Here is a 55,975-nt window from a genome sequence, read left to right as displayed (position 1 = left end):
TATACTAAGGCTGTTGTGGGCAAACTGAGTTTCGAGGGGCCTCAACGGTACCCCAAACATGCCTTAAGCCAGCACAATCCTTAAGTAACTTCCCTAGTCCCTTTTTCGCTATCTCCTACGTCCTAACCTCTTGGACCAAAAATAAGCAAAAAACAATATCAATTTGAAATCCTTCAATTATAATATGGAAAATGTTATTTAGTATGAATGGAAATTCGTACTAAATACACGAATGACATGATTTGTCTGATGTGGAAGGCAATTTCATTTCAAGCATAAAATCCGTTCAATGTTTTCCTTCAGGTCTCGCAATCTTCATTGGTTAATATCGAAACATAGTAAGCAATAGCACTACCGTAAACCCCTAAGCAATAGCAACCCGTAAGCCCCTTCATGTGATTATTTGCCTATTGTGCTTTCCCCTTCAACAATTAGAATTCCAATCGATGTGTTCATACGGTTGAGAAGCAGTTAGACAAAGTTAGATTTAGATCTCTGCCTTCTCAACCTATTTATGCTGTCAAATTTTAACCAATTAAGAAGCAAAGTTAGACTTAGATCTCAAATTTGTGAAAGAAAGATTAGAAAGCTTTGAAAAGGCAATATGCAACACAACGCCTAACGAGAAAATTTACCATTTTGCTGGGAGTAATTATTATCAGGTTTTTTTTTTGGTGGGATACCTTTCAGGATAAGCAGGATTTAATTACAAGAGTTATGTGTTTCAGTTTTTTTTCTTTAAATATTTTATAAAATAACTACATGTCATCTTTCGTGTGTTTTACATTCTAGAATTTTATACTACATAGCATTATTGATTATTTTTTAGACAAAAGAAATCGTGGCAAAAACTAATGGTTGTGATCCCAATTAGGTTGGCATCACAACAACCACCAACGAAGTCCTGCACAGAACGAATGCATTAATCAAAAGAGAGAAGAAAAGACCATACAAGAAAAAGGGGGGGGGGGGGGGGGGGGAAAAAAAAGTTCTAACTAAACTGTTAAGAAAAAGAAATCTGATAATTTTCATTGATATGAAACAGTGAATAAATACATAATCCTCTCTACCATCTTTTCATGATTATTGAAGACAAAATATCAAAACAGAATCACAAAATAAAAAAGGAGAAAATATATAGGAATTTAGATCAATTACAATTTAAATTCAAATCATATCTAATCCCTACAATTAATCGATTCTAACACTCCCTCTCAAGTTGGTATATGGATGTCACATACTCTCAACTTGTTAAGAGTATTACTAAGGGTCTTTTTAAGCTTACACACCAAAGAAATATTTGAGTACTTTGGTATACCGGGAGGAGGATCCATATAAACTTCTTTCATTAAATCTCCATGTGAAAAATCATTTTTTACATCGAATTGAAGAAGTGACCAATCTTGATTTGCTGCTAATGATAATAACACCCTCACCGTATTGAGCTTTGCAACTGGTGCAAAGGTTTCTTGGTAATCAACCCCAAAGGATTGAGTGTAACCCCTTGCAATTGGTGTAAATGTTTCTTGGTAATCAATCCCAAATCAACCCCAAAAGATTGAGTGTAACCCCTTGCAACTGGTGCAAAGGTTTCTTGGTAATCAACCTCAAAGGATTGAGTGTAACCCCAATGCCTATGACCTCTGATCTTGTTCTTTGCATTTAGGGCCCATTCATTATAATTTGTACCATCAAGATATTCAGGTGTAAGGATTGAAGACAGATCCTGCATATGTGGAGTAGAATCTAATTTATTTGACTCATCCTTCATTTTCATAGTCAGAAGCTAATATCCAATTCCTAAAGAAGAGAGGTAATTGGAGTTGGCTCTGATACCATATTAAGAAAATGGTATCATAATAATTACATTAATTATACATAAATAGAGGATTTTTTGTTTCCACTAAATCAAAGATAATATTCCTATAAATTGTAATTAATACTAGAATCAGAATATTAATTCTAATTTTCAACACTCCCCCTCAAGCTGAAGTTTACTAAGCAATCAACTTGTTACAAGAAAATTTATTCCCACTAATAAACAAAAAAACAACAAAAATGGAGTTTCACAAATAAACATTTGAAGGACAACTCAGGGATGCTGACGAAGTTGGGGAATATTGCTTGAAAAAGATAGAGCTGGAAAACACATTAGTCTTCGAAGGTTCAAAGCAAGTTCCGACTTTCTTAAAACCAAGAGTCGGAAGCTTCAGAACCAATGGTGGAGACTCAACAGGGGAATAGAGAAAAAAGAACAACAGAAACGAAATCGGAGGAAAACAAGCACCATGGTGTTAGTGGGTGCACCTAGATTGTACCAGAGAGGAGTAGATTTGACAAAATGTGAAAAGATTAACAAAGATGGCCGAAGAAGGTGGTGGCACGTGGTAGCTCTGATGGCGCTGGAGAAAAGTGGGCTTGATCGACGATGAAGAGACGAGTCCGATGGTGCTAGCAATGACTTCTGCACAACGAAATATGGTTCACCGGATAAGAACACTCGCCAGAAAAGTTGTTGGAAAACAGAAACAGTTCGTTGGAGGAAGGGCAACGAGTTGAATGGTATACCAGAAACTGGAAAAAGAATGATAGAAGAAAGGCAGCGAGCAAAAGGGCTCACCAGGGACAATCGATCCCCAGTGAGGGACGGTTTTTCCTTATTCCCTCAACCTGACTCTGATGCCAAGTAAAGAAAATGAAATTTGGTAATTTTCATTGATATAAAACAACGAATAAATACATAATCCTCTCTATCATCTTTCCATGATTATTGAGAACAAAATATCAAAACAGAATCACAAAATAAAAAAAGAAGAAAATATATAGGGATTTAGATCAATTACAATTTAAATTCAAATCATATCTAATCTTTATAATTAATGGATTCTAACATAAACCTAGGGGAAATCTTGTCTATCCTGTAAAAAAAAAAAATTTGTAATATGTAATGAATTTTTCCCCTTCAATTCAATGATTCAAAACTAATGAGGAAGAGATCAACAAAGCAAGTTTTACCTTTCTTAATAAAGTGTTTTCCATTTATACATCAAGAAATCGAATCCTAATATCCATCTAAATGAAATCACTAACTAAACTAAGCAATCAATCAATCCCACTTCCAAACAACTATTTTACTCCCACTCAATCTATAACATGAAAAATAAAATATTGAAGGAATGTTCCTTAATATTTGCAAGAGAAATCTATGCTTCTATCGTTGAATGAGACTTCCTTGGTTTGGGACTGACACTCCCACCATGGCTAATCTTCAAAGTTGTTAATGCCTTCTGGATCTCGATTGTCATGGCACTATCTACGCTCCCTGATGACAGCTTTTTGTGTGATTTCTGAAGATGTAGTTTAAGCGAGCTACTGCTTAGTCCAGTATTCTTGCCACAGATGGGGCAATTTTTCATCATTGGTTTCCGTTGCTGCCATTCCATTGAAACCTTCCCGTGCAGTTTCTGGTCCAGATCAAGTAAGATCTTTGCAAAACCATCGTTAGGCTGAGATCGGCGATGAACTCGTTTTAGAGCATTCCATGCTTCTAACAAAGTGAATTTCCTACAGACAAAAGCTTTTAGTTCCTAAACTGTCCCAAGTGTTAGAAGCAGTGATACTCTTTAACTATCAAGGAACACAAACTTAGAGTTGCAATTGTTCCACATGCTGAATAATAATACTTCATAGCACCTAACCATGTAGATAATCTATAATCATGAAAAAAAATAGTTTACTAACTGAAAAACCGTAATAATATTTGCTATTAAGGTTTGATTATTTAATTACAATTATCATGTTGATTGGTTATGGAGGGTCAGCTCCACAGCAACCTCAGTTTCAATAATCACATATGCTTATTTATATTTTTACTTACTTTCTAAGCATCAGGTAAGCAAGGACCAAAGTAGCACTTCTGCTTTTCCCCTCGAAGCAATGAACTAAAACACTGTGACCAGCTTGTTCAACATAATCTATAAAATCACAGGCCTCTTCAAATATGCTGCTGATGTTAGAATCTTCATCGTCACATACCTGTTCAAATGGGAGATTGAAGAGAACCAATGTTAACAATTATTCTTGAACAGAACCTTATTTTAAAAATGCAATTGACCAATATTGGGTTATTTACACAGGAATGGAAAAAATAACGGAAAACCGAACAATTATACAATATTTGCCTTATGTAACACGATAACTTAATTATCAGAAAAAAAAATTTATAAATAATCACAATTACAAGCATAAATTATATCGTGATTAAAAGAGAAAATGAACCATATATACTGGACTAAAGATAAGACCACCCGTGGTCCCATGGGCAGGCAGTAGCACCTAACAGCTCAAGCATTTGAGGAGGGTTTATGTAACTTGCACCCTTGGCCCAAGGGTTTATCTCATATTTCATAAGGATTCCCACTTAAAGACCAAAAGAACATTAAATTTTAGCACAAACTAAGATAAAAACTAGAGCCTTGTCTACACTTGAAGCCTAAAGATATCGCATGTAAGGGTTGTGTTGGAGATGAAAAATATTCGTGAGCATGCATCTTAAACTTGGACTTTTTGAATGAATGGAACATCAAATTGTATTTGGAAACTCATGAAGTAATTAAAGCAAGAAGCAAATAGAAGCTTAAAGCTCCAATCCAACACAAAAACTGGATTAATCCTGCCCAAAAATGCGTGTATGATTAATAAAAATGCACAGTCAGACATTAAGCATTAAGTCAATTGATTCTGACACAAACTTAACCTCTAATAATGGGGTAAAAAGTAGACATGAGAGTACAACTTACAGAGAAATTTTTGTAAGTGAATAGATCAGGAAATTGAGAATCTGATTGGCCAATTTCATTTGTACACAAACATAAAATATGCGTGATTCCCAAGCGTTGCAGTGTGTATGTAGATCTTGCAGCCAGTGCTCCACCAATGAACAGACTATTTGTAACCGCAGATGGTCTCTCTGTATTTGCAGCCTCAGATATCAAGGCAATCCTCTCAAGGATATGCTCAAGTCTGACCTAAAGGTCAATGGAGTAAATTCTTTATTCATGTATCCTCCATAATGAGTCCAACATATTATTTCTGCATACTAATTTAAATTGGCATACCTTCAGTTCATATGCATCAACAACAGTGTTGTTATCACTACCCTCGAAAAATCCTGTGTTAAAATTGTGCTCCAAACATAACTTGACAGCATCATTTTTAAGCATTTCATTCCACTGTTCCAATTCTTTATTGGATTCTGAGTCAACCTGAAAATCATGATAAAGTATAGGACAGGAGATAAAAAGGGAATGTGTGGTAAAATGCAGTTTTACTTGGCAAAGACAGGGTAGTTACAACACTTCTATCACCTTTTTTGTCAATCACTTGAGATACATGATTGTGTATGACATTTGCACATGCAGGACATAAGAAAACTAGAAGACATTATATTTGGAGGAAACCCACGTTTTCAATGTACTGGTAATTTATGACATCATCTATGTCACACTGTAATTACATCAATTAGAAGATAACAACAAGAGCAAAAGGTCAGAGTAACCTGTTTCTCCAAAATAACTGAAACTGATTCACCAAAATTCATGCTCACATTCTCAAAAGCGACAAGAGTACATCCTTGTCAGAATCTTAAATACTGTCCTATGTTTTGTGAATTTACACTAACCACCCCTGAAGGTTTTGTGAATTTACACAAACACCCCCTGCTTTTTTAACCTTTACAATAACCTTCCTTTAGGGGAGTCTGGTATAATATTTTTCACACAATTAAGGGGAGTTAGTGTAATGTATAAAGGAATATCAGAGTATATTTTTCAAAAATTAAGGGGGTTAGTGTATGAGTAGAAAAAAGGAAGTGTTTGTGTAATTTCACAAAACATCAGGGATAGTTAGTGTAATTTACTCCAATTGATTTTGTGCAGATAGAATTGCAATAAAATTATCTTTACTTTGCACAACAACCAATATGACAATTGCTGATTATTTATGATCTATCCATAAAAAAAGAAAGAAATGCACCAAAACAACTTCACTGCATCATTGGAACCAAAACCATGAATTATGCTACCTAGAGACCAACCTTGGCAAATTTATGTAAGTCACGGAGCTTAGTTGTCAAGCGGAGACCACGATGTGACTCCACGCTTCCTTTAGAGTGTTTTCCATGCCAACCTTCTCTTGACATGGAAGAAGCAGAGTCGCAACAATCTCTATTGCCTGAAGACGATGATGTCCTTGGAGCGGTTCTCTGAGATTCTGAATCACTACAATCTTGATGGACATCATTAGAAAGCCTTTCCTTACTAGATGGAGAGGGACAACTACCCACAACAGTGGGTGAAGGTGAGTCAGGAACCACTGCATCCTCTTTTTCAGACTCCCCTGATGATATTTTGCCTATAGTATTCATAAATGATCTTAACAAATTATCAAGTTTTTGATGCAGTGTGAGTAGGAATATGTGGAATCCCTGCAGATCCCTAAGAGCAGCACGAAAACCACTACGGAACGCATGAACTACTGATGTTACATCAGTAGTATGAACATCAATGATTGTATTTGTGTCTTCTGGATGAGGGAATCCTAGTCTCCCTCCGGTTATATCATGTAACAGGTTAGAGGAAAACTCTGAGCTATTGAGTAGTAACTCGACCAACTTAGGATAATTAACCTGGTCATCTGCACGTTTTCCAGCAGGGGGTCGACGAGGAACGCCAGAATCAATGGCCACAATAAAGTCAGTAAGCATTAATTCTAATGACATTTGACTTTTAAAACTCATGTCAGAAAGACCAGAGCATTGTGATACCAGTCCAGAATTATGAGAATTCAATCTACCATCCATTGAAGTTGACCTTTTTTCTTTTTGAGGTGTCCTACTCACTCGCTGTCCATATGTGTTCATTGCAGAATCAGGAGTTTCTCCTGCTGTATCTGTATTTGAGATAATCTTCTCAGCCAATAATAAATTTGCAGAGTTCCCACGCCATCTAAGCTGCCGGCAAGGGAGCCTATCTTCATTTCTGATGACAAGGTCCAGCAACATTATCCTGCCAAGGGCTGCTGATGTTCGTTCTGCAAATTCCTGTGATTCAAATGCTCTAGAGCTTTCAAGCAAGGGTGAACCGTGCACATAACTGCAAGAAGATGATTAACATGTTAATTGCTTTTCAGTGAAATAGAGATAATGGATTTTATTTGAATTTTTTTTATAAAAAAAAGATGGGATTTGATTTAACTTAAAAATGACATAACAAAAGTGTCATAGTTTAAATACTACTCCAACTTCCGCTATATTTCACTCCACCACATGTGAAGGACACAAAAAGAAATAGTTATATCTTGCTGATTACCAAAAGCTGCCATTATTTATTGAGATTTATATGACAATGTTATTTCTTGGATTGTTGCATTATCTCGGATATAAGAATTAAGATGATAACATAGCACGCCACAATTTGAAATTATCCCATCAAGCCCAATCATGATTTGTTCCATGAAACAAATAGAACAAGGCAAGCAAGATGTCTTCTGCTGCCATGGTATAAACCTTATCATATTGGCACTAGATTTGAATCATACCTCATAAACATGAGACATCGGCTAAGTTCAAGTGCTTCCAAAAGTTCTGTGCATGTCATTTCACCAACTTCATCGGTTGTAGAACTTGCAGCATCCCTTGCTTTTTCTGTAGCTTCCTTTATCTGGGTCCACTCTAAACTTGTATTGTGGATGACTCTAGCCTTGTATTCCCAATAAAAGTAAAGAATGAATTTAGCAGAAATATAGATTGACACTCTAAGCCTACACAATTCAGAATGTCAATTAGATAAAAAAATATAAAAACTAACCTGCGGAGTTTGGACTCCCAACCATTTGGCAAATTCATAACCAAGACGTTCGGATTGTGTTGCCATTCTTGAAGACGATATCTTTATAACAGCGGCTGCTTCTTTTGAAGAGGCATCGTCGTTCCCAAGACCATTGAAAAAGGCAAAGAAGACTACCCCTCCAGAATTTACTGTTACCTATGCTCAGACAAATGAGAAGAGACAGAGCCACAGGTAAAGAAAAATAAAATAAACCATTTATGCAGACGCTCGTGTACTTCAAAAGAAAAATAAAACACAATTATTACAACATAACATTGATTTTTTCAAGTCAAACCATCACACAGGAAATGCTTGATGCAACAAAAAAAAAATCAATTATCAGAACAGGTGTTGATGTTATATGGAAGCAGCTAACAAAAAATATATTGGACATAACTATATTTCTTTATAAACATTAAAAAAAAAAACAATGATCATTAACATGCTGAAATAAAAATCACATGCTTTTCATCTGTATATCTAACTCTTTGGAGCTTGAACATTGAAGCTATTTGCATGTTGACACTAACCTCAAGAACACGGTTCATTTCATCCTCAGAATGTTCATTGCTGCTAGTGTGCTCAGTGTGGTGAAGTGAAGAGAGTCTCTCCCAAGAAAATGAGCTCGACTCAATGTCCAACATTTCAGCTTTACCAAGCCTCTCCCACAAACTAATCTCTGTTTGCTGATCATTCTTCGTGTCCTCAATAGATTCTCCCGGGCTGAACAAAAATTAAATCATCCTTAACAACCACTTCAGAAAGCATACTAAATTCATAAAAAAAGGAAACTCCTCCAACATACCCCGTTTACCACTCCCCTTCCAAAAAAACTTCAAGTCCGGTTAATTTGAGAAAGCATGTTTCTAGTTTTACTTCTCATTTTAACAAATAATGACAAATTGATTTGGCTGCTTCCTATTCAAAATTTTGAACATAGTAAACAAAAGTGATATCAACGTGACATTTTTGTAATTATTTATGAAAAGGAGAAATATAACCAAAAAACCATTTTTCTCAAAACCAAACATCTCCTTGGTATCAGCCTATTACATTTCATGCTCAATGACAATTATGAAAAACTGTACAAATGCAATTGATGGAGAAGAAAGAGAAGGGAACCTAGAAGGCATGCTGGAAGAACGGTGAGGGAAGCCAGAAGTGCGACAGTTGGAAGTGCGTTTACGAACTAATTGGAGCCATTGCGCGAACATAGATGCAGGCCCTGCTGTGATGTCTCCCAACATGTGCAAAACCTGCATTCACCAAAACAAGTTTTAATCTTTTTCAATGCAGAGAGAACCCAATTGAAAAAAATACCTTGTATGTAACGCTTAGAGCTAAAGGGGCCTCAGCCTCCTCCTCCTTTTCCACTTCACCTTTACCCTGCAATTCCTACTCCCACAAGTAAATTTCAAAACATGGGTTAGGACTACGAGTGAATTTGATGATCACACACACACACACACACACACACACACACACACACACTCAATGCATCTATGTAAACACGATCTAGATTAACACGAGTTTCTTTTTTTGTTTTTCATTTATATAAGCAAATGAGAGTGAAAAGAAAAGAAAAAAAAAGGGTTTAAACCTGCGTTTGGTTTTGGTTTTGGAAGGAGTTGGTGATTGCCGCGGGATCCTGCTTTTGCTGCTCTTTGGCCATCTTGTTTGGTATTAAAAAAAAATGGTTTTGGTGAGAGTGCGAAAAACTGCTCGGAATGTCTTTCTCAAGAATGGAGGGAAACAGAGTGTGTGTCTACAAACAGGTAAATAGGCCGAATAAGATAATATTAATAGGTGCCCTAAGAAAGAAAGGTCGTCAAAAAAATATATGATCATCTATTATGGACTTTTTTAAATATTCCAAGAACATGTAATAAATAATATACTCTCCGTGTCATTATAATCATAATGGAAGAAAAAAAATTATCCCAACATTTTAAATTTTTAATATAACATTAGTTATTTTTTTATTTATATTTCTTACATATTAATAATAAATTACAAAATTTAAAAATAAATTAATGACAATATAAGATTAATTTGATAAAATTATCACTCTCTTATATTTATTCATTATTTTTTCTTAATCTATATAAAATAATCTAAGACAATAATTAATATTTTGAGATGGAAAAAATATATCTTTATAGATAAATGAGTATATATGAAGTTATCCTAAACTTTATTTCTTTTATGATAAACATTCTAAACTTTAATTTTTGCCAAATTAATTCTTATAATTTATCTCTTTTATAAATAAATACAGTGAATTTTAAATTTATTATGAATGATCTTTAAAGTTTAACTTTTTAGTAAATAAACACCTTAAAGTTTAATCGCAATCCAATTAATCTTTAAAATAAGTGGTTTTTTAATCAAGTTAGTTATCTTAAATTGTATAATTTGTTGAATGAAAGTTTGGAATGAGTGTCATTATTCTAATTTGTTTTTTTTTTCTTGGGAGATAGTCATATTTATGATGACAATAGTGTTTAAGATCATAAATGAGTGTATGATATTATGGATGTGGAAGTAAAAATAAATGGAATTAAATTAGAAAAGTTGAGGCCGTGGATAGGGCCATGGAAATGAAAGGAGGCTGGCTTAAGGTTTCAGCAAATCATGACTCTCAGTCTCTGACTATACAGTAAGTTAGCGTGGGACGGTGATGTTATCTTATTACTTAAAGTGAACAAGTCAATAATATCTTAAGGGATTATTATATGGCAAAGCTTATATACAATATAATGCATGTTTTCTGGACTAAATTAAGGACGCTCACATGTAATATTTTTTTTTTATAGGTTTAAGTATATTTTTAGTGCTTATAATTGTTTTTTATTTTTCATTTTTATAAAATTATTTTTTTTATGATAAATTATGTTTGTTTTATTTTTTATTTTTATAACACTCACATAACATTTTTTCACTGTTCAAAATGTTATTTGACGTACTTTAAGATCTAAAAACAAAATAAATATAATCTATAATAACTAAAAATAAAAAAAAATAATTTTACAAAAATAAAAATAAAAATTCGTTAAATTGTTGTGACTAAATTTTTTTATTATTATCCAAAAATTTCACGACTAACTAACCTGAAGAGATTAATCAAGAGTTTAGAAATAAATAAAAACGGACACTATATTTTTATATGTTAAGTATTACAAATCTATGGACATTACAAAGTCAAACTTCTCAAAATAATGTACACGGAACTGTTTGTTTTTTATGGGCTTATCCAAAAAAGAAATTCTACTCTCATCTATGCATACTTGGGTATATTAACACGTAACTTATTACCAATCATAATACTATCTAGTTTCATCTCCAGCTTCTTAACGTTTTTTACCCCAGGAATCTCACAAAACCATATCTATATCCCCATTTGTTTTTGCTATTGGCAATGAATACTTCCCATACTCTCTCCCATCTCTAGAAAATTTTCCATAAATCCATTTGCTTATACTCCATCAGAACCCTAGAGAAGAAGAAAGTAGAAATGTTTCTCTCCTTTCATTTCTTCCTTCCCACCTAGCTCTCTCACCTCTCATTTCTTTGTGAGGAAGATGTTAATGTAGCTACATAATAAATCCCAAGGGCTTGTCATAATTCGAAATCCTTCCTCATATTTTGTTTTGGGCCAAAAAAATACATAAATTGAAATTACATTATAATAGACCATCCAATGTGATCTATGATACGACACTAGATCTCCTAATCAATGCAAACAATAAGTCACATATATGATAAGCAATATATGTGCTGTTGTAGTGCGAATGAAACCCATAAACGCAAGAACTATAATCAATAAGTCACAAATATGATAAGCTTAAAATTAATTTTGATTTTAAAAAAAAATAATAATTACGTGGACGTGTGTAGAAATGTTGAGGCTTTAGGCAAATTTTCTATCCATCAAAATGATTTTTTATTGATCATATTATTTTTATGAAATTTAATTTCTATATTATTTCAATACTATTTTTTTTAATTCAAAGTAAATGTAATTTAATTTTCCTACAACTTTTTAAATGAGTTATAAAACTTATCAAATTGTGTGTGTGCGCGCGAAAATAAAACTTCAACTTAGCCTTTTGATCCACTTGAGATTCTGGTCTTAGCATACTATTATGGATGACTCTAACCTTGTATTCCAAACAAAAGTAAAAGATGAATATGAAAAAAATATAGTTGAATACCCTACGTTTATAAATATGCAATGATGGGATGAAATTGCAAGAGAACAAGGTAGAGTTTGAACTTCTGGTTTTTCTTTTGAAAAAGCATCATCAGGGCAAAGAACTCTAGTCATCTAAAATTACGATGGAAAAGAAACTTGTAGAGAAGTAAAGAAACTAAACACATTTCTATACTGTAATAGAAGGGTCCAAAAATTCATTTTATTGAGTTGTGCAACAATTTTTTATATTATTTAATGTTATATTTATAAATTGATAGAAATTACTATTTCATTTTATGTCTCATTTATCCCATTTAAAATGTAATGTCTTTAAAATGTTTTTTCTAATTGTTAGTTTTTTTCTTAATATTTTATATTCATAAATTATAAACTTTTAGTATTTGTGACAAATCAACCTACAATGAACATATGATAATAGACTTAAAAAGTGTTCACAAACACAAACCAAAACTCAAATTTTAAAGAAATTAAAACTAAAAATTAGTATAACAATAAAGAATAAAAATATACATGAGCTTTAAAATGAAGTGATAATACTTTGTTGATTTGAAGGGGTTGGATTGAAATCTTGAACATGTGTTGATAGACCGGATGTATTGATAAGCCGGAATGACTTGATTTTATATTTTAATTCAAAATATTAAGGCTTAAATTTGTGTTTTGATTATTCTTATTTATATGATATTCAATATTTTTATTTGTATCTCACGTAGAATTTCACCTCACCTCACCTGTAGTACAACATGTTATTTTTTTTTTTTTAGAACTTGTGCATGTTTTATACTGTTTCTTTAGAATATGTGCAGTAGCAGCAGAGAGGACAAATGGGATCAGAATCCACCTTTCTGAACAAAAAGTTGTTCCCTTAGCCGAAGAGTTAGTACTTAAGTACAAGCTCTCCTGTAGAGATGGTTTTTTGTCTTTTGATGAACCCGGAATAATCCCTGGTTTACGTCATTGTTGACATGTAATTTCCTACATATATAGCATGGTTTCGAAAGCCAATAATGTCTAATGGAGAAAAGACCAATGTGTGAGAGCATATAGATCCTTAATTAGCTTAGTTAGTGCCACCCTGACATTATAAAGATCACTATATAAGCTGTTATGAATAGGCCCTTGGTAATTGGTATAGCCAGCACAGTGTTTAACAGCGAATAGTACTTCAAAATTTAATGAAAACTGCAGATGGACACTATATGACTTTAGTTGCCGTAAATTGAGGTGGGTGAAGGTAAATATAATTGCTGTTCCATTAATGAAAACTGATTTTAAAACAGAGAAATTATATTTGTACAAAAAAATTTGTGCAATTTTTTGGTACATAAGTAGAGAAAAGAAAAGAAGTGTTGAATAAGATGAATTTAAGAGATAATGAGAAAAAGTAGTGTCGTAAACAAGTGATATACTAATAATACAATTCTTTAAAATATGGTCGCTACTTGATAAGAATTACTTTCGTAGGTGCTTTTCTAGAGTTGTTTCTAAGTGACATTATATATTTGTCTATAGTCCCTGTACCATTTGACACAAGAGATGTCACATACTGATGTTTGCATGCAGGGGCAGAATTTACATAACAGTATAATCCTCATTGTTTGCCTAGAATTTATATCGAAGAACGCAGCGGTTATCTCTCACAACATTTTTACAGAATCTCTTCAACCCAAGGGTCCATTACATTTGACAGCTCCAGAACAACCAAGCACACAAAAACTCACATACAGAGGTTGAAAACCCCCAAAAAAAAAAAATGTTTTTCCCAACTTTTCTTTTGACATTCTGCACAGTTAATACATTCATTTGCTAATGATATGTTATTAATTAAGGATAATGCTATGCTTACTTACAATCTAAACTAAATGTGAAAACACAAAGGGTGTGTCAGAAAGCGTCAGGTAAGGGCCTGCCTTCCAAGAATGACTTGAATAGCACAAGTGATCTTTCAGGTTGTGAGAAAGGGGCTTCATGGGAGGCACCTCTAACAGTGGCAAACGAGAGGATATTGCCATATACTTGAGTCCACCCACCAACCTAAGTTTCATTGACTTGGATTAGTTTCTGATGTATAATACATGATACAATTTGGATTTATGTCAAAAAAATGGTGCTATTTCCAAAGAAAATGCTTTCTACTATTGTTGTGAATGCAGACATAATATGATTAAAAAAAAAATCTACACAGCACCTAATAATGGACAAAAATATAGTCACTAATCAGTCCAATGAAGGTTTCTGGCCTCTTACAAACCAATATTTTTACGATAGCTTCTCACTCATTCAAACTTGTAAGATGTTAATCAGGCAGCATTTGACTCAGATTCTTGATTATCTTTTTAAAAGAACTTATGTCAAACATAACTTTAATGATATTTTAAAAAATAGAAGTAGCCTTTTTTAATTAAGAATAAGCTAAAAAGCATAACTTCCATAGAAACTAGTTGTATTTTTTTTTTGGAAGGCAGAAACTAATTGGATTAAGGAGAAAAGAAACCAAAAGAAGAGAAAAAGAACTGGGCCAAAAGCTACCTTAGTAAATAATATACATACCTGTTGGCCTTCAAACCATACTCTGTAAGGGACTGTTGAATTCAGTCCTAATTGTCTTGCCAACTTCTGAACTAAGGTACGGCTTCCAGTCAGTGGAATTACAGAATCTTGATCTCCACTGTAGCAATAACAATGCACGCGGTTATGTTAATCAGCACTAAGAAACATACGTATGAGCCATAAAGTTCAAGAGACCAAATAAGTCAAAAGGAGAAGAAAAGGTTTTGGTTAGAGTTACCTATAAATTAGGACCTTAACTCCAGCTTTTATCAGTGATCCAACAACAGGGAGTGTAGGCACTTCCAGGTTTAGCATATCATAGTCCAGTATGCTGTTACCAACAAAATGCAGGTCAGTGATTCTGACTTTTGATCTTTCAATTTTCAAAACCAAGAAAAGCCAAACCACAAGACATGTAGTATGAAGAAATTACTTGCTGCAAACATCCCACTTGCGAATGCCAACGAGCTTTGCATGAAGTGCCTCTTGTACATCTCTCCGGTTTAAGTAGTTTGTAACCTTGTCATCTACACACACATCTATGCTCTCATTTGCTTCCTGCCATGCCATGATATAAAAGGCAAGAATTTTAATTAACAAGCCAAACTTGAGAAGCATTGATCTGAAGTAAAATAGTTAGTGGAAATGATGTGATGGGAATTGGAGAAGCATGAGAAGGGCAAGTCCAAAAGAGAAGACTCACTTGGGATTGAGGACAAATAACCTTGGATTGTGATAGCACGGAGGAAATGCAAACATCAAGTGTGACATCATATTTGTCCACAAATTTGCTGGTTTCTCTGCTCACTTGGCCCATTACCTTTGAACAAAGAGGCGAAACCGAGTCCCTATAGTACTCACTCACGTACCTAGAATAGTTACACACTGTGGTGAACATGTTGTAGGTTGAATCTGATATTAGTCCATGAGACCAGAAGAACTCAGCCCTTGAATTGAAGTCGGTGGCATATTCTAGAACTGGATTACCCAACTGCAGTTCAATACAAGAGATCATTCATTCCATAATTTCCATTTTAGCATCAGCAAAAACCAAATAGTAATATGTATTGAAGAAAGAATAAAAGTTAATGTCACTCACGGCAATGCCTTTCAGATTGAATATCTTGTTCTTTGTGTTCATTTCAATTATGAGCTTTGCAAGTTGAGGAACATAATGACCTGATACATGCAACTTTTTCAATGTGTAAGAACAAATAATTGCTCTAACTAACTTTCTTTTGAAATGGAATTTCCAAGAATGACATGTTTACCTGCATAGCTTTCCCCCGTTAGAAACAAGTCTCTGCTCCTGTATTGAGGGAACTTGTTGAACCAGCGTAGCAGGAATATAAGGTTGTCCCTGGCTTAAGAAATCAAACAAAAGCACTGCTTCATTGACAAAATATATGCATGTAAACATCTCATTATTCAAGGACAGTACAATCATGCCAAAATAAATAAAAAAGAATACCATTCTTCTAATGCTTGCGTAGAGAATAAGAGATGAAGAATAATCGTGTAAAGTGCCACACTAAAGTTAGCATGGAATTTTAACATTGATCACTGTTTTGTCTCAACTTTTTAAAAGCCTAAGAAGCATACAAATGAAATGATACGTGCCTTTTCCCATAGAAGATAAATTTTAAAGAAGCTTTCTAAAGAGAAACGTTTTTGTCCCAAAAGATTAAAAAAAAAAAGTCTAATAATATTAATGAAGAATACCTGTTGCCTCGTCATTCACAGTCATATAGGAGGAGCTACCTTTAGCATAAGAGAACCCCACTCCAACTGGTGTCTCCAAATACAGCATGTTTGCCTCTGCAGCATAAAAGTAACTCAATCAGTGGAAGAATGAAATGCAGGCCATTCTGGCAGATATAATGGAATGTGGCAAAAGAGTACCTTTATTCCAACTATAATAATTTTTAATCAGAAATTCTCCATTTGGTCTGAAGGGTCCATTTTCTGAGAATGCTCCAACTCCCAGAGAAGAACAACCAGGTCCTGAGTAAAGTAAATATTAGTCAAATTTAATATTCCATGATGACTAGTGAATACTGCTGCTGCTAGCTATTCTTTTTTTTTTATCCTAAGTCTTGAAAATTTTCTTAATATCAAATTTTGAAGCAAAGAGAATATTGCAGACCTCCATTGAGCCACAGAACAAGAGGCTTTGATGCTGGATCAGTTTCTGCCTCAGCAAAATAGTAAAAGAGAGACTTTTGTTTCTTGTCATCAACTGTGACATATCCTGAGAACTGTTGAAAGCCTACGTGGGGTTGGCCAGGAAGCGCAGCAATTGTGTCTGCATGAGAAGGGTGACAGAACACCTCCATGGAGAAACTCAGGTGAAGAAACACCACAGATATTGCCATGGTGTTGGACTTGGACTTCCATGTTGGCCACTTCATGGTTTCACAAATGGGGAGAGGAGGACTAACACAGAGAAAGAGTGATAGGGTGCTGTATTTAAAGTGTTACCTAGTGAGAACATGAATAGCAATATGAGAAATGCCAGTGAGACTTTTTAAACGCTTTTTTCCACCAAAAAAAAACACTTTTTGGTCAATTCCTTAGAATTTAATTTATATACAATAGTTTTAAATTGTGGTCTCATTTGCGGTTTTGTTATGATCCTTGATGTTGCAGAAAATTACAGATAAATGCAATTGTTGTGGTTGCAATGTGATTCTAATAGTGGTTATGAATGTGATTGCAATTCCAAAAATCTTGATGCTGCAAACCAGAATTGCAATTGTATATCATTTTTTAAAACCTTAGTGATAGTATGAAAGTTAAGTATGGTAAATTTCTTGAGTTTATAGTAACTATTTTAAAGTCAAGCTCAAGATAACTTCTTATTAATATGAAAATTATTTATTATTAGTTAAAAAATTTCAAACATAAAAGATGAAGTAGGTTTCATTTCATATTTAACGAATCTTTCATAATTTTATGAGTTTTAATAAATTTTAACAAATAATAAAAAAGTTTTTAAAAATATATATATAGAATGTATTTTTGAATCTTGACATTCGTGGCAGCAATATTGATTTAAGGGTGGGCCCCTAAGGTGGCTGAAAATTTTATCTGTTCCATTCTAATTATCATTACAAAATTAGCTTTTTAATGGCAGGCCTGAAAAATGGTGTTGAAAGAGATGTGACAGAGGCAATGACCTCGGTGTGCCGGGTCTTTCTATACGCAGTGGCAAAAAGATAATTATGAAAAGGGTTGGAATGGTTTGTGCTGAGTCAGCTCGAATTTTCTGTCAAGAAAAGGAAATTAGTTTTTGGAATATGGGCTCTGCCTTGAACAATATTCCTTCTCAAAAAAATTACAGTGTTTAAATGATCTTCTTCTTTACATTTTGTTTCTGTTTTCATTTTTTTTTTTCTCTCTAGATGCATTAACAACAAAGACCTTGCATCTGTATCCTTTTTGCACTTGGGAAAAAACAGAGAAATTTTGTATCCTTTTGACTGCATCAACAGGAATGTGTCGCTTCCATGGAAAATGGCTTTGCCGGGGTTACTTTTCACACCTTAGAAAAATGGATATTTTTACGATTTTCTTTTATTTAAAAAATTCAGATGAAAGAAATTTTTTATTTCTCAATTATTATCATAGGCCAAGAGAAAAATTAGCACTTCACAGAATCTTGGTTAAATGCTGTAAACATGCAGGGTGTAAAACAGATGATGCACAGTTACTTTTTTGTTTTTTCAAAGAAAAATGTTTGATTCATTGGTTTTTCTTGATCAGCAAGTACGGGCAAGATTTGCACATCGACAAGATAAGTGGTTACAGAATGGAGATTCCAATGAAAAATAGAGCCATCTTATTTCTCTAATGGCCATTTAATTTTAAATGTATCTGTGGCTTGTCAGAGAAGCTAGAAAATCTGAAGAATACTCAAAATGCCTCATTAACCACAAACAATACTCACTAAAGAGCTTGAGTGATGAAGGGGGTATACCTTTTCCTTTTTATTTTATTTCCTGCTTCACTTTCATTCAAAGAATCTTTATTTAAGTAATGAGTGAGATCTGGGATGATGTTTTTTCATGCCCATAATAAGTATGTTTTTGAATAGATTAAAAAACCAAACATTTTTAAGTGGAAGTGGAAATCAAATCAGCCAAGTCCCATAAAGTCTAATCTTTTCCTTGTAGTGGTTAAAGACTTATCTTTATGTACTTATGTGGGAATGAACTTGTTCCCTTTGACCAGATGTGAAAAGGCTTTTCTTATAATTATAAGGTAACTCTTTGATTTTTTTTTTTTCAAAATCTTTTTGTCCTAGTGATACAAAAGCAAATACAACCCCACCTCCATTCATCAACAATATATAGTATATTTCATTTTGCTTACAAACTCACATGCTAGCCTCCAAGGAGCCACATGTTCCCCCCATTGGGGCCACAAACCTTTCCACGCTAGCTTCAAGTGGGGCCATCCTTCATTCACCATTTCAATTTTCAACTATGCAAGCTGGGTTGTATAATATATGTTGCTTGTTAGCTATGTAACAGCGCAATTCATGGATGTTTATGACTTGGAAAACATTTGGAGTGATTTGAATCGACCCCATCTAACTAGGATGATGTAGTCAGGCTTATAATAATTACTACAAAGCCGTGTCACCGGACCACTCTAACCCACAAGGGGTAGATAGGTTCTTATTTTATTTCCACAAGACAGGGCAGAAAAAAATGCAAGATAATGAATGCCAAAAAAAGAACAAACTATAAAATGACAAATTTGATCAACATTTTATATGGTGGATTCTGTGCTTCTGTTGTATTTGCAGCTCAAAGAACTGGTAAAGGAGAGAAAAAAAATGGTCCCTACCTTTTACAGCTTTTGCAAAAGATTTCAGGTTTTTCATCATTACTAGCACTAGTGTCACTGATTTTGGCGTTCATCTCCTCATTGTCAAAATATACTATTGCCTCTCAGACCCGAATTCTATTCCTAACCAACTCCAAAACACAAAGCGAAAAGAAGAGTAGGTGCTCATAATGTTAAGGAAAATTTTATGTCACAACACAAGGGTATGACTGAATATTATTATAAGCATGTAGAAGTGGTTAGAATGACTTTTGAGCATCAGAGTTGGAAAATGTGTGAAAGAGTGCGAGTGAAGCCTATATTCTGCTTTTGAATTCTTGCAAGTAGAGCAAAGGCATGCCTTTTTGGTTGAGTAATCTTGGGTATTTTTTTTATTTCGTTTTTCACCTCAGAATTTGGGTCCTTTTCACGATTCATTAAATACACAACAAGTGGAGAAAAAGCTCGTCAACTTTTACTATTAAATTATGCAGGCTTTTCTTCTTTTTATGATCCGGGTTGCTATGCACCAGCCACTATTGGCCTCCACACTCCACAAAGCAGAATAAACAGGACCCCGCGTGAGTATAGAGCACCATCTGAGTTCTGAACTATATTCTCAGAATCCATAAATATATATTGACGACTAGAGTATCTATGTTTTCTGTAAGCAAAAGCACGCTCCTCATAAATCTTCCGTTGAAGATATGAACTTGGATTGGTTATTTTATACACTATTACTGTTACTACTATTACCTTAGATTATTATTTTCGGATAGGAGAGGTATTTTTTATTTTAATTTAATTTGAGGAGATGGCTATTAAATAAGATTTTAATGTCTATGCAAAGTATAAAATAGTTTTAATTTTATATTGACATCTAATCACAAATCATTATTTAAATATTTTAAAATAATTATTTTAAAAATTAATAAATTTATTATATATAATAATTTGTGTAATTTTTTTTACACTATTATGCATAAACTTTTTTCTCTTAAAATAAAAAAGATTACATCCCAGAAATATTCTTCAACTCTCGCTAGTTGTCATATATGCCACTGGCTTAATTAAATTCCGACGCAGAAATAGGGACAAAGGAACTAACATGTCAAATAAAATAACATCAAACTATTGAACTTTACATTCCATTTTTCGGGGGCAGGAAGCTTTTCAAGCTTCAATTGATATCAACATAACTAAACGGAAAAAATGTATCAAACCAAAAAGAGGAAAAATAAATAATAGTGGCTTCAATTCTCATGCATCTTCATTTGATACCAAACAAAAGCTCAGATTCCCAAATTACAAAATTTAATTTAAAAGAATAGGGAAAAATTCAGTCCTATGTAGATTGTTAATTATTACAACCCACTATGTCTCGTGCAACGTAAAGATTCTTGCTTTCTTTGTATTCCCGAATATAATGTTTGAGATGTTTACAGATTGGAAAACTTGTGTAGAAAACAAAACAAAAACAAAAATATACATATAGGACAAAGAATCGATTAAGAACTAATGGGGGCTCAGACAATCAGGATGAGGCATCAGAGTCAGAGGCATGCTTATGATTAGCATCTGCTGACCCCTGAAGCTGATCAATTCCCTTCCGTGATGCTTCCCAAAGTTGCTGTTCTATACTCAGCTTCCTCAACTCCAACAAGCCTCGCTCAACTAAATAAGAAGCAAAATGAGCGTAGTTCATACACAAAACACTCCAGTACATTAAAAGCAATAAAAATTGAACCATTAAGACATCAAAAGCAATAAAAAATAAACATTTAAAAACAACACCCTACTACTCTCTTTAAATTTTTCCCGTATACATCTAAAGTCATAGCTACATCATTATATTTTTTATTAAAAAAACATTTAAATTAAAGTAATTTGTAATCATATGATGTTGTATTTGTTTCATAGGAAGAGGGGGAGGATTTACGAAAGACGGACAAGAGCTGTAAATATTTTCATCCCTCCGTCATTTGAAACAGTTGAAGAAAGGAAACTATTGGAGCTCCTTTATATAAAAACAAAATACTTTATTATATGACATCTCATTTTTTTATTTCGGATTTATATGTCATATTTTACTATATTTTGAAAAATTTATATTACATCTGCTTTAATTTATATGAACGAAAATGATTTTGAATTATGAACGAAAATGATTTTGAATTAATATAAAATTTTACATATATGATCTATGTGAAAAAACTTTTAATTCAATTATGAATTTTAAGAAAATATTATTCAATTGAAAGTTATAGAATAATATAATAATTGTCAAAGTTACATGGATGTAATTTGATCCCTCCATATATATATATATATTCACTTTTTACACAACTAAATAAGAGGAAAGAAAATATTTTCCCATCTGTCCTTCCATTTTCTTTTTACCAAACAACTTAAAAATTATCTTACTTTCTAATCTTTTCCTTCCTTTTTATTTTATTTCTTTTCACTTTCTTTCCTAAACAAAAAATACTGTTGCTTAGCATTTTCCTCAATATGAAAAAGGTATAGATAATTAGACAAATTTAAGGAGCTTGATATTTATATAGCAGTTACGACCACTTCTAAGGTTCAGAGTCAGACCCAAAGATCATCATTCATTCATTTGAATATCTTACGAGGTACTTCAAGTTTAGGTAAAACCTAAAAGTGGGGTTGTTTTGGAGTTAATTTTGCATGAGTGGACGCACCCAATTACTTATGAACTGGGATAAAACAGCAGGAATTTTGAAAAATTAATAGCAAATATTTTAGAAGTGTATGCCTGACCTTCTAGAGTAGCAGATTTTTCAAGCATACCTAGTTTTCACAATCTAAAAGATGTATATAAATATTATAAAGAAAATACTAAAATTACTTTTAGTCTAAAAAAAACAACCACCAACATTGACCTATTATACAAAATATTTTTAAAATCCCGTTACGATCCATAGAGGAAACTTCCATTGGGAACATTATGCCAATCAAGACACGATTCAAAAAAACACGTATATATTAAACCATCTGTAGTTTCAAGACTGTGCACTTTTAACTTAGGAAAAAACAACAAAAGATCATGATAAGAAAGACAAGAGGTTACCATCAACAGCATCATGTGAACTTGGTGACTGTCCACTGCGGGCAATCCAAAACTGAAGGCGTTCTTCTGCAATATCTTCTTCCACACCATGAAACAAAGCTCTTCTCCAGAAATAAGTTAACCATGCCTGTAATGTTTATTAGTATATCATATCAAATTATGCACACAAACTATTTTCAGAATTGTTATACTTTTAAATTCAAACTTTGACACAAACTGTTCATCAATAGCCACAGCTACTTGGGAGCCTCCAGTGCGAGATTTCATCTAAAAAGGATTATGGCTATCAAATAAAAGTGCAATAAAACAATTGAACTGATTTTCCTTATAAATAAAAGTGCAACAAAGAACACAAATCTCTGCCAAGATAACTGATTGCTGATTTGAGAAGACATTTAGACAGATGTTATGAACATGAGACAAATAATAGTAGAAATGAACATTCTATAACTTTAATATGGAGGAAGATATCACAATTTCATACAAATAAGACCATGAATAGTGCCAAATTTCAGAATCTTCAAATAAAAAGCAATTGACCTCTTTGAAAAGAACATCTTCTGCTTCCTCTTCACTTAATTCTGGAGGAAACAAAGAAACAGAAAATTAACAAGAATCATCAGGTCATCCGCCAGACAAATTTCCATTCAGAAAAGAAGATGGCTAAATGCAGCCATGTCTGTGTCATGTATTAGCATAAATACACGTGAAGTCATTGGCCCACATAAAGCCTATCCCACAGATGGAGGTCAGCCCATAATCAATAAAGTTTAAACAGTTCAATCAAATGTCGTTATTGTCACATATAGTATATAGTATACTAGTATTGCCAAATATATTTCTCTATTATCTTGGGGTATACACCAAATATTTTAAGCATTTTAGCTTGTAGAAGGCAAGAGTGGTTTTGCATTTCTCAGAAAGTGAAAAGGGTAAAAATGACTACATCACTATGCAATTTACGATATAAATGTGATATCACCCTCCTATACATATCACATACACCAAAATAAAAACTGAACCTATTTCTTACCTAAGCTTAAAATAGATAAACATCCCATTAAAGACTAAAATAAAAGCTGACAACTTAATTCTTACCAAATGCTTCTGAATATTTGGCATCACCACGTGATTTGGAATCTGAAAATAAATGAATAAAAATGTGAACATTATAAATCAAATCATCTTCTTCTAAACAACCTATTTTGGAATAGTTTCAAAATAACAGTTTTGAGGAAATTACTAAAAAAATGTGTAAATGAAACAAAACTATTCAAATAGAATTCTTATCACAAATTAGACAAAACACAATTAATAAGGTATGAACTATACTAATAGAAGGTAGACAGAAGTCACCGATAAAATGAGAGAATTGTGAGTAACCAAATTGATTAAAAGAAGTAGAAAACTAACATTGAAAAAGATACATGTTAAATTAAATACCTAAAACGGATTGTCGAACCGAATTTGGCCGTCTGTGTTGGGCTAATGCAAGCACAACAGCATCCTCAACCTACAAAATTTATAAAAATAATGATTGGAGCAGAAATTTACTATAGAAGAGTAATTGTGGAGAATGCCAGCTCCTTACAACCAGAGGAAGCCCACTGTACAGAACACAAGCAGCAACAGACAGAAATGAAAATGTTGCAAAAAAACAATGAAGAGATGAATATAACATGGAATGATCTAAAAGATAGAAAGGAAGTCAAATTTCAACTGGACTTGTACTATAGAAATTTGGGTTCTTGTAATCTGTGCTTTAAAAGGAGTGAAAGTTTAAAATATAATTCTTTGTATCTAAAATGCCCAAGACAAAAGTGTGATAAGGAACTGAACAAACAAAACACTAATTTCAAAAAAAAAAAATAATCAAGGAGAACCTTTAAGGAAGCAAGTTCCCTCAAACCCATCTCAACTGAGAGCATACTCTCAATATTTCCTTCCCCAGCAAGATCATTCAAATCACGAACAAGTTTGCTTCTATCTGGACCATCAGCACCTGGTCCATGCACTTTAATTAGACATCATTGTGAAAATTTTCAGACATATATAATTCAAATGAATTTTTTGAGTACCAACTCGTACTTTTGTTCCAGGATTCCTCCTTAGCCTTTTGTCCAGCAGAGATGACAAGTTCAAAAGGAAGAGGAGCTAGAGAAGACCAATGCTCATGCTTGGATTGTGCTATATCTGCACATATGCCTAAAAAGCATAGAAGAAACATGTCACAAGAATTATAAGGATGGATGAACTGCCTTTTACAAAATATACTTCTCATTTTTTTAAGTCGTGATTTTTCAGATCAAAGGAAAAATAAAGATTGGAAAATGTCTTCTTTTCACAGAAAGTAGAGAGCAGTAGCAATTTCATTACCATGTTTTACAGCAAGACCCCAGTAGCGGGCTAGCCAACATCTCTTCAAGACAACTTCCTCCTAAAAGACAGATAAGAAGACGAATTAAGACAAATGGGAAATTGAAGACTTGTTAAATCTTATTTCAATGGTAAACACAAACCATTTCTTCTTGGGTCAAAATCATTCTTTGTGTCATTGTGCGAAGAGACTTTGCTTCAGCTTCAGCTTCTTGCTGTTGTTCCAAAGCTGCTGTAGCATCATCTTTTAGGTTCTGACAAATACAAAGAAGATAGCTAAAACTTACACCGGAGAATAATTGATCAGAGCTGATACATATGGTAGAATAAAGAGGGGGGGGGGGGTGGAATGCATGCTTTTTTCAAAACTACCTGAATTTCCACTCGAAGGGCTGTGATATCCTCATCTCTCCCACTCTGTGTTTGTTGAGCAGCCTTGAGAGCAGCCTGTATAAAAATATTGAGTACTCCAAGGACAATCTTTGAAAGAATGGACTGACATTGATGAGCCTCTTGCTCAAATGCCACAATTTAAGAAGAAAACTGTAACTGGAAACAGAGTTTTACAAACAATCAAGCAGCATAACTGCCTCTGATTCATGCTCCTTTGCACAAATATGCACTTATGCATTTTTCTCAATAATACAGTAAGTCAAAAACGTTTTTGAGATTAATACTTAAAGGAGATAGAATAGTGCATTATCAATCAAGGGTGATCACAGAACTTCAAACTTCCAACCATCATTAATTTCATATTTATGCCACATCTAATGTCCATTGTTTCAGTATACCTCTCTTTGACGCAGAGCAGCTTCCTTCCTGCAAATATATCACACAAAAATCATAACCTTAAATAAAATAAATAGTTTCAATACCATTCAGCATACAAGAGAATTTAAAGCTAGTTTACCTGCTTAGCAGTTTAGCTTCCAGGGATACACCTTCTCCAAGAGAAGCAACCTAACAAATTCAAAATGAACAAGGATACAGATATCAGCACACTGAATGACAACTATATAGTTGTGCATAGTCAAATAGATCTTAGCGCATATAGGCCCAATTTGGATAAATTTCTCCACAAGCACTAATGGGGGGTGGGGGGGAATAGGGAGGTAAAATGAATCTTACTAATAAGAACCTTGGGAGAATCATGCCATAAAAGCTGGCTGTTGTAGTCCGAGATCCCAGGGCCTTATAAAACCCACACTAGATATTAACACACTAGAATCTCACACTTCTAATGTCAAACTCAAGTCCCATATCTTGCAATTTGATCCTAACATCCTACCACACTTCACAGCGCTAACACCATGCAGGCTGGTTGTGCACTGGCACTTTGGATAGTCATGAGCAAACACTGCAATATCAGTGTTGCCAACCACACTGCTCATTTGCAGTTGAGACATGAAGAACCTTCAGAAAGCCACACCATAAAAGCTAGCCATTGTAGTTGGAAAGCCCATGGTGATATAAATTGTTGGAAAACCACCTTATTTGCGGTCACTCCTTGCCCACCTTAGTTGCAGCCTCTTTGGGAGCTGCCTAAATTGTGGCCTCAAGGGTGATGGTTTAGTCCCACATCAACTAGAGATATGACTTAAATAGAGCTTATAAAGCATGGGCAAACTCACCTCACAAGCCAGTTTTGTGGGGTTGAATTAGATCCTAAACCCAAATTCTAAGATAAACCCCACACTAAAATCTCATACTTCCAATTTGGGACTCAAGTCCCATGACTTGCAATTGGATCCTAAAACACACTTCTTCCAAAGTTAAAATTAGGTTATGCACTCAATTTTTGTAGTAGTTGAGAGAGTTTCTAGAAGAGTCAAGGAGCATAAGTTGAACTTATGAGAGAAAGAACTAGAAGTTTGATTCATTTTACTTCCTTATTTTCTTCTCCTATAAATGTCTATTGAGAAGTTTATCTAAACTTGGATGGTCGCAGACTGTTGTAAATGAAAGCATACTATGATCCTAAATACGCAAAATATGGTAACTATGTTGTTTCATAATTTAGTTAATATCTAGGAAAAAAATTACCTGTTTCTCAAGTTCCCTAGTTCTTGCCTCCACTTCTTGGCGTTTTTCCTCTGCTTGTCTTAGCTGGAATATAATCAGGCATTGTGTTCAACATCACATAACACGAGCAAAAAGCCGACTTTGTTTGGGTGTGAATGAACATACCTTTTCTAATAAATCCTCATTCTCTTCTTGTAGCATATCAAGCTGCAATATCAGTATGAATCAGCTTCAAAACTCATCCTTTATAAATTACTTTAAAAACCTACTTAAAGCTTAAAAATTAGCATAGCCAATATAAGGATCATCATATTTAGTTTTTGGAGACTGAAATTGGTGAATGTAAATATTATACTTCATCACGGAGTGCAGAAGCTTCACGCTGATCTCCTGTGTCTTTTGAGTTAAGTGGTCTGATGGACATATCTGATGTAAACCTGAAACCATGTCTAATGATTATAATTCAAAGAGTGGGTCATCAATATTCCTAATGGCCAACAAACTATAATTATCTAGGTTATCTCTTCATTCAGTCTGCATACATACACAAAGATATAGATAGATATATGACCTCAATAAATAAAATAAGGATTAAAAACTCATTCCTGCATAAATCAGAACCAATTAAATGTGTGTGTGTGTGTGGGGGGGGGGGGGGGGGCACGAGATAGTATCATGATGATTTTGTAGGAATAGGGCCTTGAACTTTAGTGATGACTTCACACACATAAGTATTTTATGACAACTTCCTATCTTTTGGGGTAATTTTTAAATTGTGGAGAGGTAACACGACCAAACAAGTCACAGAAGTAGTCTTACAACTTACAAATGTTTTACATGTATATATCTTTATTTCTGTAAAGGGTCCAAGACGTCAAAATGGAACTAAATAATTTAATGAAAAATAGAGCGTAGGCAGGTCTGGTTTAGCTCATTTTTGCTAGCTTCATGAGGTGCTCTAGAAGGGTGGGAAAAATATTATTTCTGGGAAAGAAGTTATTCCTAAACACCCAATTCATAAATTATAAACTTAAAAAAGCTTTAATTTTCTTTTGATAATTTTATTTTCAAATCTTAACAAGCACCCTTATGACATTCCTTTGCATTTGCCTTCTTTAAAATTTATGGCAAATTCAGCTTCAGCATTACAGTATTATCCACTCAACCTGGAAAGGCTCCAAGACGTAAAGCTTACAAGTCAATTACTACCACAGCTACAAAACCATAAGAATTAAGGTAGAACAGAACTCCACAGTACCTTTTCTCTCTATTCCGATTGGTAGGAGGGTCAATAGGAGGTATAGCCATAGGCGTCCGGAGTGTGGATTTGTTCGGTGGCACCACTGCCGCTGAGCGAACTGAAACCGCTGGTCTTCCAGCTGATGTTGAACGAACCGAATGAGTATGCTCTACAAAGTTCCGACCTAACTAATAAAAACATCAAAGCTGTATTAGCTCAACAAAAACTCGGTGACATAAATTGAATCAATCCACAAACGATGCAACAACAGTAGCAATCCTAAACTTACGATCTCGCTTAATCATTATTAACGAAATAAAAAATTAATAACCACGAACCAGCAAAAAAAAGTTCCTAAGATCAAAATCGTATCGAATACGCATCATATTCAGTTTTATTTTATTTTTCACAATTCAACAAGTAAATCCACGCAAATAAACACGCAAAAGCGTCAGAACAACAATTGAAGTGAGAATTACCGCAGGAGAAGGAGATCTGTTAGGCCTGGCGACCGAAATCGGAGGAATGGCGGTGGCATTCGTGCTGGCACTCCGGTTACTGCCGGAGTTGCTGGAGAAGGAAGAAAGAGAGGCCGGAGACGGAGCGCTGAACCGGAAATCGAGATCGTCGTCGTCCTCGCCGTCGTCGGCGGTGGTATTCTGAGACGCCATCACGCGAGCAAGTCGCTGCGCGGCGGCTTTGGCGGCCACGTTTTGCGTGCGCTTGACGGTGGAGAGACCGGTGGCAGAAGTAGGACCGAGGCGCGACTGAGGATGAGCCGGCGACATCGCCGGCGACGAGGAACCGGTGCTGCTGGAACCGCCGCTCCACTGCCGGGCGTACACCGGACTCGCGTTTCTCCTCCGATCCATAAGTGTAAGGTGTTGTGGATATATGAGTGTTGCGGAGAGATTGAGCTAGATTTTCTCGAAGCGAAATTTTCTCGGGAAAATTGGGAGGAAAGGTCGGAGAGTCTCTGTTCCGTTCGAATCGTGCGCGGCTGTGTGGGATAAAACGACGCCGCTTCGTCGTAATGGGTCCGCGGCAGAGAATAGACCGAGGAGAATACGTGGCTTTTTATTTTTTGTCAAAGAGCTTCTTATATTCGGTTTTCTTCGAGTTTTGGCGGCGTGAGAACGGCGTCGTTTGAGGAGAACTTGGAAATTGGAAGCACAAACATATATTGTTACCGGATTGAATAGGGGAGGAAAGAATTCAATTTGGTTCAAGTCAACCACATTTTTTGAAAAAAATGGATTGATTCGGTAAGTTTGATTGACTATCAGTTACCTTGGTGGTATGAATAATTTAAGAAATTGGCCAAATAATAAAATCTTGATAAAAAAAAAAAAGTCAAAACGAGTTAAAAACAAGAAAGAATGATTGTAATGAACCGGTCTAAATCGACTTTTAAAAAAATGTTTATTTTGTGTTTTTAATTTTTTAAAAGTATTTAAATTTTAAAGTAAATTAAAACTCATACATGAAGTATACATTTATAGACATGCACCAAAAACAAAACCAAGTACACAAGATAAACGTACATTGTTTTCAATCTGTTTTTCCCAAATATTTATATAGAAAACATTGAGCATAACTCTCTTTTTTTCTCTATTTCTTATACAAATCTTTAAAACTAGAAAACAGATTGAAAACGAGGTAACATTTTTTTTTGTTAAAAAGTAAAAAAGAAAATAAAAACAAAAAATAAACGCCTCCTTAACTCTCTAGTATCCTCTCTAACATCTGAATATTTTTAGTTGTATCAATGCTACAATACTCCATTTTTCAAGTTTACTTACTAGTCAAGGAACATTAATTGCTGGTTGACCGTCTAGCTTTTTTCTTCTTCATAACTAAGATATAGAATAGTACTTTTTTAACCTTGGTAATGAGTTTGGGTATAAAGATTTAAATATTCATAAAATACTAGAATGTGCACATGAACTAATAAGTGTGCGAGTAAATATTATCACATTATTTCCAAAATCTGTGAATCCTTAGATGTGTCATTTTTTTTTAATTACATTCTTTTACTCCTATAATAATTACCGTCATTATATTTATCATATAATCTTGAAGTTCTTTGATATTAAAAAATACATCAACTTACAGCGGATGGTGAAAAGTCTCATGCCAGAACATACATTTACACAACCATGAATTGGTATTAATTATTGGATGAAAATTGGATAATTTAAATCTTAAAATACATATTTTATTATTTAAGTTTGATTTACGAGATAAAATATAATTATCCAATCTTTATATAACTGTTCGAATTGACTGAATGCACGCTTAATGCATTACTTCATCGATCCAACTTGGGTCATATATAACTATGTTTGATTTTGCGTTGAAATCACTTAACATGGGTAAGAAACATAAAAAAAAGTAAAGCTATACAGAATTACTTAATTATTATCGTGGAAAAATGAATCAATTTTTCAAGTAACACAAAACCCAAACTACTATTAGTCATTTTATTTTGTGGAGAATACAACAAAAAAACACAACTTTTTCTGGTGCTTTGTTTGCTACTTTATTTGCTCATATCATATCTCCCTGTTTTTCCCTTTATATGAATTAGTCTAGGACAATGACTCTCATCATTATTGTGTTTCTTCATAGAATAGAAGACAAATTTCAGATACAAGATAACATCTGTGTCTTTTAGATGAAAATCACATGCAGTGTTTTATTTTAAAATATTCAACGAAGTTATAATGTATATTTGAATCTTGAACAACAAAATTGAAGGATTTATTGATTTATTTAAATAAATTTAAACCATGTCAAATTTTTTTCTCAACTATTCATCAACATTTTGCCCAAACAAATCAAATATAAAAAAGAACTAAGCTTAACATCTTCTCCAATATACCATTCCCAAACTCATTTATTATTTAGCTACATCTATTAATAATACAATACATTCTTTTAAACAACACACTCTTGATTATTAATTAAATTTTATTAGAAATCACAAAATTTTATAAGTCTTATTCCTTCATCATAATTTAACAATTTCACTTATAATCTAATAATTTTTTTAATAAATTTTAACTAATAATAAAAAATTTATAATGAAAAAAAAAATGTGTTAAGGAGTGTTTTATAATCACTCATTTATTTATGATTACAGATTCTAACCTTATGCCAAGTACAGTAAAAAAGAAAGAAAACCCTAGTACCGTGACATGAGCACAAGAAAACTGAAAAACACGACAAACCTTCAAAGTGGCCACTCTCCAGATATAATCAAGTTCATATTCATGATGTGTTAGGATACCACCATCTGAATCAAGCTTGTATCATTTGATCAATTTGCTGTACGTATTAATCAAGGCATAACTTTAACTTTTTAATACCCCACAAAAAAGTAGAAGCCAAGCACAATGATTAAACCACAAGGAGTGGATATAAACACCCAAAGTACCAAATGATTTCGTCAAAGCGATGAAAACATAGCTACCTGTACAATGTAATATTTAATATGAAAAACCAGACACCCTATGTCCAGTGACACCCCTCAGTGGTAAACTTGACCAATAACACTAAACACCTATTAGATTAAACTTTAGTCTTGGTCTTGCCCTACAAAAGTAATAAATGGGATACATATCTTCTAGGAAAAAGAGAGAGAACAGAGTACAAGAACATGCCACTTACACAAATAGGAATAGCAAGTTACACAACTAAGTTGCATTAAAAAATAAAAGAAAAACTAATCTGCTTATTAAAGAGCATTTATTAGTATAAAAACGAGGCCAAATAACTTGGTTGAATGATGAACACTTTTCAGTTATACTAGATACTTCTACTATCACTTCAGAAAACCGTATGAATTTGCATTCAGCTCACCTCCTAGTCTCCATCATTCTTTTGAACCACTTTGTCTATTTACTCTGCTGCTTCTTGGACGATTGTTATTAATTTAGAGTTCTTCTACTCAACGATGATGCCGAATTCTTCCTCCATAGTCATCACTATTTCCATAGCAGCCACAATTATATATTCATGTGTCCAAACCAAAGCTTCATGAACTGCACAGACTTAAATTTTCTTAATAAAACAAAAAATATATAAAAAAAACTAGTCCTTTCCTCAGTAATTCCCAATTTTATGCTTTGTGAATAAGAATCTTTCTAACTTGGTTTCTGGGGTAAGCTCAGATTCAAGTGCCAGAGTAAGTATTTTTCTCACAATCTCATAAACTTGCACTGTCTCAGATTCTGCCTGGATCATTACAAGAGTTTCATGTGGCGAATTTTCGAGTTCTTTTTCCATGCATGCAAAATTTGATGGGAAAAAATTATTTAGCTGGAAATAAATTACTGCACAAGAGATGCGAAAGTCAGATGTTCTCAAAGAAGGAAAACTCCTTCTGGCCCACCGCACAAAGTCAGTTCTCAAACTTGAAATTCTACAAAACGCCTGCATTTTTAAACATCCCAACAATTTTTCACCACTTGATTATTTCATAAAAGAAAAAACTTGCATACAGTTATATAGGTATTTTTTAGACTTTAGTGTTGTTGTCTGATCAAAATTTGAGTTTTACCTCACTAATTTATGTTGACCTTTAATGTAAATCTTTATTTCGTAGATTGTCGAAATAAAACTCCAATTCTTAATAGAAAATAGGACCAAAAACATCACAAGAAATTGCATCTAAGTTTTCCCCCAAGTTAATGGGTCAGCGTAATAAACTGAGCAAATATTGCATTACCTGTAGAACATCACAATTTGGCCAGGAATTTCAAAGTGGTTTGAACATATTGGCAGTGTTTATCCATAGTGACATTACTTAAACCTTTCATAATGTTATGTACAATTAGTGAATTTACTCTACAATATCTTATCATTTTTCCATCTAATTTCTCTGACAATTGGCTGTTTTTAATTATTATGTCTTAGCCATAGGCCCTTATAGTTCGAGCAATATCTTATGCTATCAGACCTATCCAAAAACAGATTCAAAATCATTGGCCGAGTCGCAGGTGTAGTGTAGCCATCTAATTATCTGGAATACACATCACTCGTCGGGGTACTGTCTTTACCAATGCACATCAACGGGATGTATAGAGTATTAGGAATTTGACAAATGTACTTATTAAGAGTCATTTTCATGCATTCACTGAAACTATTCATGAAGCAGTTTTCAATATTTGGACCAAAGAAATTGATATTACAAGTGGTAGTAGCAAGCTTTGTCATATCCCACGACCACCGAGTAACAATATTGACTATTGAGCATTGTATGTCAGAGGCACAGCCTATCTAAAGCTAACGTGGCAGTTACTTGTACGGTCAACATCGGATGCAACTTGTGCTTATAGGAATTGGCTTTGATATATAGGGGGCACCCCGGGCCAGCAAAGCATTGGGAGATGGATACATAATTAAAAAATAAAATTATACTATTTATATGATACCTTTGTATAAGTTTTATAAGAATAGTGATATATAAGCACTTTATTATTTGAAATCCTACCAATATTTCTCATTTGTTTTTTTTTCTCTTATATCATAAATTTTGTCATACTATTTTTCTCTCTTTTTACTATCTCATTAGGTGTTAAATAACATTGTGGGTGTCCATCAATAATGCCAATGAATGGATGATATTGGAGTTCAACAATTCTTAAAATTAGCTATAAGTATGATATTTTCAAAAACAAAAATTTCAAGTATAATATTAATATAAAATTATATAAATATATATATATATATATAATTATTATAATAAAGAAAATAACTAAAAAATGTCTATAAAAATAATTATAAATAAAATTGTTAACACAAGTAATCCAATATTTGTGTCTTTTAACAAAGACAGAAGTTTGATTCCCTGGTTATACTAAAAAAATATTACTCTATACTCATGACTTAAAATCATTAATAACTAATGAATAAACAACTTTAAAATATCGTAAACAAAATTTTAATACTAGTTATATATACCCTTAGCATACGGACATCCAAACTCATAATTTAAGTATCAAATAACTCCCCCAAAATAGGCACAAAAAGTTTTAACAAATTCACCCGGCTCGACTCAATAATTGGGGTTCAAAGAGACAAAGAAATCTAAGACGAAAAAAAGAAATGAAGCTCAAATTTCGTTGTTTGAATGTTTTATAAAAGTAGTTTTTTTAAAAAATGAAAATAGTTTAACCCATATTCAATCTGCCCTAATGTGTTAAATAACACTCAAATAAAACAAATCTCTTGCAGTGACAAATGAAGGAAACTCAAGACTAATGTAATAAAAAAAATGTTATTAAACAAATGAAAAATACTTCAAAGCTGTAGAGCAGTCGATTCCACCAAAATTCTGTGTTTCATTCGCTAACAAAAAAGAACTCGTTTTTACTTGGTGAATTCCGCAATAACTCACAATTCTATGACGAGGACATTTGAAATTGCTAAATACAATACATTATTCAGTACAGAATGCTTCACAGCATAGCTTGGATTTAAGCTTTCCTTTACACTCGAAAAAGCGCTCCCTCTAATCTCTATTATCCTCTGACTATGTAGCGAGTCTGACACATTGCATACCAGGGTAGGGTGGTGCACTAGTGCAACTTCCTCTCAAAAGTTGACAAGAAATTGATGATAATTCCTGCAAGCCACTGCTTTGAGCCTGGAATTTAGGACAATTCCCTTTTGATAAAATGCCTACTTCAGCAGCATGTTTCTCATGATTTCTGATAAAAATTTCAAACTAAACTAGCCTCCCTGTGAAATACAATTGCTTCTTAATGATTGATTTTGATTAGGGCAAAGTGGATATACGGTATCAAATACAATCCTTGCGAAAACATGTCGTACTTCTTGCAGGTTACCCAGAGCTAAGGACTGGTAATCAATTTTCCTGTGTTGCTTTGACAAAAATTTCTTAACGGTACTCCTTCTCACACAGTCGAACATGTTGTATACTTTTACATATAATGTTATCGGGATGAATACCTGTAAAATTGACAAAAGATTAAGAAAAAAATCAAGAAAGTTATTGTAGTGTATTACACTTATCAGTCAAAACAAGACATGGCACAGAAATGGAATCTACATCGTCAAATTAATTTTAAAGCAAAATATAGTCCTTGAGTGATATCCCAGATTTCCACTAATATCATATCACAAGTCTTAGTTTAGTTCTTCACTAAATGGTAGTTCAGCCTAAGAATACCCCACATTGTATGTACATTGAACGTGCCAATACTCAAGTGCACAACGTTGGTAACATCTATCTTCCCCTTCTTTGCCTTAGGAGACACATAAAGTTGACTGCAGAAAGCCCAAGTTTAAGAAGAATGAAAATGAAGCAATGATATAGCCAAATAAAGCCATAGAGAGTAATCAAGCGACTGCATGAACACTTTGTTTCAAAATAATAAATATGGAACAACAGACCAGCCAATGAGCCAAATAGGGTGCATAGAGTGAAGAAGTGTTTGTGTGAAGCCTGAATGAAATTAGAGCAATCGAAAGAATCAAATACGATGTGTTTAAGAGCATTCCTTTAGTTCCTTTTCAATTAATCATTTGAGCTTATCTGACTTTTTATTTCTTGCCTGAGGATAGGTGAAAGAGATGCATAATAGAAAGAAAAAAAGAATCAATGGTTTGTGTAATTTGCATAGGTAGTACAGAATCACTTATGCAGGAATAGCACAATTCAAAGCCATCTCTAACTTAACATATGATATGAATAGCTAGCTTGCTGAATCATATTGAATCTTGCAATTCTAAGGACTATAACATGGACTCCTAAACAATAAAAAAGAGCAAATTACACTTATACCCTTTGAGATTAGTGCTTATTACACTCAATCTCACTCCTTTTTTTATCATACACAAGACTCCCTTGTTTTTTTTTACCATCCACTACACTATGACCCCTAGACCCACTAACACTGTCAAAGATAACGAGAAAAAGGAGGAGTGAGGATTTGGTGGCACCGCCATCACGTCCTTGACCCGATGAAGGTGGCATTGTCGTACTTGACGAAACAGTTGTCGAGCTGCAACACGCCGTCGCAGGAGGTGAAGTAGAGGTTGCCGAGATGGGTGACCGCATGCGACAAGCAGTGAGAGCACCGGTCATTGGTGAGGTCGCCGCGACACTAGAAGAGGCCGTAGATGTCGTCAGAGGAAGCGGGGAAGGTGAAGTTGTTGTGGTTGGCAAAGGAGATGGAGTTGACGAGGGAGGTGAGGAGCGTGTTGACGGTGTTTTCGTAGGTAAAACCCAGCGTGAACTTGGGCTGGGAGCAGATTTACACGAGAATGATAGGGGTTCTTAGGGTATTTCACAAAAAATTAACACCGTTAGTAATGGTGACTGTTCAGGGGAGATAAAAGAAATGTGATTTTAGGGAAGGGGTGTAAGTGTAATAAACACTAACTTCAAGGGGACGAGTGTAATTTGCTCTAAAAAAATATCAAATATCAGGTTGATTTGCAATTTGAACTGCCTAATAACATCATCAATAATTGCCCAAGTAATCCATAAATTATAAAATAATAAGTTAACATTCCAAGTATACAACTCAATTTCTCACTATCTAAATGAAATGAACTATTTTTTTCAAGAATTTGTTGAAAAAAATACATACACATCCTTTAATGTTTCAATTTCTAGGCCTTATCTTATTACGGTTTATGTACTTGAAAAAGAAAATTCACTGGCTGGCACTTGGGAATGGAAATGGATTAAATTCATAACTATTAAGAAGATACAGAATCACAGACTAGTAAGGATTAAGGAACCTTCCTTGTTCACAACTTCACATGAAATATAATTTAAATTATAAGAAACCCAACGCCTGTAAACATTCTCTCTCTCTCTCTCTGCATGGTTTGCTCGTGAAAATGTGTGCTATTGGTGGGGAAAATTGCAAGTTTTGTTTTTAATGGAAGTTTGAAATATCCAGTGTAATCCATCTACTGGAGTAACTGGACAACATTGTCCTCAAGTATACATAAAAATCAAGGAAAAAGATGCTCACCAGATTCGAACGAGGGGCTTGAGGATAGTCAGCCATAGCCTGAGACACAAAATATTCATTTGTCATCTGCAATATTGTCCCTCTAACAGACTCAGCAAGATCCAGAATCTCAGCTTCCAATGCCTCAGCATCCAGACCTGAAGGATCTAATAATTCAGGAAATCTGACATCATGTGGTTTGTTGATCATCCCTGCCATGCTTACCGCTTCCAACAAATTTCCACCATTATGAACTGCAAGGCTAAATGCAGCAACAGCCAAAGGGTTCCTTGGTCGATCACTCAATGCTTTATGTAATGCTAGGATACCAACCCTGAAAACATAGATTCCAGATGTACTTAGCTTTGTCCACCCAGCCTCAGAATAATGGGTAGAAATAAAAACAATGTTTATAAATAATTTTAACCATCGAAGAAAATTAAGAAAAGAAAACTTCAAACATACTCAAAGTGTGAAGGTTGCTAAATGATCAAATTAAATATACAAGGGCTCCAAAAGTATGAGATTTTTGTTTTTTATGAACAAAAACTTTGTTACAAAGAAAATTAAAAAAAAATCAGAAATGATATAGATGTTTCCCAGACACACTGGTGTGGGGCACTTGATTTCACCTAAGGCAACTCTGAGTTTAGATTATAGTTTCACCCAAGACAAGATTAGCATAGAAGACTGTGAGCATGGCATTTTCTTTAAATAGTCATAGACCGTGTCTTTGGTACGATTATGAGGTCTTCAATTCTATCTTATTTAGGACTGATAACAAGATCCCCCTCCCCCCCTCTCCTTTTCAGAGGAAAGAATCTTTATTCCCATCCCCCCTGACCCATTCTCAGGTTCTAGTTCTAGATCCCAAAAAAGAAAAATGAATTGTCCATAGACCAGTGACAGGCACTGAAAGAGTGCGAGACTTGGCACAACAATAAGGTTGCTGCCTTGTGACTTCGAGGTCATGGATTCAAATTTTAAAAACAGTTCCTCCACTTGCAGGGGTAAGGTTGCTTACATATACCCACCCCAAACCCACTAGGTGGGAGCATCATGCATTGAATCGTCCTTGCCTTCATGCCATTATGTCCCTGCAAATTACAATGATTTTTGTACTTAGACCCTATAAGAAAAATTGTGGTTTTTTATCCCTGCAATATTTGTCATCACTTGTTTTGGTCTCTGCCGTGACAACAAGGACTAAAAACAGAAACTATTGTATTTTGCAGCAACGTAATGGCATGGACTAAAAAAATCGCGCTATATTTACAATGACTAAAAACAAAAATTGCAATATTTTACAAGGATATAAAATTAAAACTACTATATTTGCAGGGATGTAAAACATGTTGCTAATGGAAAGTAACCAGCAAGGAGAAAAACAGGTGACGTCAAGGCATCAAAAATAAAAACAAAAAAGCAATTACAGAGACTAAAAACAAAAACAGATATATTTGCAAGGATCAAAAAAAAATTTAAAGCCCAAATGGATTGTTATATAAACTGCTTCATAAAAGAAAAAAAATTAAAGTAAACCATGGGCTTCAATTGATGATAAATGAATCAGGAAATAGAGGTTCTTTGTGAGACATTCACTCTAAAACAGGAAGAGAGAAAAGACAAACTTATTTTTTTGATGGGCAAAGACAAATAATCTTAATTCATGTCTTCAAACATATGTTGGTGTATAGCATGATCCTCAAAGAAGGCTTAACTGCAGTTCTTCCGCTAACTACAGAAGTATTCTAATGCATTTTTTTTCACGCAGCAATGCCAGCATTACAATTATGTTTATGACATATGGCTAAAAAGGTAAAACAAGGGAGATAAAGGCATTGTTGTTGCATAATAGATCTTACCATAAGCTATTATGACATGGTCGATTAGGTGCCAAAAGTTTATCCAAATTGGAGAACAAAGACTGCAATGAAATTACAAAAGATCCAACAAGAAAGGTCAATTAGGTGTCAAAAGTTTATCCAAATTGGAGAAGAAAGACTGCAATGAAATTACAAAAGATCAAACAAGTAAAATGTCAAAGTGGTGATATTATCTTATGCATTTTAAAATAATACCCAAGAAACAAATATTATTATGCTGAGATAAGTCTAAGCCACACGAAAGTTGGAATTCTTAGACTTCGGTCATATGTTTATATTATAAGACTAGTATGAAAAGCTTTAATGAATATGTAGGAAAATAAGGTACACACAGTATGCAGCCCATTCTTATATTCAAGAAGGATTTGGTAGACTTTAATGATTAAAATAAGAATGAATTCCTAATTGTGCTAATTCTTAGTCAAGGTATTCAAACTGAGTTAAATACCCCCTCCCCACCCCACCCCCAGAAAAAAAAATCCACGTCCTCAGTAACCAAGGAACTCATCATATTGCACAGTCTAGTTTATATAGCATATGCAAGGATTATGTGAAATTGGGGGAGGGCTTGAATTAATTTCCTAACACGTACATGTTTTTAATGCACAACTTGACAGACAGGATAACAAACAAGTTACTGAGTTAGCTTAGGAAACTTGATCTCTAGTATGCTATTCCATGTAGATTAATGCCGGTAAGTTAATCTATATCCTGCAAATGTCATAAGTCTAAACTCCACAAAGAGGTTGGTTTGGGGTTACCAGAAGCATATTGGTTCTTCTATCCCGTCTTTGAAATCCATGTTGAGCAAAATAAGCAGCCTGTAATACTAAACCTAAATTAAACTTGCATTCCATGATTGGGATTCAGAAATTAAAGGAAAAATCAACATCTACCTGAAAGGGAAGAAGTATATCTAGAAGACCGAATTTCCATAATAGCCTCAAAGAAGCTTCCCCAGAACCAAATGCTAGCATATAATTCATTTCCATCAAGAGCCTGCCCTGAAACAATTAAAGAAGGAAAACAAATTAGCCAGGACATTGGTATACATATTGTTAGAAATTAGAATATCTATAAAACATCTCGCAATATTATTATTGTAAAAAACTTCGTACCCCATTGCCCAGAGGCTCTTCGCTATGCGAAGGTATGGGGGAGGGATATTGTACGCAGCCTTACCCTTGCATATGCAAAGAGGCTGTTTCCGGATTCGAACCCATGACCAACAAGTCACCAAGGCACAACTTTACCGCTGCACCAGGGCTCGCAATATTATTATTGTATTTTAGAATATCTTAAAGTATCTTGATTGATCTTGTGGAGGATGGTTTTGCTATTTTATCATGTTTATTGATTTCTTTATTTCTTTGTAAGAAACTAAGAATTAGTATTTTATCGTTTATATCATGTCATTGTACACAAGAGAATAACAACAACAACAAAGCCTTATCCCACTAGATGAGATCGGTTACATGGATCACAGACATCATTTGGCATGGTTAAAAACCAAAGTTTCAAAATATTATTTAGCCTGAGATCTCCCTTAATGATTTCCTCCATTGTCCTTTTTGATCTCCCTCTTCTCCTTTTCATCGACTAAAAATCATGCAATCTATTCTTTCAACCAGTGCCTCTTGTGGCCTTTTTTGTATATGCCCAAACCACCTTAACCGGTTTTTTGTCATCTTTTCCTCAGTGAGTGCTACACCAATCTTTGCTCATAAATAGTCATTATGTATTCTATCTTCTCTTTGTACACAAGAGAATATCATTCAAATAAATTATCTCTTTTATTCCTTCTTTGCTTAAATTATTATTTCGACATGGTATTCATGGATAATTTCTTCCTTTTGTCTTGTGGGATTCATACCACTAAACCTATATTTCATTTTCTTGTTTTTCTATTCTTTATTTGCTCCCAAGCTCTCCTTTGTGAGTTTTGCCATATTGAGTTCTAGCCTCAAGCTCTTGTTCAGTTGAGAGGCCTTGCTATCATTTCAACATGTCTTTCGAAAAATTGTTATGTTTGAGCCTATCTTTCAGCAGATTAGCTCCATTTTAGCTTAATGACTCCACTTTATCCTATCTTTCCACAAACTGGCTATGCTTCAGTCTATCTTTTCATAGCCTTGCTCCATTTCATACTGACTTTTAGCATAGATTGCCATACGGAAAAAACATCGTAACAAAATAAAGCTCCAGATTTTTTAAGGATCTCAGAAACAGAGTACTAATTGTGATAGCCAACAAAGAATGGTTTCACTCTGATAACATTTAAATTATAGGATTTTAGGGGTTGAAGGGGGAAATTGAGAGAATAGAGACTTCAAATGATATTCTCCAGTGTATTATGATATGTTATATTATATGTTATAATGTGTACAGAACATAAATCACTAACCCTTATTTATATTAATATATCATATCATGATCCTAACTAAAACCAATCCTAGGAGATAAAATATGATACCCTAAATTGATTAAAGAAATAATTAAGATACTATTGGAAAAAAATTTGTGTTCTAACAAATACCTTATCAAGGCTTAATACTGAAGAAGACAGATTTTTAATAAAATGAGCTGTTTCCTTTGAAATACTAAATCCTAAGCGAGCAGCAATTCTAATTGCACGTAGAATGCGAGCTGCAGAAAAAAAAAATATGCTGTCAGACAAACCTAAGGAATCCAGAGAGATGCTGAGTTCAAAGCAGTTTACACCTAAAAATGCACAAAATACAGAAAAGTAGAATGAAGTAATCGATCATGGAAACTCACCACAATCTTCCTGAAATGAAGTTTCGGCAGGGATTACTGTTCGCACCTATTCACACAGAAAATTGTTACAAAGTCTCAAACTGCTGCTTAGCAAAAGTAATATAAGAAACCACAGATGTTGTGAGATACATGCACACTTTAGCTTTTCTAATATCTTCTATTCCTCCAAAATAATCATAGGCAATTCTTGCATATGGATCAAGCATCAACCTGCAAGAGCATGAAGTTCGTTAACAGCATAAGAGCTGTACAAACTAAGTATATGTGAATTTTAAACAAAGCAGAGCGGTTATAGAGAAGCCAATTGCAGACATGCACCCCCCCCCCCCCCCTCTCTCCTTCAAATAGAGCAGTAGAGAAAGAGATTTTCAATCTTTTAAGTTGCAGGGACTGGTGCGCAACCCATTAATTGTAAAGTCTCGGTTTAAACAATTCATCCAACGAAGATGATCCTTCTTGCCACATCCACTAGGTGCTTCAATATGATGAGAGAATTCCATACCCGCCTTGCATTTAGTAGTATCAAAACTTGAAACCTAATCGGAATGGAGATAAGATTATCAATATAAATATATAAAAAAATAAAAAGCAATATAAGAAATTCAGCACTTAATACAGATAAATTCAAACAGGCATTTCAGAGGAGAAAATTTAGACCAAAACTAAAATTCTTTAAAGTTAACAGGAATATCAAACCTCAACAATGGTATCATCCATGTGAACATGGCATACAGGAAAACGTTTACCAACTATCTCAGACCATGAAAATGTTCTCGTCACCTGCAAAGTAAATCAATATTCATCATGTAATTATAAGATCTTAAGAAATTGAGCCCAAAATTTACGTTTTCAAGAGAGATTCCATAAAGTAACTTTTTATGCAAAGCTAAATGCCAATGTAAACACATTTGTTGTCCTTCTAACTGCTATATAATAAACATGATGTTTAATCTATAGCACTGTCCAGTAAACTGTCATTTCATTTATTATTTTTATAAGCAAAAGAAGGCATGCTAAGCATCACTATAGTGAAAGGGGATCCCAACTATGTCAGCACCCCCAATGCTAGCTATCATCTGCAGCACACCAAATAGATTAAAAAGAAAACATATACAAAGATCATAGGGGAACATACAACCAAACCCATGATAAACAAAGCCTATGTAAACCTGTAGGAAGGCATGCAAAATATGTTCCCATGAAAATCAGAAACAACAAAAGGAGGGATAGTGTCCCACCAAAACCAAAACGTATGTTGTAAGGAGGTTTAAAAACATAAAATTTAATTCATTTCAAAAATATAATTCATAAAATTTTAAAAACATAATAAAATAGAAGTAGGTAACCTCTTTAAGCTCAGCTGAAGTTATAATATCAAAGTCCTTTGGTGTTTTCTTTAGAATAAGATCCCGCACACAACCTCCTACAAGGTATACATCATATCCTACAAGGAGAAGAAAAACAAATATTAGACAGTTCAAAAGCAGGACATTCAAAATATAGGAATCAAGCAAAAATGGAAAACATAATTAACAATAAAAATAAAAGAAATATATCAAGACATGATAGCATAGCAATGCAGATATAATCCCTCCAGGACCATAATTGGTTGAAACTTGGCTTGTAATTGTATCGATGAGAATAAAAATAAAGGTATTGCATAGTCACAGTTATTTTTTAACATCCAAAGGCAACACAAATTATTGCAAGGTCTGAGGAGATGTTCAATAAGTACAATTACAGGCCAATTCTTTTATTTAGTTGATGCTGCAATCCTTAAGCGGGAAATTTAAAAGTCTTCTAGCCTGAATGTAATCGAAATGCAAACAGTTACACTGAATCATTAGTTGCAGTATAATTACACTGAATCACTATATACATTGTGCAGTATAACTACTTTCTGGACAAAATAATTCATTTATGGTTCTATGTAAAGTCACAGACACTAGGCATTAATCATGTTATGTTTCGCCAACTCTTTAGCATGAAGTTCAGATTGTATGTGGCTCGGTTTTTCGAGTATCATATTCCTATTTTAATTTTCTGGTTTGTTTCTAATGTACGCCTATTTAAAGGCTAATGGTTGACGAATAAAGTGAGTAAAACTCTTCCCATTTTTCAGCTGTGTTGGTTTTGTCTTTCATTTGCATTAGCTTCTGTCACTTTTCAACAAAGCATAGATGTAATCACCATATAAATCTAAACAACAGCAATCAACAATGTCACTTCATAACTAACAAAAAATCATTGAAGTGCTCTTCCTTTCATCTTCCATATAAAACCCAGCTTAAAAAAGTGACAGGAGTATGTACCCTTTTTCTTCAGCCCGTTGAGAACCTTTTTCGTAGTGCTTCCAATCATTGAATTGCGAATCCCAAGCTCTTCGTAATTCAGTCTCTTCCATGCCGGGGCCTTCCCGATTTCTTCATCAATTTAACAACACAATCCATTTCAGAATTACACAATGCAAAACTTCAATTCAAAATTTCCTAAAAAATAAAACCTAAGTTGAACAACATCTGTGTTGAGTCTTGACTTGCCTTCTTCACGAATTGAGACACTGGTTTGCTCGTTTGTCGGGGCCTCAGCCTCAACCGCAGCGAGAAATCTCGGCACAACCTTGGGGACACATTGGAAGGGAGTGGAACGAAGATGAAGAGTGGGTTTGCGTGCGAATTTTAAGCTAGCGATCATGGCAAGGGAATGAACAGAGTTGAAAGTCATACGCGGGCGCAGAGAAAGGTTTACAAGCTACTCGTTTTGCAATGTAGTTGTTGTTGAAATCTGAACACAGCCTATCCCATAAGGTTTAGGGTTTAAGGAAAATCTATTTTTCATTTCTTTTTTCCAAGATATAATTTTACATTTTTACTCCTTCATTTTTTTTTAGATTGTTTTTCGTAAATTTAAATTTTTTTTCGTAGATCCTTTAGAATCTATGTTAAATTAAGTAAAGAATCCCAAGAGTTTCAAAGTCCTTAATTTAAAGAGGCTTTAAGTAATTTCTTATCAAACATAATGAAAAATTATGGGAGATCACTTTTGTATTTTTCTTTTATGAAGAGATGATTTTTGTTTTTTATTTTTTAGTATAATTATTTTTTAGTCAACTCTTACATGTCAAAGAACTTAATGACATTATTATTATATAGACTCATAAAGTTAAGGATGTTTCTAAACTTTGATTTTAGGCCCATAAACTTTTGAATTGTATCTTACAAAAATTGTTACATGGAGGTTGAGACTTGTTATGAAACAATTGGTAAGCCCTTACTAATTGTCACAATGGTGACAACATTACTATAGCATACGAAGTCTTTTATTCCATAGAAGTAAAAAGGTAAAACATAGTATTAAGGGTGTAAGTAAAAATTTCTAAGTATTGAGATCAAATGGAATGAAAGAACATGATACTAAGGTCATATTCAAATAATCATTGAGAATGACATAAATTGATTTGGTTCGATGATAAATCGAGAAGACATAACTTATAAGATGAAGACTATCTATAAAAACAAGTTATTGAAGATATGTGTTCCTCGAAAAGAGTAAAGAAAGAATCGTCAAAGGCATGCTATTTTGATCAAGTATATAAAGACAATTATCAACGGTTTTTTGATAGAGAGCGCAAAGATACAGGTGTTAACATCATAGATAATTAATTTGAATAAATTACACACTTGTACAAATCTTGTAAATCGGTCATTAAGTCGAGTTAAACTATAAATAGGCACAATGGTGGTCATTCTTTTTTGTTATGAAGATTACACAGAAACCTTTACACCAAAATGTCACACAAGAAATATAAAGTGCCCAAGAAACAACCTAGGAAAAAAAAGTGCCTTAAACGAAGTCTGCAAAAGACATAGCCCTTGTTTTGGAACAAAAATAGAATGATCAACCCCAAGACCCAACCTTAATCGAATCCCCCTCTAAGGTGTTGCCTAAAATAACTACCCCGAGGGAGCCAAATCCACAGTAAGAGGGAGACTCCAAGGCAGATACTTTTCTTGTCCCTATCTCTCAATAGAATAGGAGCCTCACCCATGTGGCTGAAGGAGAGTCTTGGGGTAACTTTCTACATTGTAACCCAATGGTAGTGGTTCCAAACTCTATCTGCCCTTTAGGTTCGAATAATGACCCTATCTAAGTGGTGGCCAAGGACTTGAAGATAGTTTCCAGATTATGGACGGATGAGCTCATTGATGTGCGAGATAAGAAGGAGCAACCTTTTGAGCCAATAGTTACCAAAGCTACAAAGAAAAAAGCCAAGGCAAGGACAGTAAAGAAGAACAACCAAAAATCATGACCTAGGATTGGCTTTTCTATGGGTACCAAATGAAGTGCATATTTTGGAATGTTAGAAGGGTAGACAATCTGGATACTTGTCTAGTCATCAAAAGCTTCTACAAAGAGCACAAACCAGATATTTTCATAATTGTTAAGCCTACGATCAATCATGATTTGATCCAAGACTTTTTTTGGAATCATTTGGGGTTAGAATTGGTTGCTACAAATGATCGGGGAAGACTTACTCCTAACATTTAGGTTTTTTGTAGGCCTAATGTCAAACCTAACATCATTTATATTTCTTCTCAATGTGTTGCTTTCTATTTTAACTATGTTAATCATATTAGAGCTTGTTGATTTGCAGAGTACTCATACTAGGCCATGGCTCTTTACGGGCGACTTAAATGCTACTAGACGTGCCCATGGGAAGATTAAAGGGAATTGCCTTAACAAGACCTCTTGTGATGACTTTAATTCTTAGCTGACGCCTGCTCACTCACTTACTTGGACACTCGTGGAGCTAACTTCACATGGTCCAATGGTAGAAGGGCGAGCAATCTTATTCATCTTAGGCTTGATAGAGCTATTTGCAATGACTCTTGATTGGATTTTTGGGACACTCCAGCCTATTGCACCCTTACAAGATGTTTCTCAAATCATCACCCTCTTTTGCTCACTATGAAAAAAGGTTTGGCCTCCTTCCAAGCTTCCTTCAAATTTTTTGACATGTGGTTAAAGCATCTGAACTGTAAAAAGATTGTTCAACAGGTTTGGCAAAGGCCTATTTAGGGATGTTCTATTTTCATTGTCTTTGAAAAGCTTAAAGCCTTAAAGTAGGAGCTAAGATCATGGAACAAAATAGTTATTTGAGATGCGGACTAGAAGGTTTTAGGTGCTCGTTAATCTCTTAACAATATTCAAAAAATGATTCAAGCCTCTAGGTCCTATGATGTTCTCTCAGCTTGTGTCTACACAGGATAATAGCATGCTCATTGTCATTCCTTCTCTTAATGAGGTTAAGTTTGCAGTTTTTTCCATAAATGGTAAAGGAGCTCATGGATCAGATGGTTTTGGAGGGTGCTTTTATCATAATTTTTAGGATATAGTTCAAAATGTTGTTTTAAACTCAGTAAGGCAATTCTTCCTACAAGCCTGGCTGCTCCCGAGCTCTAATTCAAATTTAGTGGTCCTTATACCAAAATTTCTAGAAGCTAACAAGATTCAAGATTATTGGCTCATAGCCTTAGCAAGCTTCCATTTCAAGATAATCACAAAGATTCTTGCGGATAGGCTTGCTATCGTTGCTCCCTGCATGATCTCTAGTGAGTAGAGAGCTTTTGTGAGAAATAGAAACATCTTTGAAAGCATTGAAATTACCTTGGAGACTGCCAATATGATTGACAATAAAAGTGTTTGGAGGAAATTTTGCTTTAAAACTTAATGTTTGGAAAGCCTTTAACACCATTGATTGGGAATTCCTCCTACAAGTTCTTCAGTCTTTTGGATTCAACTATACTTTCTACAATTGGATAAGAGTGATCCTAAATTTTGGAAAGCTTTCCTTTCTAGTAAATGGTAGGCATGTGGGGTTTTTCTCCTGCCTTCATGGAGTCCATCAGGGAGATCTGTTATCTCACATTCTCTTTTGATTGGCTAAAGAGGTTCTCAACAAGGGCATTTGTCAGCAAGCTGACTCAAGTTCTTTGTCCCTTATCTCGAGCCCCAAGGGGTACATAGTTCCCTTTCACTCTTTATATACGGATGACATTATATTGTTTTGCAAGGGTACCTCTAATAACTTCAAGGTGTTTCCTAAGTTGTTTAAAGACTATGTTGAGGTGTCGAGGCAACAACTAAACCTTAGCAAATGTTGGTTTTATGGTCCAAAGATAACTTCTGCTAAAGCTCGAATAATCAAGTATATCTTGGGGTTCCAAGAAGGCTTTTTCTCTTCTCGGTACTTAAGGGTCCCTATTTTCAAAGGTTACTCGAGGCAGTGTCATCTTTAGCCTATTGTCGACGGTATTAAAGAGAAACTGGCTACAAGGAAAGGAAAACACCTCTCCATCATGGAAAAACTACAATTGGTGCATTCGGCGATGTATGGTATTCTTTCATAAAACTTATATATGTACAAATGACCCATTACTTTGCTGAAGGAGTTTGATAGATTATTAAAAAAATTATTTGGTCTGATGATGGTAGCACCAGGAAAATAGTTATAGTGGCTTGGAAAAGGTTTCTGAGCCAGTAAAAGAGAGGGATCTAGGTTTAAGGTCCATTAGGAAGATTAACAAAGCAATAATGTTGTCCCTGCCTTGGAAAACATTGTCTATTGATAGCCAATGGTCCAATTTCCTAAGGAACAAATTCCTGACAAACTCTACTAACAAAGTTAGGTACCATAAATCCTCGATTTATGTTGCTTTAAACCATTTTATCCTAGTAGTTTGGAGGGAATCCAAGTGGCTTGTTGGCAATGGGGCTACAATTCATCTTTGGAATGATAATTGGTTAAGGAAAGCGTTGGTGGACAAATTAGATATCCCACCTTCTATTCACTCCAAGATGCAAGCTAATGTGGCAAATATTATTCATCTAGCTAGCTGGAAAGTTCCACAATCATTAGTTGATCTTTTTCCTAACCTCGAGCAACAATTAAGACAAAATGATATCCTAAGACAGGACATTTTGGACAAGCTTGTTTAGATGAGTAACCCCTATGGCAACCTATCTTTGAGGGAAGCTTATGTTTTTCTATCGGAGTTGACCCAGAGCTCCCAATGGTGGAAGCTTATATGGTCTAAAGTGATTCATTTTTCTAGGTTTTTCTTTCTCTAATAGGCCCTTCATGGTAAGCTTCCTATGGACTCTAACTTGAGGAAAAGGGGATGCATTCTCGTTTTCACCTATGGCCTCTGTCTTGGATCTTTTGAAGACATTGACCACCTCATCCTCAAGTGTCTTTGTGTTTTTTTTTCTATGGAATTGAATTTCTAGCACTCTTCAAACTCCTCTTAACCTTCACTTACTAGAGAATCTTCTATATATTCTCAAGCAGCATGTGAGCCCCCAACTCCGATCAATTAGGCTTGTTGCCATTATTTTTGTAATTTGGGGTATTTGGCATTGTCGTGACAAACAGAGATTCAACAATGTGGTTATCCCTCTACATAACATTAAAATTATGATCTCCTCCTTCATTTCTTTGGTAGGAAATTCTGATTTGGGAACCATGGGAAGATCTATTGATGAATTATGCGTGTTTAAAGACTTTAACATTGCAAGAAACCTCACCCAAGCCCTCCTCCATCATTCAAGTGCCTCATAAGCCTCTAGTTCTTTGGTGGATAAAATGCAACTCAGATGGAGCTATAAGAGGTAACCCTGGTCTTGTAGGGTGTGGAGGGATCTTCAGAGATGACAACAACTAGGCTTTGGGGAGTTGTGCGGACTTTGTTGGAATTGCCAATGCCTTTGAAGTTGAGCTATTGGGGTGATAAATGTTATTGAGCAAGCTTATAATAGAAATTAGCAATCACTTTGGCTAGAGTGAGACTCTTTCTTGGTTATTCAAGTTGTACATAACCCTCACTTAGTCCCTTGGAAGCTACGTAATAGGTGGATTAATTGTCTATTTTTTACTAAGCTAATCCGCTTTAGAGCTTCCCACATTTATAAAGAAGACAACCAGTGTGTAGATGTCATTGCTAACTTTGTTGTGCATAACATGCAATCTTTTTGGCGCGATCTTGTCCCTGTTTTTTGTTCAAGTCATTACAAACGTAATCTTTTGGGTCTACCTGGGTATTGGTTTAACTCATTTTAACATGGGTCTTGGCCTAATCCCTCATGTTGTTTTGTGTTCATCTTTTACTTCATCTAATAAATTCAAGTCTATCCAACAAAGGAATAATTAGGGAGGAGGGTGCCAACCTAGTTGGGATGCTCCCCTCTACTTTTGGTGTTGTCCCAATCCTTTTTCTAAAAAAACACGTCGCACAAGGAGAATGACTATCAGTTATTAAGACAAAGTGTATGTTCAAACCCATATCTTAATACAATTTACAATTTCTGCAATTTCTTTACATTGATCAATTTATTTTTCATGCAATTCTCTTCTTCTATATTTCTTCTCTAAACTTATACTTATTTACTTGTTGTTCTTTACTTTTTTGCAACTTTTATAATGTCTTGTATTTCAATTCAATTTACGTTTCAACAACACTTTATTTTTCTATCATTTTACTTTTGTTTGTATTTCAATTTGATTTACTTTCAAAACACTTTATTTTTATAGGTCTTTTGTTCCAATTTCATTATAACTTTTTCTTTTAATCGAATTTGATTACATTTACGTATTTTAATAATGCATGTGTTATAAAAAAATTATAAACTTACTAGGAAACTACTTTTGTGATATTGATCAAAAATGGATTTTTGATTTATAATATGTTAATTTATTGATTATTAAAAATCATTTATGTTACAAATTTTAATCCTCAAAGTGATTGCTTTTTATGATAATAGTACATGATTATATGAAAATTTCATGTGTTTCTAATTGATATCATAATTCTTTTAATTAAAAGTTATACTATCTGCTAGTTCAAATAAAAAGAACTTACAATTAGAATCATATCTCACTAAATAAGTTGTTTGTGATTGATAAGAATCAAGTGTAAAAACTATGGTAAATTACATGCTAATTACCTAAACAAATTTCCACCATAAACACATGGTGTGGTGATTAAAGTGGACCTAGAGAAAGTGTGTGATCATCTCAAGTGGAGTTAGTTCTAAATACCCTTATTGATACACATTGTCCCAAAAATTTCGTTGAACTCATTAGGCATTGTATCCCATTGCCTAAGATGAGAATGCTTTGGAACAGTGAGAAGTTGGAAGAGTTTAAACCACAAAGGGAATAGGACAAGACAATCTTATCTCCCTTTTTATTTTTGTCCTCTATATTGAGTGTTTGTTTCACCTAAAAATTTTATTGGTTGACTAGAGGATATGGAAGCCCATTTAGTTGGTCAGAGGGAAACACTCAATTGTCTTATTTGACTTTCGTAGATAATTTAATTTTATTTGCAAAAGTCGACATGGAGCAAATGGAGGAGATTAAATTAGTGATAAAAAATTTTTGTGGCAACTTAAGTGAGAAAATTAATCATGATAAAATGAGAATTTTCTTTTCAAAGAATGTCAATTGTCAGGCTAAGGAAGAGATTTCCAAATGTGTCCCTATTTTCCAAAAGAGGACCACCAAGCAAGGTTTTTGTTTTTTTTACTAGACAAGGTATCTAGCAGATTTGGCAATTGGAATAATAGTATGTTTTTTATGGTTGGATGTATTACTTTGGCAAAATTGGCCTTTCGAGCTATTACCAACTACGTAATGCAAACAATTGCATTGCCATCTTTTGTTTTTTATGAGATTGATAAGAAATGTAGGAATTTTGTGAGAGGTGAGTTTGATAGTAACAAGAAAGTCCACACAGTTGCTTACAATGAGATGTGTGAGGCTAAAAATTTTGGTGAATTTAGTCTTAAATCCTTCAGGGCAGTTAATAAATGCTCTCCTGCATCACAAAGTTATAGTTGTATATTATTTTAGAGCGAAACTTTATCTTATTTGACACCAACGAAATGAGTTGGTTTTCAACCAAGTTCAACCATCTATGTGGGGTTGTGTTTAGAAGATACCAAATTGGTGCAACAAATTTGGTGTAGTTGTCTTAATGAAAAGATAGTTGTGGCTCATGTACATCACACCACATATTCAACTTATCCATTGGAAAGAACAACCTAATGGGAGCATAAAACTTAAATGTGACGGTCTGATAAGTGTCAGAGACAAAGTTGGTTGTGGTGGAGTAATTTGAGATCACAATGGTGCTATGTATGGTCTTAGCATATGGTTATAATTTAGGTTATTGCCGAGTCCTAATGGTATAGCTCTGGGCTATTCTTATTAACATCCAAACAACTTGGTCTCAAGGGTTTATTCTTTGATGGCTGAGTATAATTCAAAGTTGGCTATACAATTGTTAAAGAATGAGTGTTTTCCTCATCATATTTGCCCGCCTATTTGAACAACATTAAGTCATATATTCATAAAGATGGGGAACTACTCTTGGAATCATGTATTTCGTGAAGCAAATTAGGACGTTGATGCTTTATCAAAGTTTGGTCTTTATTTAGATGGATCGAGTAAATTTTTTTATTTTACTTTATATTTTATTTATGTATCACTTATGACGGATGTATTTTCAATTGCTTTCTCTTGAGATTCTAATTTTGTCGTTTTGGAACTTTAGCACTTGATTCACACACACATCTCTCGAATATCTTTCTTGGGAGACAATCGTATTTAAAAAATATAGACACCTCTCCAAATAAAAATTCATATATTGATTTATCATATCTTTTCAATTCATCCAAACAATTTGAGAAGAATATCTCCATTTTTTTCTTTTTTCTTTTTTCTTTTTTCTTTTTATTCATTTTTCACTTCATTTGTCTTTTATTTTTATCCTTTTTATTTTTTTTCTTCATATTTCTTTTCTCCATATTGTACTCTTAATCTAAAATCAAAACAAAGCATTACATTCAATTATTCAAAGAGTAAGGTATTGCTTCCTTGCATGTACTTGGGACATGGTAGACTTCCGTCATTTTTTTTCCTGGGATCTCTAGTGTTTCCCTAGAAAAACAGTAAGAAACACTTAGTAAAACTGTAGTTCCATCAAATTTTATTTTATATTTCAATTTTTTAATTAAGATTTATTTAAAAAGGTGTATTGGCCTATCTAGCACTGGTGTTTTCCTTTTTTAATACATAAATTACATCTCACCTTATTTTTAAGAATTTAATTTAAATATATTAATAATATAATTTACAAAGTCATTTAATCATAAATTATCATATGTAATAAATTTATTCACTTTTATAATAACTATTTTATAATTTACCACAAAGATAATTTTTAATTAATTTACAGCATAAAAATATTTATATTGCATGATAATTAAACTCCATTTTAATATATATAAAGAAAATAAAAAAACCCATAAATATTATATATGAAACTGTTTTTTACCACAAAACTGGAGATATTTTAATTTATTTGATGAATTGCAAAATATTTTATTGCAATTCGTATAAATGGGTAAACTTTCTAATTATAATGATCAATATAACACCAACAAATTGTTGACAAAAAACTGATAAATCCAGTACCCATCCGAATATCCACTGATAATACCCTTTCCATTGCTATCTTTTGCTCTTGTTCTAGCCATACAACTTAATAAACTTATAAACTTTCAAAGTCTAGCAAAAGCATAATTGCATAAACATGCTGTTCATGACAGCATTGGCCATTATATTGGACAATGATATATACGAAAGAACGAAAATGAGAATATATACTGGACTTAATCCATTGAAGATTCTGGGCTTTCTATGGTCCCATTGCACTGAATAATCTTTTCCTTCTGAGAGCCCATGCGCAAAACTTTTTCATTTCCTTTTTCAAAAGTGAACGAAAAATGAAGATAAAAAATTAACCGAAAAATCGATAATTTTTTGTTACAACCAAAAACTCTATATAAACATGAATATATAAAGGATAAAATTAATAATTTCAAATAAATATGAATACTTTTTTCGATAAATGTTTTAGTGTAAAGGTTTTTCTTGCTTTTGAGAAAACATAACTATAAAAAAATGATACCAACATTTAAATTCGACGATACACACAATAATATCTATTAATAACTATAATTTTTTAAGGAAATAATAACTATTATTAAAAACTAAATTGATATAATTTATGTCTATTATAATAATAGCCTTTTTTAAGGCATGAAACAAAATTATATTAGTTAAGAGGGTTTAGCTCAAGTGGTTGATTGAGGAAGGTGTGTGAATTATTATAATAAAAAATTTGTATTAATTAGCATAATATTGAGTTTTGTAACTAAAAATAATAATAAAATTTTCTTCCAGCGAATCACTTTGACCTGGTTAATAGTTATGTACTAATTTACTTCTTTTTATACCTGTTTATAGGATGTCTGATTTTATTTTATTTTTGTCACAATTAATTCAATTTTTTCATGTTAAATTCTTAATGACAAAGCAACACAAAGTTGCTTTTAATTTTTCCCGACATCACCGTGATTTTAGATCCTGCCAATCTAAACACTATTCATCTACACCAGTTCTTTACAAAATTCAATTTAAAAATCAACCAAACCAATCTTATGACCGATTCTTGATTAGATTGGTCAGACTGTTTTTTTTTTCTCTTATCTTTTTCAATTCAAGTCTTATAACATGTCATGTAATTAGATCGCTGGTCATTCAATAATTCTATACTATTATATTTCTCTTTAAAAGATTTTTGTCATTTTATTAATTTCTTATAAAGAAACGAAATAATTATTAAATTTAACATTTTATTATCATCATTTAATTTTATTTCATAAGGATATGCTTTTACTTTTAAAAAAGTTAAAGGAACTAATTGGAAAATAAAAAGAGGACTATTGATGTTCGGAATCCTAATCATGATTTTTAAATAAATTAACTAAAGGAGGAAAGTTATTAATCTGTTTAAAGTTAGCGATCATTCTGCATATATAGTTAACTAAAATTATTCTTTTATATATGCATAGTTGATTTGCATAGATAATTGTAATATTTTTAAAATGAAAATTTAACACTTAAAAAGAAAAAATGCCAACTTATAAGGGTCTTGAAAACGTGAATAGAAATTAATTCCACTTTTAGAAAAAGTTATACCTCCACTATCTAAAGAAAGAGCCAGCGAATTGAAAAATCATCAAACTCATCCAAGAGAGCAGTGGCAAAGTATAGTTGCTTTAAGTATGCCCATCAACAATTCTCTATGTTTGTGCTTGGTTAATTTTTCCCCACAAATGGTCACATTATAATCTTTAAAAGTGATATAATACCCATATGTGTGTACGTAGGGAGGGGTGAATTTTAACTTGGAGTAATATATAAAGGATATATACATTACTTTATGTCACTTTTGTTAGCTTCATTTTCAAGTGGGCTATGCTTTTTGGACACACTTGGGTAGCAGATTTCGTAGAAGGACCGTACGTACTGCATTTGTTCTCTTTTGAAGAAGTCAAGTTGTGAAAATATGTAGCTGTATTGTATTGATCTTATATGTGTGAACTTTAAACCAGTGGCTCTATTAATCGCTATCTCAGAATGGAATATCTTGGTAGGTCTTATAGGCTCTACACCAAGTTGCCATCATGTTGTTGTGGTCCAAATTGGCCATGGAAGTTTGCATATAAGATCATAACCACATAGATACCATAAGCTCGAACGTAATTACAAACGTACAGTTCTCAGTTTGTCTCTGTTGCCTCGCTCCCGCTTTTCATGCATATATATGGCTATGGTAGAGATTTGCCCATTTTTGTTGAGTCATTTTCTTGCTTTATCAAATTGATGTGATTCTACACCTAATAAATATCTTTCATCGGAGACGATTCTAGTTGAATCATGATATATGATTATGTATATTAAGAATAGTAAAAATCTTTCTTCAAATATTTAATATAGTTATATAATATCCATGACTCAAATTTAAAATATTTGGTTAACCTGAAATAATTCTGGTGGACCAAATGGCTCAGTGATCATTGTATTTAATGTAAAATAGACATGCAATTACAATTCCTCAGAGAATACTAAGACATGCAACAGAGTGAAAATATGAGGCAGACATTTTTTGGCTAATACGCTATACCA

The 55,975-nt window shown here is 33.7% G+C and overlaps 4 protein-coding genes across 8 annotated transcripts; all 4 read right to left on the bottom strand.

The window, feature by feature from the left end:
* Positions 1-3,009: 3,009 nt before the first annotated feature.
* On the bottom strand, positions 3,010-9,664 carry LOC102661225 (dual specificity protein phosphatase PHS1). The gene is made up of 11 exons (XM_006578662.4): positions 9,487-9,664; positions 9,207-9,281; positions 9,009-9,142; positions 8,417-8,609; positions 7,866-8,042; positions 7,597-7,757; positions 6,095-7,151; positions 5,118-5,264; positions 4,800-5,027; positions 3,878-4,035; positions 3,010-3,564 (listed from the first exon to the last, which is right to left on the bottom strand). Exons 1-11 carry the CDS (start codon positions 9,556-9,558, stop codon positions 3,204-3,206), a joined length of 2,763 nt encoding a protein of 920 aa, XP_006578725.1. The 5' UTR covers positions 9,559-9,664; the 3' UTR covers positions 3,010-3,203.
* A 3,975-nt stretch (positions 9,665-13,639) lies between these two features.
* On the bottom strand, positions 13,640-17,158 carry LOC100795668 (serine carboxypeptidase-like 45). The gene is made up of 10 exons (XM_006578661.4): positions 16,799-17,158; positions 16,555-16,656; positions 16,375-16,470; positions 15,924-16,016; positions 15,752-15,831; positions 15,356-15,643; positions 15,086-15,210; positions 14,891-14,983; positions 14,653-14,770; positions 13,640-14,136 (listed from the first exon to the last, which is right to left on the bottom strand). The coding sequence occupies exons 1-10, from the start codon at positions 17,061-17,063 to the stop codon at positions 13,987-13,989; spliced, it is 1,410 nt and encodes a 469-aa protein (XP_006578724.1). The 5' UTR covers positions 17,064-17,158; the 3' UTR covers positions 13,640-13,986.
* A 3,711-nt stretch (positions 17,159-20,869) lies between these two features.
* LOC100795139 (coiled-coil domain-containing protein SCD2) lies at positions 20,870-29,302 on the bottom strand. 3 transcript variants are annotated; one of them, XM_006578660.4, is made up of 17 exons: positions 28,697-29,297; positions 28,236-28,405; positions 27,333-27,414; positions 27,143-27,184; positions 26,999-27,061; positions 25,866-25,915; positions 25,747-25,774; positions 25,328-25,402; positions 25,099-25,209; positions 24,956-25,016; positions 24,668-24,784; positions 24,463-24,581; positions 24,023-24,092; positions 23,678-23,719; positions 23,120-23,160; positions 22,580-22,706; positions 20,870-21,159 (listed from the first exon to the last, which is right to left on the bottom strand). In XM_006578660.4, the coding sequence occupies exons 1-17, from the start codon at positions 29,087-29,089 to the stop codon at positions 21,020-21,022; spliced, it is 1,731 nt and encodes a 576-aa protein (XP_006578723.1). In that variant the 5' UTR covers positions 29,090-29,297; the 3' UTR covers positions 20,870-21,019. The 3 variants fall into 3 exon arrangements, with proteins under 3 accessions (XP_006578723.1, XP_014630319.1, XP_014630318.1); XM_014774833.2 differs by having other exon boundaries at positions 28,236-28,401; positions 28,697-28,838; XM_014774832.3 differs by lacking the exon at positions 23,120-23,160 and having other exon boundaries at positions 21,093-21,159; positions 28,697-29,302.
* A 5,242-nt stretch (positions 29,303-34,544) lies between these two features.
* LOC100796540 (poly(A) polymerase I) lies at positions 34,545-44,844 on the bottom strand. 3 transcript variants are annotated; one of them, XR_005891185.1, is made up of 14 exons: positions 44,418-44,844; positions 44,190-44,300; positions 43,224-43,321; positions 42,574-42,657; positions 42,280-42,413; positions 42,015-42,087; positions 41,878-41,923; positions 41,636-41,745; positions 39,996-40,103; positions 39,861-39,920; positions 39,079-39,140; positions 37,235-37,547; positions 35,421-35,513; positions 35,061-35,195 (listed from the first exon to the last, which is right to left on the bottom strand). XR_005891185.1 is itself a non-coding variant. In XM_014774829.3 (13 exons), exons 1-13 carry the CDS (start codon positions 44,599-44,601, stop codon positions 34,956-34,958), a joined length of 1,623 nt encoding a protein of 540 aa, XP_014630315.1. In that variant the 5' UTR covers positions 44,602-44,827; the 3' UTR covers positions 34,545-34,955. The 3 variants fall into 3 exon arrangements, 2 of the variants coding, with proteins under 2 accessions (XP_014630315.1, XP_014630316.1); XM_014774829.3 differs by lacking the exon at positions 35,421-35,513 and having other exon boundaries at positions 34,545-35,195; positions 44,418-44,827; XM_014774830.2 differs by lacking the exons at positions 35,421-35,513; positions 39,861-39,920 and having other exon boundaries at positions 34,545-35,195; positions 44,418-44,831.
* Positions 44,845-55,975: the final 11,131 nt, after the last annotated feature.

This window comes from Glycine max, chromosome 4, assembly GCF_000004515.6.
Source record: "Glycine max cultivar Williams 82 chromosome 4, Glycine_max_v4.0, whole genome shotgun sequence".
Taxonomy (NCBI): Eukaryota; Viridiplantae; Streptophyta; class Magnoliopsida; order Fabales; family Fabaceae; genus Glycine; species Glycine max.
This window is presented reverse-complemented; position numbering and strand designations above follow the sequence as displayed.

Coding starts and splice junctions, on each gene's coding strand:
- LOC100796540 (XM_014774829.3), bottom strand. CDS start 44,601: ATGACTTTCAACTCTGTTCATTCCCTTGCCATGATCGCTAGCTTAAAA. Junction 39,921..39,995: donor ATATACTTCTTCCCTTTCAG/GTAGATGTTGAT, acceptor TTAGTATTACAG/GCTGCTTATTTTGCTCAACA. Junction 35,196..37,234: donor AAGCCCCTCGTTCGAATCTG/GTGAGCATCTTT, acceptor TCAATTTTACAG/GTATTCATCCCGATAACATT.
- LOC102661225 (XM_006578662.4), bottom strand. CDS start 9,558: ATGGCCAAAGAGCAGCAAAAGCAGGATCCCGCGGCAATCACCAACTCC. Junction 8,610..9,008: donor TCTTCCAGCATGCCTTCTAG/GTTCCCTTCTCT, acceptor ATTTTTGTTCAG/CCCGGGAGAATCTATTGAGG. Junction 7,152..7,596: donor CGATGTCTCATGTTTATGAG/GTATGATTCAAA, acceptor ATCTTCTTGCAG/TTATGTGCACGGTTCACCCT.
- LOC100795139 (XM_006578660.4), bottom strand. CDS start 29,089: ATGGATCGGAGGAGAAACGCGAGTCCGGTGTACGCCCGGCAGTGGAGC. Junction 25,403..25,746: donor CTGCTCTGCGTCAAAGAGAG/GTATACTGAAAC, acceptor ATTTTTATACAG/GCTGCTCTCAAGGCTGCTCA. Junction 24,785..24,955: donor GGGTCTTGCTGTAAAACATG/GTAATGAAATTG, acceptor TATGCTTTTTAG/GCATATGTGCAGATATAGCA.
- LOC100795668 (XM_006578661.4), bottom strand. CDS start 17,063: ATGAAGTGGCCAACATGGAAGTCCAAGTCCAACACCATGGCAATATCT. Junction 16,017..16,374: donor TGTGAATGACGAGGCAACAG/GTATTCTTCATT, acceptor TGATTTCTTAAG/CCAGGGACAACCTTATATTC. Junction 14,771..14,890: donor GTTAAGGTCCTAATTTATAG/GTAACTCTAACC, acceptor TTATTGCTACAG/TGGAGATCAAGATTCTGTAA.